Below are 72089 nucleotides of genomic sequence, written 5' to 3' on the forward strand. Positions count from 1 at the left end.
TGTGAGCTACAGTGGCTGACGGATTAAATGCTGCAGTCACGACAGATGGAACTAGAGCGAACTGCCCATTCGACAGAATTCAGCCAATGCAATCTACATTCCGCGCGTTCGCTTTCTCTTCCAGGACACAAATATTCGTCGGAACTGAAAAAAAAAGTAAGAACAACTGTACTCCTAAGCTCCCGGATGCGGTATTTTTTGCGCGTACAACCAACTTGTCCATGCTGTAACTGCATTGATAAAACAGGATGTTTTCGCTGACAGGCAAGTCATCTCTCGAGCGAGCTAGCAAGGCAGTAGCCACCAGAATGGTACGGATGGGGACGCAAGGATGAGAGATAAATTCGCCGCTTTTGATACAGTAGAATGTCCTTAACTGTAACCACATTTGAATATTTTAGCGTGTGCATATATAGCTCCTTGTGCTTTGTGCGGAATACCACGCGCTCAATTTCGAGGGAGGAAGGTCTTTGGAGACGCCTTAGTATACCATAAAAAGTACAACATGCGCCTTAAACTCGAAAAAAATACTGTTCTATTTGCCAATCACTTGGCGTAATATTTTTAGTCAGACAACAAAAGAACTTGTGACTTTATCACGCAGACAATTCCTACCATGCATTGTTCTGGTCATCATTACACTATCGAGGGACCCTGTGAACGTCAAACTGTAGACGCCATGAGTAGCCCAATCACTAGTTGCCGGCTGATTGGTCCAAATATGTCTAGATGCGCCTTGTCTTAAAAATATATAGTGCCTCTATTCGCCGTTTAAAACAACCCTTTCAGTGCTTATTGAACTCGCCGTAGGGACGTAAGTGTAACCTGTTCCCGATATTATGTCGTGGATGTTCTGGTTCTTTCCGGGCTGTGTACTTCCTCGCAAGAACTTTAGCATGTAGCGTCTAAAACGCACAAATTCATGAACAGGCTACCACAGGGCTGTATGAAAACGAACAGCAAAAAGCAATCATCGCAATATTATATTTACTAGCTAATTGAACATACGAAACACAAAATTGAATTGTTGCAGAACGTACCCATGCCCGAAGCACGTCTGACGCGGCAAGTGAACTTGCCGTTGTAGACAAGACAAAACGTGCGGAAAAAGTTGTAGCTGTTTGTCTTCAAGGTTTCCTTCCATTCCAAAGAAAAAAATCAGGCAAATTGTCAGCTCCTTTTTTTAACGTTAGCGCATCAGCAGACACTATCCCAATTACATTTCAAAGCCGCTGGAAAGTGCGATGGAAAACAGCAATGAATTTACACAGTCAATGTGTAGTAATTGGGTTCCCTATTCTTTGCAATAATTTCAATAAACCACGTGGTGCTTCTAGGCATAGCTAAGTGGAGGACTTTCCAATTTGGGAAACATTTATTCATTAACGTTGAAAAATACTATTCAGTTTCCTGTAGTACTCACCTCTGGACCACACTGTCCTACAAAACCTAGATTTCATGGTGAGGAATAAAAATTCAATTGAAATCCCTATTACTTTTGGAAGTTTTATTGACGTCGGCGTGTAATCAGCCTTGCACACCAGTGTGTTGCAGCAGGCAGAAAGAGAATTCTTCCGTAAAAAGCTAAGAAAAACAAATACCAACAACTACGTCCCGCCGCAGCTTGCGTTGGCCCTTTTTATAGCCACCTCCATAAAAGCAGCTGTTTATTCTTCTATTGTTTGTAATTTCAAATACGTTTGCGTTTTTAGGCTTATGTAGTGTCAGTCATATTACTCGCTTATTAGGTGTAGTCAGTTCAGACTGCGTAGGTTGATTGAAACAGATTTGGACGACAAAACACAAGTTTGGTTCAATTAGACACTGCTTTCTATTGAAATTATACAAATTTTAACAACGATTCACAACAAATAATATTGTTCTTAAAAAGACCGATAAAACAGTGAAGAAGTACGCTGTGTTGCTGTCGTTCTTCCTTAGAGTGTCACATTTTTAGCGCTCGTTTTTTGAAACTGCAATACACTGAGCAGCCAAAACAGCACATTTTGCCAGCCGCTTTACAGAAAGTGTGTCATAACACCCCATGTACCATTTAGTGTGAATGCAGCCGCCTAATAAAATCCCTACCAACACACATTACTGCGAGATTGCAGTGGTACCTCTCGTTCCCCGTAATAGCACCACTTGAATGCTAACATGCAGATGGTGCACTCCTAACTCGGTTTTTCATAGTTCATTGCACACACTACATGCAGAACTGTGGAGGCTACACTGTTGTCAACAGTCCGCCCACTGAGGGCGCCTAACTCGTCGTGAAGGGGGCCTAGAAATTTCGGACATTTGCTTCTCCCCTCTCGGCAGGTGGAACCGCAAGGCCCCTAGGCCTTTTGTAGCTTCCTTTACCGGCCGAAACCAGCACCCCCTTTTCATCCCTGCCCCCATTTCCACTGCGCAGAAAAGGTTCTGGTAGCACAAAAAGCTCACGCTTGCAGTGAAGTCGGTGCAAAGAGGAACATGGATATTGTAAGCGATCTCTCGAGGTTAGCCGCGAAACTTTTTTCAAATTCCTGCTTTCACAAGCGCAATTTTTTGGTCTTTCAGCTTACTTCTCCTGCTTACTTATAGATAACTTTCTAATACAACATAGTCCGATCTTTCATCCGTTCTCCTCAACAGTATCTTACACGAAGCGAACATTTTTTTATCCCGCAGGTTTGAAGAGTGTAGAGCCAATTTTATTGCTCCGTTTTTAAACTGGGTATTGTTCGAAATACCTTTGGGATAAATACTCGCAGAACTTCGGAAAAAAAGACATCCCCCTCGCGAGGGGCACGATCAAATGCACAGCATTTCCGAGGGGGTGCGCCGGCAAGTCGTATCTCTCGATCGCGGGACCCGTGGCGCCATCTTTCGGAGGCGCGGGACAACTTGTGGCGCTTTCGAAACAAACTAGAAATGAGTGAAGGATATAAGGCGCGTTCGGTGCATCGAAATCTGTGTCGGTTTCGTGGCTCAGTCGGTAGTGCGCCGGGCACCTTGCGTTCCGCCCGCGGCGTCATGGGTTCGAAACCGGGCGCCGGAAACTGTTATTCCTTTTATAGTGTAGTGGCCTGGCTGCGGACTACGACAAGGCACGCCAACGCCGCGTGACATTGTGAGTTACTAAAATGCTATGCATTTAAAAAGGATACTGGCTCTAAGCGGTGTTCTGTCTAAGAGCGCGCGCACAACTTTACAGAGGGAGGCGTTGTCGCGTTGTACTTTATTCGAGCCAACCGCGTCCCTCGGAATTCGCCGTCGATCTGGCCATCGGCCTCGCGCGATTTACGCTCGTCGGGCCCAAGTAATGGCGTGTAATACGCTCAACATTTGCAACAACGATGCTCGCACGAGCTTCCCTCTGAATCGAAGATCAGGCAAAGGGAAATAACAACAAAGGCAGGAAAGTAGAAATGTAAGCTTACAACATGCCGGGAAAAGGAACGAAGGGATTCGGCTGGAGCGCTTCAAAGCTTTAAACTCGCACGCTTTGCTATGGTAATGACCAGCACGAATGATTACATTAGATATAAACGTGCCACAATACAGGAAAGGCAGCTGCCACCTAACGCGAAAATACCACCTGTATGTTTGTGGTTCAGTATCAAGCAAGCCTTTTTCACGCAAGTGCACAAGATGAAAGGCCTTTTCTTTGACAGCTGTGAGCCGTGCTCCGCATGACTTCACTCGTGTGTGCGTGCGCTGCCATTACCTCCAGTTGTAGTGACCATTTAACGCACAGGAACTCTTGGGTGATCCCCCCCTTAAAAGCTTACTGTCCGTCCTTTACCACAGATATCCCTGCGTGACGCGAGACAATGCGTTTCATAGGTACCGAAGGACAATATGAAGACTTTGTTTACTAGCGGAGTCAACAATCACAGCGCAACCTGAAATTTGAAGTCCCTGTCCTTCTACTTCGCCGCATTCTTAATTTGTTTTGTGAAACGTTTGCTAGAAAAATATTGGAGAAAAAGAACCTCCCCGAGAGAGACCAAAACCAGATTCGTGTTTAATGCACGTTTGATGTCACACTAAGAAGAGGTGTACTCCCCAGAACTTCCTTGTATATTTATATGGATGCTATTGTATCCTACGCTTGGTACAGGTAGCCAGTGCCGTTTCAACAACTCGGGCTAAAGGCGGCCTACTTTGTAACCTCGGTCAATATTTAGAGCGTCTACAACGTTTGGGAAACTGTTCACTAGGGATAACCCTATTATGCTATCTCTGGCACCAAAACTGCCACAACCAAGACTCCTCGCTTGGCGTGTAGCGAATCAAACTTGCGAATGAGGGGCTTGTTGAATGAACAGATAAATAGAAGCTCTTGAAGTCAAAAACAGCGAGCAAAGCATAAAGGCGCTGTTTCATCACTTTTTGTTCGTAAGCATATTTACTTTTCGAAATTTTCAAGACAAGTAAGGTGACGATACACATGCTCCCATGGCAGGAAACAAACAACTCACGGCCTTCCGAAAACCCACCCGGTGCCGTACCAACTTTACTGCCGGGGAGGCTGGGTTCCCGTCCACATGGCAATTTATGCGAATAGAATTGCATCCGACTCTTTGTGGTCAAATCCAGTGTTGCTCCGACAAATGGGTGCAAAGGGTGCTTTCTCTTAACAGCGAAGCTGTTTAACAAATCGTAATTTTTCGTGTCCGCAGAGAAAGATACCAAGAAATTGCCGAGCGCGCCCACGTGACCGTTGGCCTCACGACGACCGCCAGGAAAACAAAGAAAATGCCTAGGGATCGTGTGAGCATGCCTCGCGATGACCGCCCAGCGTTTCCACCGTTCCGTGGGCGCTTCTGCTCTGCAGTTGCAGCCGTAAGCAGTGACACGGAGATAAGCGCGTAATTTGAGACGATGCATCATCAGCGCAGGCAGTTTCGTAATCATACAAACGGTTCGACCGAAAGCACGGCAGTGCATCTTACTCCGTGCGGCAATGCTTCTTGTTTCGTGCTTGTCGGTTGCTACGCATGAGATTCAGAAGATTAGCGATCCTTTTCTGCGAGTACCTGACTGCTAGCAGTGATATTGTGCCGCTTCAAACGACGCGTCTATTTGTCCTGTCACCACCCACGGCTGGCAGGCACTGTGGGTGATGGTTGCTGCCCCTGCGTGTTGTGAAGCGCCGGAAATTATTCACAGAACTTTATTTCGAAACGGAAAGAGTTTTTTTTTGTTTGAATGGTGAAATTTTTTTATGAATTGCCTTTATTACAAACAAATTGCTACTTTTGATTAGAAAAATTTGAGGTGGCCTACCAGTCACTTCCAATGGAAGGCCGCAAAATAGTCCTGGGGCAGTATTCTCGTAAGTGTTCCTTTTGAAAACGTGCCTTTTGAGTCCCTTTCATCGTGACGTACTTCCGGTTAAGCAGCGGGCGTTAACAGTAGGTTTGCCGCGCTTGCGTGACGTCACTTCCGGTTGTTTGCTTTTAGCCAATCAGGGCTTGCCAAAAGGGACACCTTTGAAAGGGACGCAAAAGGGACAAAACTCGAGAATACCGCCCTTGGTGTCCCCGCAGCAAAAGGGGACATTTCCCGTTTCCCACATGCATGTAATTCTTGAAGGCTGGGATTTTGTACTGCACAAACCGCACTTGCACATAACTGCGCATTTGCACATGCATAGTGGTCACTCTAGGTGACCAGGTGACCTGTAACTTCAGTGACACGGCGGTTATTTGTGTTACCACGGCGGTTACGACGGCGGTAACCGCCAGTAAAAACGTGGTTACCTGGGGTGATCACCGTGCCGGGAAGAGTTAAAGAGGCCGGTGCAAAACGACGACCGGCCCGATCCTGTGAGGGATCCCCGCACGTGCAGCGGCAAGCAATCTCCAAACCAGCAGCCACCAGCACGCCAGCACGCTCCCGAGCCGTGCGCTCGCTTACGCTAGACACGCTTAACCCGCACTGAGCACACATATGTACATGCATAATTGCAAGGCATCACAGTTTACAAAAACACCGTTTAGAAGTCATTTTGATTTTGCGAACAATTCCAGCAACACTTTTCTAACGTTCTTTTTTAATGCATCCGGGCGAGTGAAACTTCGCGCTTGCCTGCAATCTGTGAACATTTCAAGACACGCAATTTCAATTCTGTTGCTGACACAGGAATTCAGGTGTATTCTAACATGTTTTGACAAATTTGTGTCACTGAAGAAGTGTTTCCAGATTGGAGGGCTAACAAAACCTTACTAGACTTTTCAAAATAGGCCGTGTCTAGAAGTGCCGTCCGACGGCATTATAAGCATTCCACTATATCGACGTCCACCAGCGTTTTATAACAAAATTGAAGCGTGTGGCACAACATCGATCTAGATGACGTAAAGCTAGACAACCAACCTAAACGAAACATAACATGACCTAACGCACACAAATCATTTGAAACACCAAAACTAACCTAAGCCATAAAAAATATCGTTCAATTTAAAGATGAAAAAAAAAACCGAGGCCGAGCCGGTATCGAACTTCCGCCCTTAGGATTACGAAGCTAAGACGGATTCTCTACCCTAAAACAACACACGCTTTGGCCGAAGCTTGCCTAGTCTTGCATAATCTAATGTCTTCGGACGGCAGTCTAGCCATGCCTGCAGCGATCAGCTAGAGTGGCGTCGGATGGCACTCTAGACACTGCATTCAAAATATCAACTTACCTCCTTACCCGCTGGGGAGCAATAATCTGACGGGAGAGCTCTTACTTTCCACATGTGGCCCATGGCGGTCACTGATTGATTGATTGTAGGGCTTAACGCGCCGACGCAACGCAGGCGATGAGGCGCGCCGTAGTGGAGCGCTCCGGATTAATTTTGACCACCTGGGGATTTTTAACGCGCGCCGAAATCTCGTACACACGGGCGTTTTTGCTTTTCGCCTCCATCAGAAAAGCGGCCGCCGCGGCTGGGAATCGAACCCGCGACCTCGTGCTCAGCAGCGCAACGCCTTAGCCACTGAGCAACACATGGCGGTCACTGAGTCTTAAACTAAAACAGCAAGGCCTAACGTAGCAGTGGTTAAAGCTGGAATACCGTCCCACAGCAGCTGTTTCTTAAGACAGTCACGAACATAAATTTCTGCTGTCTCTGCGAGAACTAGTGAGGACTGAAAGCTGGCTACGAAATAAGCCTCCAAGTTAGGGCGTGCGTAGCGGCCATCTTCGTTTCCTTTTGTGCCAACCACCAGGCTGCGGAATTGAACCATTTTATTGAGTAAAAAGCAAACATACGCAAATCAGTGATGGCAGATAATGAAAACATAGAGATAGTTGCAAGAAACGGTGTTTCACTTCCATAGAATTTGCTCTTCGGTCATTGCTGGTCGGACTGAAGGGGAGTAACGCCGCCCTACTGGCATACTGCCTTTGGAAGCAGTCCATTTCAGCCTTCATTTGGGGTCATCCCCCCTTGTCCTTATGTACCCATGAACCAGAGTTCCCACTCATTCCCTATACTATATACCACCGTTCATCACCGTGAAGTTAAACACGTACAAGTAATTTTGAAGTGCAGGTTACTTTACGGGCGATGCTCCTTAGGGGCTCGGGTTGTCGGCGTCTCATATCATCGTCGTCTCATGTTTTAGTATCATGTACCCACAGTACTAAAACACTGGGACACTTGTTTTCCAACGCCTCGCGCTAGAACGCTTCGCGCTGCAAAGACACGAGACTTACAGCTAAGCTCATACCTCTACCCCTCCCCCCCTAACGATTTTATCTCCGTGGGCAAAAACGCCAAGGTGCCAAAAATATACCTATATACTGCATGCTTCGCCCCTCCCCAGGTATCACGCTACGGTTTCGTCTCCGTGGGCAAAAACGCCCCGATGCCAAGAATACACTTATACACTGCATGCTTCGCCCCTCCCCAGGTTTCACGTTAATGGAGGTCGCCCAGGATTTTTGCTTTTGTCTGTCTTCAGCTGAGCAAAACTGACAACAACAGTTTTGAGCTGATGTGTAATCTTCGTTGTAACTCACAGTCAAGTCAACACGTAGAAAAATCGTTCATAACACCCTTAAGCGTCACAACGATAGTTTAGGAGCAGGAGACGCGTGGTTCCACCATGAGACAAGGAACTACTAAATATGACCCACAGCGTGGGCTCAGTGGATAAGGCATTCTGTTTCTGAACCAAAGGACGCCGGTTCGCTTGCCGACTGCGGCGGCCACTTTTCTGATGGAGGTGAAAAGCGAAAGCGCGCGAGTGTTCGCCATTTCAGCGAACGTTAAACATCCCCAGGTGGTGAAAATTAATCCGGAGGCCTCCACTACGGCACGCCTCATCTGCTGTGTAGCGTCGACGCATTAAGCCTCATAATAAATGAAGTACTAAATATGGAAAGAACGCGAACTGGGATACAGTCATGGTTGATGGTATTTCGAGGGTTTCTTTCGCTGGTAGTTTACGGACTGGAGTTCGTGCAATGCTGTACATTGCTAAACCAGGGCGCCGTTCTAGTTACCTCTCGTCATGGTGCTGCTGGTTCAAAAACATTTGCTTGTCCCGGTTTCCACGCGATACGACTCTATAGGGTGTATTTCATTTAGCTACTCTTACCCCCACGCCGCAGGAAGTCTATGCTGGATGTGGGCTCCTGTCGTGGCGTATCCGGTAAGCGAGACTTTTCAACGCTCAACTGCACGCATTTCCCTGTGCTTGCACCAGTTATACGTGCGCGATATATATCGCTTCAGTGGAAGTACGCGGCTGCTCTAAAGCGCCCTCTGAGGTAAAGAACGTTGTGTGTGTAAGCTAATGCCAAAGCGAGCGCAACGAAGCCACCGCATCGCCCAAGCGGCACGACTACGAGTTTCGCATCTACTCTTTCGGCGTATCATAACACAAAGTCAATGGTACGGTAAATATTCAAACTACCTAATAAGCTCGTGAGGACGAAAAAAAAATGGTTAGCCGGTGAATAAAATAATGGAGTTTTATTGCGCCAATGTCCTCAAAGGCAGTCCGAAGTGGCCTTCATATTCTTATAAAAAGGTCGGCAGAAACAACCGTGTAAACGCTATGCCCGAGCCATGTAGCTAGTCAGTAAATGTTTTCCATAAGAACGATGCCCCCATACATTCCCTTTTCGAACTCTCGCCGGCAATGTTAACTCAAATCGCCCCAGCAATCGAGATTTGGGCCAAGTTATCAAATACACACAACCTATTAATAATTTTTAGTGCTCACCATTTGCGAGAATACCTTAGATACAAGGTGTAAAAATTCCTGCCCTCACAAGACATTTCTCCCAAATGCATGCCAACATCCCCCACCAGCGCACGCTTGCGAAGCACAAGACCCTAAAAAATTCCATGTTATCCAAGAAAATGGAAACTGCAGGTGCCACCAAAAGTAATGGGAGCATGGTCTCGGAAATTAACAGGAATTTCTTTCGGAAACTGCGTGGCTGCATTGCTGCGTGCTGCTAACAGAAAAAGCTCCTGTAAACCTTTAATAGCTGTCATAAAGCCCGTAAGCCGAACTTTTCTGATATTCACGAATCCTTGGCCCAAATACTTATGACAGCCTCCGTACATAAGGTCGAAGCATTGGTTTAAACGCTGTAGGGATTTTCTGCTCTGTCGAGCCAGCCTCGCCACGCACCGTAATGTTAAAGCCGGGGTACAAGAATATAAGGCCAAAAACTCAAACCCAAGTTGTTTATATCCACATAAACAGGCCAGAACACAGCTGTTCTTAGTACTGAGTTCACAACTTGCCAGATGAAACCTGTATTATATTCTCTATTCCGAATAGCCCTCTTTGTAATGAAAACAGACAATCTCAACATCTCCGGATAATCAATTTTAGAATATTAAATTTGCTCTAATACCAATTACGTCTGTGAAACTGCCTAAAACAAAATTTCAGCGTAGCTGTTTAGGCGTTCTTTAATGTCCTATATAGTGAGACAGTAGATTCCAGCGAAGCACGCATGTACAAGTGGCGTCATAATTAACTGAAACAAGGATTCGTCAATATCGCTATATATTGTCTTACTGGCCTTAGGACAGCCATTACCGGCTTACAGGAAGCTTTTTATATCAGGGATGATTCTTTTAAACGCACTGCAATGCAGCCGGGCAGTTTACGGAAACAAAATCCCTGTAAATTCAAGAGACCGTGTTCTAATTACTTTTGGCGGCACCTCTACGTACATATAGACATCTCCTCTTTCTAGCCGCTTCAGAAAAACATTGTAGCGTGGTTCGTATGGACATAGTTTTGTCCATTATATTCTGAACTGCGCGTAATGTAACCGGAGTGTGTCTGTAATCCGGGAAATGACTGGAGGTAAATGCGTAGGCGAATTTCACAGCAGTCGCATTAGACAGACCTCCACTCATAATCACTTTGTTTTATATTACTGTATCAGGGGGCGCACTCACCACAAATGTCATCGGTGCCCTTTATTGCCCTTTATTGCAACGGACTGTCGTCGTAGAGCGCGTCTCGTGCACCAATTCGTTTTCTCCTGACTTTTTCCCCATGCATTCCTCGTTATTTTGTTTCATCTTTATCAGCTTCTCTCGTCCGGCTACCATACCACGCTGCGCCACGCATTCGCTCTCTTTCGTCCTTCTGTCTGACTTCCGCTTACTCGATTACGCCAATGGGCGACGCTGACCAAGACACCTCTCTATACACGAACGGGCTCTTAACACCGGAAATTAAGATACCTTTCAACATCCCAAATCAGGAGTCTGAGCTGATTGTATGAGCTGTAGGCGCTATTCACAATATGCACCACTCAACTTTAGACTGCACAAAATTTTATTCCATATGATCGTGTATACGCGAATGGCGGTAGTTTAAGGTGCCCTATCGGGCGTCAATCCTTTAGCCTCTGCTACGCTTTGCCTCTGGTGTGGTATTCTGAGGCCAAATACCCAGTTGACCATTATAGCGTTTTGCAGTTACTTGCCGGTGCAGGCAGACATTTTTTGTTGTTGTTTTTCTCCAGTATTGCTTCCGAAGGGGCAGAAATTTGTAAACACCCTTACCACACCAGATTGGTTCCGTTTTGACACCTCACAAGGCGTCGGTAAAGTTACGGAATCTTTTTTGTAACATACCGGAAACTGAAGTATTCTCTACATACATTTTTTTCACAGTGAACTGTAAAAAGATTACTAATACCGTAACTTTATTTCGTTATGTTTGTTACATTTAGTAGAAAGGAATCGCATGCGTGAAACAACGTCACATGCTGAACATCTGTGCGACCATGTGAATTAGTGGAAGAATGTGGATGTCATTTAGCTACTTACGTAGGAAGGCTTAAAATGGAGACATCTAACACAAGGTAGGTTCAAGACAGGCCATGAGCACGTACAGCCAGCTACCCATCAAGGGGTCACCGCCACCCGGAAATGCGCAGTTCTGCGTAAACTTCCAAGAAAAAGAAGGCTGCCGGCTATTAAAGGCGCTCGCTTAAAAATCATGCACATTCTGTCTAACAACGCCGACGGTTGAACGCGAAGCCTTCTCTGTTGTCGTCTGAGTTTCGACATTGATCTGCCGGAGGTTCGGGCTTTAGTTTCGACTACAGAAGCCGTCAGAGAGACATAAAAACCTTCACTTTAAAGAAGAAAACCTAAAGTTGGCTGCACCCCTTAAAGAGCATTATTGAGGCAGAGTACGCTTTACAGGTAGAGTGTTTTTCTACAGTGGTTTTTGGGGTAAACTACAGACGCCATTGCAAGACATAGAAAGCCTCGATTTTAATAAAAGCTCCTCTTCAATTTATGCTGTGGTTTAGGAGGCAGCCCTTTGGCGGCCGTCTATCGGCTGAGCCCCGTTGTCGGCGTAACCAAACGAACGATGGCAAGCCTAACGAGTGAAAGAAAAATCGAACGATGAAAGAAAGAAAAGGAGGAGAGTGTCGCGAAATTGGGAGAGCAGGGTGGTTCGCCGTGGCGGCGCCAGCAAGCGCTCTCTGAAAGTCGGCAGGGGGGGGAGGGGAGGGAGTATGCTGTGCCCGCACGAGGCGCTCGACGGCGCGACGCTTGGCGTTCGCTAAGCATTCGCTAAGACGCAGTTCGCGGTCCCTTCCTGAGACGCACTTCGCACCGCAGACGTAGACGCTCATCATCTATGCCATAGAGAGAACCAACGATTGAAGTGAGTGTTGCCCCAGCGCACTGCTGCTGCGTCCGAATATCGCATTAGGGAGTACCGTAATCGCCAGCCAGTTTTTTATTAATTTTTAATTCTTTTCTCTACCCATTGATTACTGCGTACAGAAAGAAGTGACGTGTCGAAGCGTACCCATTGTTATTGGAGTTTTGGGGCGGACTACCGATGCCAGCAGTGAAAGTAAACAAGCTTCGCCTTGAAACGTAATACTTGCGTGCCGTTCTACTCCCTGCTCAAATTGTGCGCCAGTAGGTTTGTGCTAAACTACTAAGAGTTACTGGGAGGAGGTTTTTGGAAGTGGTGGTGTGTGATGTTTGCAACTGACTAGTTAAATACGTACCAGGTTGGTGGCTCCTACCGTTGCTAACCTATTGCTTCTTTTTGAATGAGTGCAATGTGACAATTTAAAAATTGGCGAAGCTTGCACTAAGTCGCGCATGGCTTGAACCATAGCGAAGCTGGAGGATTTATTTCAATACAAGCACTCAAGGACACACCACCACGCACTGCATTTGATTTGAAAGTGTTTATTTACATGTTCCGTCTTCGTTTTTCACTCAGGTAGTAGTAGTCATCGTCAAATCCATCTATACCGTCGTCTTCCTCGTGCGTGACTGGCAGGCCTGGATCGCTTGGTCCGCAGGCTTTCACATTTCTCCGAAATTGAGACGCGACAGCACGCGCTAGAACCGGCGGCAACCAGCTTCTCGAACTGGGCGTCTACAGCGCGAGCTCTCTTGTACTACCACCTTGAGCCGCAGACACACGTGAAAAGTTTTCTCGGTATATTTTGCGAGCGCCCCGTAAAACACGCACTCACGTGTGCGGTACACGGCGGGAGTAACCATGCCTAAACATTTTTTGATGACGCCGCACACATCCCGACCAGCAACAGCAGCTCCGAAGTGAAAAAGGGAGGCGGTCGTGGTGATCAAATTTTTGTTCGCCTCTTCGGTGAGAGCAGTCCAGGGATTTATCCGCTGACACGGCGACCTTTATCTGCACACCAGTAAAAACTGGTCCTTCAGTTGCGCGTTCGTTGTAAATTTCTCCCACAGCTCGTAGAGAGAGAGAGTGCAGCGGGAAGAACGGAATATGCTGAGTAAAGTATCGACTACGGGAGTCTCCTACGTACATATTTACGTTGTTATCTTCGTTTTCCTCTAATGGATAATAATATAAAAAACCTCGATACTTTGGGAATGGCGTAAGGAAAAGCAAGACGCTCCCCGACCGGACCACCGCATGTTGCTGTGACAGACGGAGTCATCGATAAGATTGATGCAACCATACGGGAAGATCGCCCCCTGAGCTCGAGCTCGCCAGTGTAGGAGCTAGCTCTTTTGTGTAGAATTGTCCAAGTGATTGGTGAGAAAGAATCGAAGTATCAGACGGCATGTTCACAATAGATTCCAGATACTGGCCGGACACCATTAGGAACAGCGACCGAATGGCCCAAGCTGCAACCGTCGCCCTTGTTGTGGACAGTATTTGTCACCTTCCTAAGCAGTGCACAGAATGTCAGTTTTTTTATTTATTCCTTTAGGTAGCGCTAGAAGGCCTGGTGATATAGTTTTTGTTGTTTTTTGCTGGGTCCCATGAAAGGGTTTCACTGCCTCCCGCTTCGCCTGTGCATATATGTGGCAACTGATGATCTGAAGGGTAAAAAGTGGCCCCAGTCGAAACATGTCTTTCGGCGTTTTCAAAAGGGGGCCATGCTTCTTCAAAAGTGCATGTAGGTGTTGTTTAAGAAAAACCCTGAGTCTAATTGTTAGACATCCTCGAGGGTATATATACCAGAAAAAATATGTTCGATATCTTTAGGCACCTAGCAAATCAACCGTAATTTGCGAAAACACAATTCAGAGCCGTTTATTTTAATTAAGCTGCCGTTTCCAAAAAACTACACCTCTTGAGCCCCTACGCCATAACAGGAATGAGCTCCCAAAGGTTCAAGTGTGTGGGTTTCGGCTCGGTATTATTGAGTCAGTAAATCAGTCGGTCATTCTGACACCCGCTTTCTTAGGTATAGACACAGGTGCCGTCGGAAGTAAATAGAACACGGCAGCCGTGCCCGAATTGTATTTGAGCGCCGTGTAGCTCCACTGGCGGTAACCGAAAGTAGCAGAACACGCATGCTCACACGCCGGAGGCGATAGCCCAACTATGCCTCTCAAACCACTTCTTTGAACCTGGCTTCGAACAACATTCGCAGCATACTAGCTGGTCTCGGCGATGGCGCTGACAGCTGGAACACCTAAAAATATTTCGAAAGAACAATTATTCCTGCAGATCTCTGCGATATCGCCGATTCTCCAGCAGCACGCGTGCGCGGGAAGCTGCCATATTTGTTTCTGCTAATAGCGCCATCGCTGAGATCAGTATGCTGTGACCAAGGAGGTTCTATACAGCCCCCTTGGCTGTGAATAATTTTTTTGGCTACGTTAAAATAAGTGGATTGAGAGGTGCACAAAGGCTATCACCATCGGCAGGTGGACATGCATGTTCTGCTACATTCGTTTAGCGCAAGATCAGCTACACATCGCTCCTATGCTGTTCGGCCACAGCCCCCGTGTTTCAATTACTTAAAACGCCATCTCTACATACTCACCAGCATTCATATACGTAGCACTTGTGGTTAATGTTCGGGTGTTTTCGCTGTCTTGATGGGAAAAGTGCACTGGCTCGTGATAATAATCGAAACATTTGCAAAAAAACTCACCCAGCAAAATGCTCCCGTCCCTGTCTTTTTTTTCCTTTTAAAAGATGTCGCGAAGCTCTGATTGGAAAATCCAAGCTGCTTCGGTTATACGTACACTCTAGTATATTAGTTCGACTGATGCTTGCAAGTAGTTGATGAATTAAAGTATGTCCACTACGTTGATTCTTTCTTTAACACATGAGTTGTTTTCTGTAAGTACCCACAAACAAATTATCTTCGCTAGAGTCGTAAGAGTAGCGTGAAAGGGTCAATTGCTAAGGTGGCCTGTTTTGACGACAAATAAAGTGACAGTCAACGCGATGCGGCGCACCTGCTTTTCTTATATTTTAGAGTCAAATTATCGAAATGTCCACACACCGGCCATTTGTGTCTGTTTCGTTATTAAGGCGAATGTTTCGCGATCTCACTAAGGGCGGTGTCGTAACCAAAAAAACTGCAGAAAGTTTCACTTAACCCAACGGGAGCGCACACGGTGAGGATGTAGATGAAACAAAAAAACAACCCTTCCCGTGGTCGGAATTGAACATACCTAGGTACCTCGTGTTACGAAGCCGACGTCTATCCGATTGCGCATTTCCTTTGGGTTCGTTGCTCGGGCGCTTGCTTTAGACTTGGGCTTTGGGCTTGGCATTTGGGACGACGAGAATGGTCTAACGACAACAATGGGTGTGGAAAGGAACGCCAAGTTTGCTCGTGAGAGATGCGCTATCTCTCCTTTGAGTTTTGAGTTTGACTCGCAGGCAGTTTGCACTTTGATCGTTGACGGTTGGACTCTGACTGACGCTGTTCGCACTTTGGTTGTTTGAGACTTTGATTGTACAAACCTCGAATTTGGAACTTCGCCACTTAATTTTCGCACACCAGAAAGCTCGCCTTTACACAATGGTCATCGATAGATGGATGGGCTTCTGATTTGTTACTGCAGAACAAGCCACGTTGCCTACGCACGAATCCTCAATGAAGCTTTAAAGTTCATTTTACTCTATACAAATAAGCAGCCAATTGCCGATATCATTGCGTCATTTTCTTAACTATTTAGACACTCCTATTGACGCTCTATTCTGCCAAAACAATGGTGTCTTGGATGAAGTAAAATAGCGTCGGTGCACCAGAGTGGCTTAGACTACACAAAGGTCGAACATGCTGATATGAAAGCGACGGTGGGCAATCGGCCGGGTATTGGTGGGAACAGGCGACCCGGAAACTAGGAAGGAGGAGTAGACGTGAGAATTGGAACGTGGGGTGTGAGAAATCTCGAAATGTTGTGAAGCAGGATTTGAATGCTGCTTGCAAGACTCCTGGTCTCTGGTAGTGCCACGGCCTTCCGAGGCTCTAATCAGAACACCGGGAAACATCAGTAGGTTGAGGTATCAGTGGGGTACATCGACTCTTACGCAATAAATCGCCGGCCTTGATGTCCCTCACGCCAGCAGCCCCACCTGCCGAGAAAAAGCGCAACCCACCGAAGACCTACAAGTAAAAACACACCCCTACATCGAGTTCCGCCGATAACATGTGCAATGCTTTATAAACAACTCGCATCTTGTGGACTAAGAAGACGAATGTTCTTTTTTCCTGCCATCAAAAAACTGTATTTAGGCATATTTTACTGACGTATTTGTTGGGAACCATAACGTTCTTCAGGTTAACTCGCCTGGTCTAGTTAGGTGTACTACGTTATCGACGCACTCTTAAATCTCCTGTCCTATTACTCACATTTCTGCATAGCGAGTCAAAGTGCTTAGCTGTGCTTTTTACCTGCACTAATAACAACGCAGTCCTTACTTAAGCCCGCAAAGTTCACGAGACATTTTTTTTCTTGCCTTTCATACGTCCATTATACCTGCGATAAAATTCTGCAGTCCGCAGTACTATGCCAGGTCTTATGGACTCTGCAAACGCTACGGAAAAAAATTCCCGCTTACACAGCCCGCGTCCGTCACTTTCGTCGAGGCCCTTACCGGTAAAAATAAAAGGATTTGGCTAACACGATGCGACGACTAATGGAACGCGTACGCAATGCACAAGGTCGGCTAATGAACGCATGAGACGAAAGTCGACACGGGTCTCGACACCACAAACAAGCTAAGCGGTCATTCTTTTATCCTCTCTGCTTTCGGAGCGCCAAGGACGACGGCGTCAGCAAATTCGGGCAAATGCAACAGCCGAGACTGAGGAAACCGGGAACACGCTCTTGCGGCAGCCGGAGCAGCCCCACTTTTGCCTCTTGCGCGGAGGGCAGCGCTGCCGACATCAGTCCTGATTTTCCGCCAACGGCCGGGGATGGAAGGCGGGCAGAAATCCTCCCGACTGACGACGCCCATCGCTTTCTTGTTTCGGGAGACCCGCGAGTTTGCCGAGCAGTATGGAAGACCCCCGAGCGTGCCTCTGAGAGGGTCGTTACTCCCTGAGAGACCCGAGACGACCGTTGCGGCTGGTCTCACTCTCTCTCTCTCTCTCCTCGGCAGCTCTCTCGTGTGCCCCGAAGGGCGGATCTCGTTGTGACGTGTCCATTAAGGGCCGAGATTCTTATTGGAACGGCCATGCATTTGGCATCCGCATTGTTTGGTTTCCAGTCAACGCGTCTGTCGGTACGATCTGCTTCACTGTTTGGTGCTTTTGGCCGCAGGCGCTATCTCGTCTCTTTTTTTCATTTCTTTTCCTTTCGATAGCTTTTTTTGTTAGTGTGTCCGTGGGGGTCTTTATATATGTACGTGTATGTGAGCTAGGTGACCCGTGAAACCTCGTCTTGGCTTTTAACGTGTCCATTCAGCAGTAAAGCCCATTTAGTAGCCGGGACTGAGTTACCAGCTTCTCCCCTCCCATTAGCATTCAGTTATCCCGAACAAGATATGCTGGATAGATACAATATTATTACCGATTTCTCCGAGCGTGAAGTGCATCTTTGTATAATTGGTGGCTTGAGTTACCTTTGCAAGCCGTAATAAACGTTAACTGTGGTGTAGCAGAAGATTTCCTACCCTTGTTATATTAAACGCTGCTTCGTATTGCATTCCGAAGTAATATTTGATGAACAGGTGGATAAGTATAGCCTGTCTAGCACAAGCAGTACTGCATTCACTTGGTGATGACCGTTAGCGCAGCGAGTATACCAGGGAGCTGATGTACCTAATTCCTGACATCACTGTTCCGAAAATGCGTCAGAATGCTTACTTTGCACAGGAAGATTGCGAATAAAATTTTCTTTCTGAGACAACAATCTCGGAGCTGCAATAAAGTTGAGTGTGTTTTCAAAGGTTAGTTTTTTTTAAACAAAACCAGGGTGACTGTGCCTTCTGATGTCTTTAAAAATATAGTATTTGAGCTTTCCGGCTGGACAGTCCATCGCTTTCTGCTGTCCTGACTGATGACTTTTTGTTGAAGCAAATTGTTGTGTAGGTGCACCTATTACAGTCAAACATACTTTATTTAGATGCAGCGATGGCGTATAGGTAGAACACCCGCCTCGCGTGCAGAAGGACCGTCGTTCGAATCCTGGTTCCGGAAAATTCCCGCCGGATTAAAAAAAAAAATCCGCGTATTGATGGAATTGCACACAGGGGTTTTGGGTGCGGCCTGACCCCGGCGACCATTGCCGGTAATGCACTCCCTCACCAGAGCAGGATTGGCCACCCTGGTGCAGTAACGGCCACAACCTCCCATGAATACGCCAATTAACCCTCGGCCCTCAGTCCCCAGCGGCTGCGAAGCAACTGACCACGGCGGCGGTCAGACCTGTGACGCAGCAGACGGTGCTAAGAATCCCTGGATCCGGACAGGCCGCCAATGGAATCTGAACCTGTCAACGTTTTAACGCGCGAACCTTATCTAGCGAAGCAAGTCTCGAGGTGTTGCTCGAGGAATTAGAGGGCATTAAATGGGATAAGGGCTTAGCGAGGTTAGGAGGGCAGGCGAAGCCTTTACGGTGCTGAAAAATGGACACGTCCTATGTCACCGTGGTCTAGAAGACAGAAGAGAACTGGGAGTGGGACTTCTATTCAATAAAAGCATAGCTGGCAACATAGACGAATACTATAGCATTAACGAAAGGGCAGCAGATCTTGTAATTAGGCTCAATAAGAGGTACAAGCTCAAGGTAGTGCAGGGCTACGCGCCCACATCAAGCCACGACGACTAAGTACTGGAACGCTTCTACGAAGATGTGGAATCGGCAATGGCTAAAGTAAAAACACAGTATACCGTAGTTAAGGGGGACTTCAATGCTAAAGTAGGCAAGAATCAGGCTCGAGACAAGGCAGTTGGGAACTATGGTCTGGGCTGTAGAAATAGCAGGGGGAACCTACTAGTTGAGTTTGCAGAACGCAATAACCTACGCATAATGAATACCTTCTTCTGTAAACGGGAGAGTCGGAAGTGGACCTGGAGGAGCCCGAATGGGGAGCACAAAAGTTAAATAGACTTCATATTATGCGATAACCCTGACGTCGTGCAGGATGTGGAAGTGCTCGGAAGGGTAAGGTGTAGTGACCAGCGTATGGTAAGATCTCGAATTAGGCTAGATTTGAGGAGGGACCGCAACAAGCTAGTACGAAAGGAGCCGATAAATTAGCTAACAGTAAGACGTAAAGTAGAAGAATTCAGGATCGCGCTGCAGAACCGATATTCCGCCCTTAACGAGGAAAGCCGAGCTTACGACACAGGAAGCCAGTGACTACCTTACACGCATTATCACGGAGTGTGCAGTAGAAGTCGGGGGCACTATGGCTAGACAGGATACTGGTAAACCTTCACAGGAGACGAAAGATCTAATCAGGAAACGGCAAACCATGAGAATCTCCACCGCAGCTGACAGAATAGAACTAGCCGAGTTCTCGAAGTTAATCAATAAGCGTAAGATAGCTGACATACGGAAGTATAATATGGAGAGGATCGAATACGCTGTAAAGAACGGAGGTAGCCTGAAAGCAGTGAAGAGACATCTTGGCGTGGGGCAATTTCAGATGTATGCACTTAAGGATAAGCAAGGCAATGTCATCACAAATAGGGATAAAATAGTCACAGTGGCCGAGGAGTTCTATAGGGATCTGTACAGCAGTCGGGACATACAGGATAATGCCGAACGAGACAGTAGTTCAGAGGAGATAGACATCCCACCAGTAACGACCGAAGAAGTAAGGAAGGCTTTGAACGAAATGAAAGGGGGCAAAGCACCTGGTGAGGATCAGATAACAGCAGACCTCTTAAAGGATGGCGGAGAAATTGTACTTGAAAAACTGGCAAACCTGTATACGCAATGCCTAATGACCGCAATGGTACCGGAATCTCGGAAGAACGCGAACATCATCCTAATCCATAAGAAGGGCGACATGAAGGACTTGAAAAATCACAGGCCGATCAGCTTACTGTCAGTCGTCTACAAGGTATTTACCAAGGTAATCGCTAACCGAATCTCTGCAACCTTAGATTTCAGTCAACCTAAAGAACAAGCAGGGTTCCGTAAAGTTTATTCAACAATGGACCATATTCACATGATCAATCAGGTGATAGAGAAGTGCCCTGAGTATACTGAACCCCTATATATAGCCTTCATAGATTATGAGAAAGCATTTGACTCGGTCGAAACCCTGGCAGTCATTCAGGCATTAGGGAACCAGGGGGCAGATGAGCATTATGTAAGAATACTAGAGGATATCTACAATGGGTCTACAGCTACCATCATCCTCCATAGGGAGAGCAGTAAAATACCTATAAGGAAGGGTGTCAGACAGGGAGACACAATCTCTCCAATATTATTCACAGCATGCTTACAAGAAGTATTCAGAACGTTGGATTGGGAACAGGTGGGAGTAAGGGCTAATGGAGAATACCTCAGTAACCTCAGATTTGCTGATGACGTTGCCTTGCTAAGTAACTCGGGGGACGAATTGCAAAGCATGCTTTCCGCACTGGGCGAACAGAGTAGAACCGTGGGCCTGAAAACCAATATGCAGAAAACTAAAGTAATGATCAATACCCTCGGGACAGCACAGCAGTTTCAGATAGGTGGCGAGGCAGTGGAAGTGGTAAACGAATATATCTACTTAGGCCAAGTTGTGACCCCAGATCCCAACCATGAGGCAGAGATAATTAGAAGGATCAGAATGGGATGGGGTGCATACGGCAGACATTCTCAGATAATGAATAGCAGCCTACCATTGTCGCTGAAGAAGAAAGTGTATGACAGCTGCATCTTACCGGTACTCACCTACGGGGCATAAACTTGGAGGCTCACTAAGAGGGTTCAACTTAAATTGAGAACGACTCAGCGGGCAATGGAGCGGAAAATGGTAGGTGTAACATTAAGGGACAAGAAGAGAGCGGAGTGGGTCAGGGAGCAAACTGGTGTTAAAGACATATTAGAAGAAATTAAGAAGAAGAAATGGACGTGGGCAGGGCATGTATTGCGAAGGCAAGATAACCGCTGGTCATTAAGGGTAACAGAGTGGATCCCTAGGGAAGGCAAGCGTTGCAGGGGGCGGCAGAAAGTTAGATGGGCAGATGAGATCAAGAAGTTTGCGGGGATAAATTGGTCACAGTTGGCACAGGACCGCGATAATTGCAAAATAATGGGAGAGGCCTTTGCCCTGCAGTGGGCGTAGATAGGCTGGTGATGATGATGATGATACTTTATTTCTTTTACGGCGTTTACTAGGTCAAAATCCTCACTTGCTCCATGAGCCGAACAATCAGGCATTGCGAGAACATATGACCCCAAGGTTTCACCTGCGCGTTTCCAACACGGCTTTCGAGCAAGAAAGTGGCGAAACTAGTTATGAAGCCCAAAGCTAGCGCGAACCCCAGGTGGCTCCATTGCACATCATTGGAAGCCGACAGTCTTCCTCGTGTTCATCCAAGTTTTCGGAGCGACTCAAGCCGTCTCTTGAGACGGAAAGTGCTCTGACGTAGGTGTGCCTCTGATTTCTGCGGCAGCTAAGCATGGTCCACCCCGCAAGTCAACTAAAGACGAAGCGCGGGAAGCATGCAATGCCAGCCCAAGCTACATTGCTTTCGCAATCACGCTACGTAAAAACCCTTAAGCGCGCCGTTTTCTTGGGTTTGGCTATCTCTGAATTGTAGGTAAAGTCCTGAGATGATCATCCCGAGATGTCCCGACCCAAAGCGGCCCCGTTTATTTGAACACGTGAAGGTATTCTTGTTGGGAAATCATACCCGCTGCCAGAAGCTGTAACTGTACCAAATATCCCTTTCAAGTCATCGCTTTTTGGTGGCTGCTAAAACGGTTTTCCCCGATGATGGTGCCTTAGCCCTCCAGAATAGAGTGGGATTCGAAATCTTTAGTTTATGCTGTGCCAAGGGATTTCCGTCTGACAATATCTGACCTTGTTTCATTGACGGCGCAGTAAAATACTGTACATGTAGAAGCTGCTATCACAGTGGTGGAATTGGTTGCTTGATTGTAGGGTTCAACGCGCCGATGCAACGCAGACAATGAGTCACGCTATAGTGGAGGGGTACGGATTAGTTTTGACCATCTAGGGATATTTAGCGTGCATCGAAATCTCGTACACACGGGAGTTTCTCCTTTTCACCTCCATCAGAAAAGCGGCCGCCGCGGCCGGGAATCGAACCCGCGACCTCGTGCTCAGCAGAAGAACGTCTTAGCCACTGAGCCACCGCGACGGGTAGTGGTTGAATTCCATAGAGCTTGAATGCTGAGTGTACTTTACCTATACATGTTACGCAGCACAACGTGAAAGCGTACATTAGAGAGATTCCGATTCGGAATCGTAAAAGTAGTAGCAGTAAACATGTATTTGAGACTACATTTGCACCGAGATAACATCTAAAATGTATTGCACCCGATTAAACTGTGCCGTGATAGATCAAGGTTGTTGAAGAAGGAGAAATTAACGCTTACCACGATAACCGCAGATGTAAAAAGTGGATCGGCTTTGTCATTTTCTTGCAGCCTGTGGTTTTTGCAGTAAAACGTCGTTCACAGACGAGGATTTTTTGTCATCCGTGCATGCCTTCGGATTCTCAAATCGAAGGCCATCAGTGGACATGACATCTCGACGTAAAGAAATAAGAACACTTCCCTAGAGGCGAGATCCGGACTGGGGGTGGCATGTTTTTATCGCGAAAATTTGAGCATATATGAAGTGTTTCACTATCCAAAAAGATAGCTTCAAAACCTTCTTTTCTAGTGGTTTTCCGTCGATGATATCTAAGAACAGCATTCGTAGATCAGCTTTAAATTATTGCCCCAAATAGCAGCAGCCCGCAGCGGAAATATAGCAGAGTCACATCTGTCGTACTGCTCATAGAAAGTGCTGTCGTGAGATGAAGGAGACAAAGTTTCGAGCAAAAAGCACAGCTGCGTTTTCAAAGAAAAAACGTTTTTGAAATAACCTGGGTGCTGGCAAGCCTCTGAGCTCAAGTAAATTTCGCTTTAGTCAAAAGGAAAGCGCGATAAAACCAACAGCATCTGATAAAATACTGATGCTCAACCCAGTTACTATAGCGCAACTTATTCCCGTTTGATCGCGTGAAGTTAGCAAGTTGAATATCAGACGAGCTCCTGGCAAAAGGATTTGCACTAATCACATCAAGTGGAGTGGCCGGCATTTCAATTATACATTGGCTGTCTCTCGGTAGCTAGTCCTGACACTATTCGTTGCCGTCCCAGAAGACGGAGCGCGTGGAGGCCTAAGCCCCCTTAATAATGCAAGGAAGGCCCTAGCTATACAATGCCCCTGCTTCTGGAACCCAATTAAGCAGGCCTGCCGAGACGGTGCCAAGGATCTTGTTACGCACGGTCTTACGATGGATTGCCGCGCTGTCCTCGCCCGGAAAAAGTAGGCCCTTCCACTGGAGGGAATATGTTTCTAGTCCTCTAGTACGTGGCGCCTCTTCGTGTGATCAGTCAAGTCACTGGGCGTGTAGAGCAATTTCATTTGTGGCATGGCTTCTGTAAAAAAAGTAAATGGGGAAAACAAAAGGAAACGCGCACACCTCTTCATTGTTTTGGATGAGACAAGACACGACAGGCGCAGGAGATCGAAAAAAAAGCGGAGGAAATTTATTACTCTGACTTAGGCATGATAGGCGGTCAGTGAAGCTCTGGCCAGAAAACACCATTGCTCTGTTCCCATGACTGCAATGTACATGACGTTATGCCACTCATAGAAGAAAACTGTTCCTTTCTATGCCTTCGCTGTTCCTGCTAAGTAGGTGAAACGGTCGGTCCAGGACGGGAGGTCCTTTTAGCGTAGAACGTAAAGGTTTAGCGCGCAGATCTCTGGCGCTCGACAGAGGGTTTTCGCGGTGGCGAAGGCGGCGTTGTCTGCGTAACCGAGCGAGCGAACACTAACGAGGACCCCCAGGGAGAATGAAAAATGAGGAGCAGCGCCTGGTGAGGGGGAGGGGGACACGCGCTGCTAAGGCGTTATCTCCCAACGCGTCACGGTCTCGCTGCCTCTCCCTCACACTTTCGCCATGCATCGTCGCTGAGGAGCGCCCTCCACCTTACACTTTCGCCCTACACTCCTTCTCCGTTTGTGGCTCATTCGAACCACGTGACATTTTAGGCGGGACGTTCAAAGCATATTTGCAACGATATGCTCGGTGGCAGCGAAGCGTTGCGAGATAACGGCATACTAGCGCGCGCCGCCGTACGTTCGCTGACCACGCGATCACTTTCTGAGACGCGGCAGATATACGCCGTTTCAGAGAAGACGGTAGTTCGAGCTGCGCACAGATTTCGCATTAAGGAGTATAGTAATTGTCACGTGATTATTTTGTTATGAATTCGCCAGCTTGAGTCCGATGTGTCCTCAGTGTGTGCTTCGCCCATTGACATACTTTTCAACCTGAGCTTCACCAGCTACTACAGCTAGTATACCGTATATCTCCTAAACATGTACGGGTTAAATCTTCCCTGCGATTTAAATTCGCACACTTTTCAGCACTGTAAAGTTGCTTACGTTTCTTCTCATCTTCTACTGTGGTCACTACCTAGGCTAATGGGCAGACTCTCTGCTTGGAAATTTAACGTTGTCTTCAACGGTGTCTTGAACAGGAGGTCGCCTCCGACACCTCAGTTTTTGTAAACTACAACTCACCTTTTCAAATACTTTACTTTGAGCATCCCCATCAGATTTTTCGACCTCAATCGCAATTAGGCTTTCCAACATGCAGCCTAATATCGCAATTAATTAAAATCAAGGGTGCCGCGAATCCGACCTCGTAGAACAGTAATAAATAACTTCCTTTCAACCAAGCGAAAGCTACTCAGTTGATGCTTCCTTAGCGTTTTTGCATTACTCTTATGAAGTAGAATTGGCCTGGCAATTTTCCGCATCACTGGCGTCTTTGAGTCATCAAACATCCAAGAATAATTTCGAAAGTATCTCTAGCAAAATATATAGCCCATCGATTGCTGATGAGATGTATACATATATTTTTTGCCCCCCTTGTTTGAAGTCCATTTTCCACCATTCCGCTAGGTATTTCCGGAAACTCTCGTAGCAAGGCTCTCCGGTCAGCACAGTTCAAAGATCCTCATAATAAGGACAATTTTAGAACCTATTTTTACGGGTTTAGAGCCCTGCTTGCAAGCTCCTTTCTTCAATGACCCAACAAGACAGAATCAGCATTGCGGCTACACGAGGTTGTCGCTATTTTATTCCCCATCCAAAGCCGATGTCCAGCCGGTAATGGTCAATACGCCCAGATAATGCAGATGTGGGGGATGCATGGAACTGACGTAAAGGTGGCTATCTCGCAATTATTCAACAAACTTTATTTTACATACAGCTGAATATAATTTTTCGCTCTTACCATAAACGGATAGCCAGACAGCTTTTCTTGCGCATCGAAGCAATTAAAATTCATCGACCGTGAATGGTTCCAATTTTTGCCCCATCTTTCTTCGACCGTGAAGGATTCCAATTTTCGCCCCATCATGAGGGTCCGGGGTGGCGTAAATAAGGGTGGCGATAATTAACAGGCGAGGCAGCCTCAACAACCGCATAAGGGACGACAAAGCGACGTCCAATATTCAAGGCGCAGCTGGCGGTTTCGACAACGAGATTGGTTGCTCAGGCAAGCAATCCGGCGGCAGTGGTTAGTGAAAAAAATCACTGGGGCTCTTCGATTTACAGTCTCCTTCGATTTACAGTCTCGGACTCACCGCGGACTCCCCGAGAAGCAGTCCGGCATTCGATTTTCCCGTGTATCCGGGGGGCATGGCTGCTTTTGTAACACCCCCCCCCCCCCCCCGCCCAAAAAAAATGCATGATAACCGCGAACACATGGACATCGCCGAAGACGGGACAATAACACTAGCCATGAGCTCAGGTTAGCACAAGGCGTAGATACATATACTTTTGAACTTCAAGCACACCTCCTGGCAATGGGCGCGAAGTCCCATTTCCTAAATAGACCATGGGATAGCACTCAGCAGCAACTGCAAGCTAAATAATGATATCGAAATTACATGAACACTTACTCATGACACTATGAAGCCTTCTTTCCGCGAGCTGAGAACACCTAAATACAATTATCCACTCCAGCAACTCCATTGTACTTCGAAATTATTAATTATTACAAAGAACCCTAAATATATATACCACACCCTCACCCCAAGATGCACAAACCGCTATAAACGGCACTCCGATAACTTTAAAGCGACCGTCCACCACGCTTCCGATTATAGAAATTTTACCAACGCAATACCAGAGGAACTGCCTTTAGTGTTACTGGCTGCCTGTTACGTGTAGCCAGCTGCCCAGTAACCTCGCCTTTTGTCATACGGCAACAGGGTGCGACAAAATACGCGGCTCTTCCCTAAAATGAACCAATATAGTGAGGCACTGACCAGCTCCTGCTACGAGGCGCGATGTCTCATAATCACCAGACCAGTCGCCCGCGCCCAGGCAAAAAGGGCCCCAGACCAGAGGCACCCACTACGTCAACACAGCAAAACACTAAAAACCACTTCTCTCTTTCTCTCTTTCAGCATCCATGCGCTACTTCTTTGTGATCTGTGTCATACTACTGGACCCGCCATCCATCATATCGTGCACGCTTTTGGCAGTGCTCACAGGAGCGTGCCATTTAAAGGGGCCGTGAAAAAAATGCAAGTTTGGTTTATTGGAGAGACGTCTTTGTTTCAATAACAATGATTCCAATTGTATTACAAACTTCGAATAAATATTGCAGGTATTAAAGAAACCATGCGAACCAACGGTAACTCCTAGCCAATTTGTGGCACCTTTTCTATGACGTCAGAGAATCTAGTTTGTGCGATTCGCTGCCGCCGAACCTACCCATCGCTAAGACACATGATCGGACGACTGCAGTGGGGATTCTAGTTCCGTTTTATCAAAGAACTTGAATGCTTACGCGGAGTTAACGCACTAAAAATTACGTTTTTATTGCTGACCCATATGACGTCACTCCTTTCCGTAACACGCAACGTTGGTGCAAAATTTGAAGGTTTTTTAATAGTTTTTTTCTTTTCTTAGGTTAAAAAGCATCTTTACTGGCTTTAATGAAGCTGAATGAGCTGCAGAATCCTTGTTCTTTTACATTAAGTACAGTTGCATTTTGTCTCCATGACCCCTTTTCCAGCATGCCCGCTTAACTGCGCAGTTACAAAACGGCGTGAACGCTTGCTAGCGTTCCCTCTTCGCAGCAAGGCCACCACTCCAGTGTGACGGCGGATCGCAACGGCTCCTCACATTCTCAGAGGTTCTGGTTTACGTATCGAGCAGCTTCAAACAGGTAGCTAGAAAAGTGAGGACCGACGTCGCCATGGCTGACGTATTGCAACACGTGGCCTCAATTCCATAGAGATATTTCTGTGCATTATGGCGCCAAGTAAATCAATTTTCTGAGATATTATTTCTACGAGACAGGCTGCACACATACGGGGACATCCTCGCCCATTACCGCTTGGAGCGCGCCATTTTTCCTCTTCCTCACCCATCTCTATCCCTATCCTTGGCGGTCATCTATCGGCAGCTCCAGACCCGCTCCTTCCCCACCCCTGCCATCATGTCTGCGATCTTTCCCGACACCTACGCAGACGCATGTCCATATTGTTCGGTCGCTCACGCATCGTTATCCCATATCATATGGGCCTGCGATGGCATCCCCCTATCCAGGCACCGATCCCATCCCCATCCCATTCTCCTTACCATCACCAGCGAGGCGCGCTGGGAGGCCGTCCCGCGTGACCCAAACCCCAAGTTCAAGACCTGGCCCGCTTGGCCGAAGGCACCAGACCCCTGCCCTAAAGGGGCCCTGCTGCCCGACGGACGACGGAGAAGACGTCGCCGGCCTAATCGCCCCAGCTGTGGCCAAATAAAGTTGTTCTGTCTGTCTGTATGTCTGTCTCATTTCCCTTTCTGCAGCAGTCGTTCTGATTTGGAGGTGGCCGTGGGGGTGGAACGCAACTTATTATTCTTTGAAATGGTGAATGGGGATAGACGAGAGCTTCAGGCTTCCGGAAATCAGAGTGTAATCTGCGCGGCCCCGGTGTTGACGGCCAACATGAGCTAGTCGTCGGGTTATCAGCTCTCGAGAGAGGAGAAGGCAAAAGAAGATGACTTGCAGGAGAATGTTGTACATCGAAAGCCGATTGCACAATAAACACCTCGACAAATTATCGTAACTTGAAGGGCAAGTTCTTTTCTTTTGCTAGTCTTTTAATTTCTATATATTGTCATGGCATGATATATTGCACGCGTACGGCCACAGATAACAAAAGAATGAAAGGTTGGCTCGTGGGTGCACAGCGCCCAACCAACCACGGCACGTGCTAAAGAAGAAGACTGACATACGGCGAGAGAGATTAAACTCGGTGGCAGCGGCGCTAGGACGTTCATTTTTCTTCAGGCACGAGTTCACCTTTTTAATAAATCTATTTCTCCTTACACAACCAATAACGTCTTTTTGAGTTTGTGCCTCGATTTTATATAGTGGTTAGGTTTGACGTTATCAAAAGGGCACCTGCGAATGAAAAGCAGACATCATTTTGAACTCCGGTTGGCGGGGCTCGAGCTTAACTTTTTTAGCCCTACATGCGAAAGTCTAGATCCCGTATTTATTCAAGCTAGAAAACAAATTAAAGGGGATTTATTTAAGGTGGCGCGGTTTAACAATAGCAAAATTCGGGGTAGACAACCTCTGGTTACCTAGGCAATTCTGCTTGAATATACGCTGCTCCGGCTCTTTCTGGAGTTAAGCCTTGGACTCAAAATAAATGGGCTGTTCGTGGCATACGCGATTGTGGGTTTGTGAACTACTGACTGAATACACTTCTGGGCAGAACAGATGGGCTACCTCAAAAAATTCAAATGCCAGACAAACTCTGCAAAGAAAAATCTCCACGGCCTTTTTCCGCCGAGAACAAAGGATTACAAAGGACCGCACTTCACCCAAAACTCCATTGTCTTGCTCCTGCGACAGGTGTCTCACATAAATTACGCTCGTACGGAGAGCGCAGCAAGGAAAACTAAAAATACTCGAAGTAGTGGTGAACCCACAAAACGTCTGCGAATTGCTGCCGCGAAACTGCTTTCTTGTTTCTTTTGTCTTATCGCAACTGCTACATTCGCTTCGGTATAAGCGGTGTGAAGCTCTACGACACACTTGACACTAAACACACGAAGAAGAGGGCGCGGCGAATCCTGTTTCCTAGGGATAAAAAGCGGTTTTCTAAGTTGCTTTGAAGGAAACGGTGGCACTTGATTTTCGTAAGGAAAGGCTGTCTTGAGGACATGCTTTGAGTCTGCTGCCGAAGAAACGTTTCCGCATGGCACTTAATGGGTTTTCTTACCCTTCAACAATGTGTGCGTTCCCGCATTTCTCTCGTTTTTTCTCACTTGTGCTTACGGTGTCGACACGCTCCTGGCACTTGAAAACATTCCCAGTTCACCGACCGCTTTACGCACTTCACAGTGTGAAGCTCTCTTACTGTCGTTCGCAATGGCATGGCGATGGCTTGAAGTGATGCGGATGCCGCAGAAGCGAAATCATCGTGAAGAAACCCTCGAAACTATTTCGAGTGGTAAACAGAGCCAGTCAGAAGTTATAAAGCGGAAAATTTTCAATGTAGAAGAGAATGTCCGCAAAAATTACACCAATCTCTTGAAGCCACAGCATTACCGCCCCGGGGGAAATCAGGAGAGAGGCACTGCGGGCTGTCACTGTAAGGCCCGGCTCTCTGACGCGTCTGACAGTCTGCAGGTGCCTGATACCGGGTAGAAGACTAAAGTCAGCTTTTCGGGCCCCGCTATTTACACCGCTGGCACCATTGCACCGGATAGAGGACGCGTCGGGATGGGGACGCAGGTATGTTGCGCAAGCCTAGAAAGTCCTAGCGAGACGGTGGTGTTGCGAAAAGTCAATCGGCTGCCCCTAACTTCCTCTGCTCATCTGGGAACCGGTCCTCTTGCTTTCGGGTGATGATACATGTAATGCTCGAGTTCCGTTGAAATTATCTGCTTCGTGTACAATAAGTATAACAAATCAACCACAGCCGCGCCGTATTGACACAAACATGCACAAATGTATATGACAGCTTATTAGAATATAGTTGCAGGGGACATCTACATTTATCTTCTAAAACATCTTACGCAACAGTGGTACATCGTTCTCGAGAGCCCAATTTGAGGTGGAGCGGCTGCTTCATCTTTTTATGTTCGCGATGAGACTCGGACATCGTTCCAGATAGTTTCGGCGTCATTCTTCTTCCTCCTGCTTCATCTGCGGTAAATTAGATTCGATGCCCAAATTTCTCACCCGAATAGTTTTCTCTAACGCCATATAATCCTCGCACTAGAGAACACTTCCAATACTCGTGGATTAGGATCCGTGAATTATAAAGCCGCAGTCGGAATTTTCGTTTAATGGTGCACTTATTAATTCTGCAATAAAATCATGGAGGTGAGCTGTGATTACGCAGCAAAACTAAGGTGGACACAAAATGGACCTGGTCACAATCGGCTGATGACACGAAGAGCCAGGAAGCCGTTTCTCAGAAGCGCTCTGCACAAATTTCAAGGCAAATAAAAATAAAGGTTACTTTGTCAATACGGTGTCACAAATGTCCCCTGTGCAAGCGAGGGCACAGCGATAGCTTAAAAGCTCTGGGAACACTCAAAGCAACTTTAAGGCACTTTAAAACGTGGCGGGACTAGTCCGTTGTACAATACGTTGCCGTTGGTCATTCTTATCGCAATCAAGAAAACATGATTCGGCAATAACCTGATCTAGCCTCCTGATGATTACGCTGAGCCCCATCGTAATCAGAGAGGCCGCGCGGGCAGGTTTTATAGACGATAGTCTTGTGTTACTTAAACGCAGAAATTTTGGTTTATATGTCTGTCTGTAAGTTTGTGACTCGGTTCAGCCACCCGGTCAAGGTGAAACAGAAGCTGCGCAATAGTCTTATATACTCACACCCAAATCTAAACGTTCACGTCCGTTGTCTGTGTCCATACGTGTCAACATTGTTGAACAAGAACAAGATATTACGCAAATATGAGACAACAAATCAATACAGAAGTGATATTTGCAGTGTTCCTTTATAAAAAACATCATGTATGCTTGGTTTTTACAATAGCAAATGAACTAGTACATCAACGCCAGAAAACCGTCACCCGCTGTTGCCAGCGCTACCACCTCGCGGCATTTAAGAAATCAAACGGCAATATTAAAGAAGTGTTTCACTGGGTGTGATCCACGTTCTCTTGGAACGCTCGTAGAGTAGGGCAACGTGGCTCTATACACGTTGTAGTAGGGTGCCTCAATTGCCAGCGCTACCTCCTGCCGGCGTTTAAGAAATCAAACAGCAATAGCAACGAAAGGTTTCATTCGGTTGGATCCACGTTCCGCTTGGAACGCTCGTGGAGTAGGGCAACGTGGTTCTATAAACGTTGTTCTAGGGTGCCTCAATTCACGCGCGTCTCCATCGTACGGCAGCGCTGGCATCGAGACACCCGAATCGAAGCAGTGTAACGCGGTAACTTTAAATTGACTTGAGCAAACCTCTAGCGTGTTATCTTGGGAGGAACGAGACGGGAAAGCAACAGCATGAGAGGCGAGCAGGAAGATAAGGGAGGCCTTTATACTTGGCAGGGGCGCCAGCCAACTATCGTCTTTCGGCGACATTTGCAAGGAAAGGAGCCGATACGCGGCCATTTTTAGCACGCGCTACGTTCTAGCGTGAGGCGTAAACGAGTTTCTCGGTGTTTTAGCTTCGTGACTACATGCGACGGCGATTACGACGATGACCACAGGAGTCGCCAACAGCCTTAGCCCCTAAACGGCTTTGCCCCTAAGAGGGCATCTGCGCAGGCCCGTTGGGAATAAAAAATACCTTGAAGCCTTGCTGTGGCCACTGCACAAATGCGCATTTGTTTTAGTCTTTCGTCTTTCGGCGACATTTGCAACGAAAGGAGCAGATACACGGCCATTTTTTACATGGGAATCTGTACTGCCAGGAAGACGACGAAGAGAGCAGTTGAGCGTAGGGTCGTGGGCTTGGACGAAGCTGTGGTGTCGGGCGAGCAGCTTCCGTGGACTTTAAATGGGATGGCGGCCTGCTAAATAATTTAGGTATATCGTTCTTACCTACCATGATTTGTCTGGCCTTCACACTGCCGCCACAAAGCATCTTTTGAGAGAGGTGCGGAGTTATCTTCCACCAGAGCACTACCCCCCTCCAGCTTGGCCCGGCGTCGGATCGCCCCCGCTCCGCTGAGCAGTAGGCATAACCATTCCCCAGCCCCGCATCGCCTGCCTATGACACACCAAAACTAGCCGCTCTGACTAGCCCCGACCTGACCCGATGCTGATGACATTTCCCAGCCCTGCTCTCCAGCGCATCTCCAAGTGATTAGGACGTTTCTTTATTGCGTAAGTGGGCAGTGCTGTTCTGGGGCCGGTGTTCACCAAACTCGTCATCGCCATCCATAACGGCAAGGACTTCTGTAGCTTTTCTGCGCCTCTCATTTTGCGCCGTCTCCGCACCCCTATAATTACTGCATACCCGACCAAGGCGGTCACATTCAACGAGGAGAAATGTCACGGACAAGACGACGGAGACAGCGATTCAGCATAGCGTTGTGGGAGGACGAAGAAGATGCCGTGGGAGTGTGGCTGCGCGGAATCTCTAATGGCCGCCTTGTAATAAATGCAATGAGATTGTTCCCATCTGCCATGTTTCGTGTCGTCTTCTTCCTTCCGCCACGTAACAATACAAAGGCTGCAGGAAACCATCGCCGCAACTCTCTTCAACTACCAGGTAGTGCCATGGTAAGTTGCTTACTTTTCACTGACAACGCACGACTTGAGACTGTAGCCAGGGCGCGTACTGATCAAACATGCAGAAACAGGACTCTTCAGAAAGTGTCCACAAAATAAGCACCAATGCTGACTTCACATTGGAGAAGACGGTGTCCTGTCGTAACCTTAGAAAAAATATTGTTCTATTATTTATTCCTTCTAGAATGTTCGGCATACATCCAGGAGAGAAATCACCTAGCCTAAAAGACTGAGTGCCTCAACTACGGATCTATATCTTCGAAAGGTCTCCTTGGACCCTGGCCATCTCTATCACCCCAAAGAAAAAGTGTTGGTTGCCTTATTTTATGATTATTTACACGACATTGGCGTCGCAGAGACAATCTAGAACTTTACCTGTGACATCGTGTGGACTTACTTATACGTCACCACGCAAAGCTTAATGTTCCCTTTTTATTTTCGCCTCTTCTTTTTTCCCCCTCTTCTGCCCTACTCCTTTTAGGACCTTTACTCGCTTCTTCCCATCCCCGCAGAGTAGCATGTAGGCGGGCACATGCCGGAAAACCTCCCTGCTTTCATCTAATAACGTAACGATCTCTCTCTCTCTTTCTCTCTCTCTCTCTCTATAAAACCGTACATAAGCACGTAGGCATATGTATGCGTATACGTTCAATCACTCTGAAACGTACGCCCAACGTTGAGATTAATCGCAGAGCTTTCAGGAATAATCACTCTGGTCTTAATCTGCATACAGAAAAGTGTTTCGCACATTTATAGGTTAGGGTAAACACTCTAAACAAAATTTTGTGTTTACAACGTCTCTACCAAGTTCATAGTCCAAGGTAATAATCACCGTCATAAATTGGGCCGTTTTAACGGCACATTACGAAAAAGAAGCAACTGAAAGTTCTGCAAAGCTGTCGTACAGTCTGCATATCCAAGTCGACTTCTTGCTCTATACTAAATATCACATTTTTGCAAGGATGTGGCTTGCTTCCTGGGTGGTCGGCTTTTTGAGCAGCGAAACCGGGGATGCGGAAAGACTCCGGCGGAGACTCACGGGTGACACAATTATTTCAGATTAAAGAAATTCATCGAAATTGCGCACGTTTGTCATCCTTAATTGGGCGTGAAGATTCTCCAATATTGGCCACGTGGGCGGGTGTTATGACAAAAATTATTCCGTACTTTTCTACAAAAAATGGAAACAAACCCATGTCGAGGCACGCACGATTCCATTAAGGCTCTTGTTTCCATGGCGACAAAGACGGCGGAAAGCTAATGGGAAGATATTAAGAGCATTCTCCTGATTGAAGAAAAAACGTGCTACGTATGCATTAAGACCGCCGGAATTTTACCTGCAGCATTGCATTAAAACGAATTACAGCTGTAATAGGATTGCATTTTATCCGCACACTGCGGCAGAAGAGCTTTCGCAGAAGCTTGCGCACCCGTTAAGAGCTTTCCCAAAGATTATAACGCACGATCACCTTTTTACGCCACGTTCTTGCAGGCTTTTATAGCAAGCACGGAAATATAAACGGAAGTGGGCATTCAATAAACCGATAATGCAGACTAAGCCGATTATCGCGTCGGCGCAGGCTCAAGCCGCAACTTCCCCACGAAAGTTTCAAACAGGTATGTTCTTTCCTTGCACACCGCTTTCCGACCGCCTTCTGTCGCATAAAACCGGTGTCTTTAGATGCAAACACATTTACCAGAACTGTTCGCGTCATTTTCATCAATCGTACAACAAAATGTGTCCTGCATACGCAGATAGCTGACAGAGCCGGATGTGAGCAGTTCCTGCCTGCTTGCGCGACCAATTGCATGCACAGTCCGTAAAGCACTTGCCCATAACAGGACTTTTTGTACTTTCGGCCTTCTGCGGTGTTGGCTTGAAATGGAGGAGGAGGAATAAACTTTATTTATGCAAGCCTAAGGTGCTGATGTCAGGGCACCCGCCTGGTGGGGGGCTTCCTATAGTCCGGGATACCTTGGCCTGCGCTGGCCACCCGGGCCCTCTCTACCAGGCTACGCTGGGAGGAGAGGTCGGAGCTGGTCAGCTGGGCCACCCACTGCTCGTAAGTAGGTTGGGGATTGGGAGTAGGGGACGAGGTTTGTTGGCACCCCCATACCAGATGGTATAGGGTGCCAGGGTGGGGGCAGTATTTGCAAAATGCGGGGTAGAGGGTGGGGTACATTGCATGGAGTAGGGTATTGTGGGGGTAAGAGTTCGTTTGTAGCCTTCGGAATATTGTACCTTCGCTTCTGGATAGGTGTGGGTGGGGTGGTGGGTATTGTTGGCGCCCGCGCCGGTAGTGGGCGAGTATGTCGGCGTATTTTCTCAGGGGCGTAGGCTTGAGGATGTCGTCATCTTGTAGTTTATCACCCTCTTGGGAAACGGCCCGGTGTGTATGGGCGCTGGCAGCGGCGTGTGCCGACTCATTTCCTTTGAGGGTTTCGTGGCCAGGGACCAAATAATCTGTAGTTCAGGAAGTATCTTAATTTGTTTTAGTACAGCGAATGCTGGTAGGGATATTTGCCCGATCAAGAAATTGCGGCATGCAGCTTGGGAGGCTGTCCGTATAACTGTGTGGTCTTCGCAAGTGGTAGCGGCTAGGGCGATAGCAACTTCTTCGGCTGTTTCTATCGATTTTGTAATGGTTGTGACTGCGGTTAACTCTTTTCCGTCGGCGTCGCTCAGACTGGCAGGGTAGGCAGATTTGTGGGGGTATGGAGAGGCGTCTGCATAGCGAGTGAAGGGGAGGTGGTCATTCTGCACATGGATTGCTCGTGCCCTTGTTGCTCGTCGTGTCTTGTTATAGGTCGGATGCATGTTACGTGGGATTGGAGCCACTCTGATGTGTTGTCGAATGGGTCCGGGAATGCGTATCTTCTCGTCTTGCTGTTGTGGGGTCGAATACCCTAGCCGGCGGAAGGTCGCTCTTCCCGTGGTGGTGAGTTGGAGGCGTGTGAATTGAGAAATTCTGTGCTCTTCTTGGATTTCTTCTTACGTATTGTGGACGCCCAGTTGTAGTAACTTGTTTGTCGCCGTTTTAGGGGGCAATCCTAGTGCGGTTTTGTAGGCTTGTCGTATCGCGGTGTTCAGTTTGTTTTGTTCGGAGGGTTTTAGGGTTAGGTAAAGAGCACTATATGCAATCCGGCTGATAAGGATGGCTTGGATTATGCGTAGAGTATCTGATTCTTGGAGGCCAAGTCTGCGGTGAGAAACTCGATGCTAAGATGGAACTATTGTGAGAGAGTACGTTGGAGTGGCAGGATTGTTTGGGCACCTGACCCATCTTTCGGAATAGTAAGCCCCAGAATTCGGAGGAAATAATTTAAGAAAACTAGTGCACCATCCTCAAGATTATGCCGGCTACTTCAGCCCGCAACACTTTTTTGAATGGTATTGGTCAGCACTTACCAAATATAGCAAGTTGAAGTAGAAATCGCTGTTACAGCAAGCGTTTTACCGATAGTACCTATGGATTTTTCGCTGCAACCTTCATCTCAAACACAGCCAATATATCCCGCCATGCCCCGACCTCATGCATAACAAAAGAGCGCCTCATCGGCTGAACCACTGTGACTGGTGGAGCTTCTTAAACCGCACTGCTAGAATCTCACTGAAGAATCTCGACGCACGCTTCCACCCATCACACAAATGCTGATAAAGCTTCTATGGCCAAATGACTAAATGTTGTTAAAGATGACGTCAACACTAGTGCAACCTAATCCGCTCGACAGCTATACCGTCATCTTGATGTAATAAATTACTGAGTTGTAGCAGACGAGAAACCTAAATTTTTAAAAACGTACGCCCAGAGAAGACATCGGCGAAGCAGAGTTTTTGGCGATTTAATGCTCATTAAATTCATCTTTAGCACAACTTTCCAATTTGAAGGTTACAACCACTATGACTGGTCACAGCAGTCAAGCAAAAGCCCCCGTCCGCGCGTCTTAGCAGGTCGGATAACAAGGGAAACATTTCTGTATACCAGTCGTGGCGTCGTTCAGGCGTTATTGAGTTAGGATTGATACAAAAGCTATTGTTTATCCGCCATACGTTTACAAAGTGAGTTCACCTAAAATAGCTGCGTCAGGCAAAACTCAATGATGTTGGATATTTCGCCCCGCTACTAACAGTGTACTATTCGAGAAGAAGTGGAGCTCATGCCTTTAAAGAGCCTTTGCGTTTTACTTCAAATTCATGGCAAAGTCCCTGTCGGAACAATTTGCCCTGAGAAAACAGACGTTTTCTTTGAAATTACTGATGTTTTTCGTAACTACGTTATAAGTTCCCACTATCTGTTACAAGCCCAAATTACTAGAACCACGGTTTCAATGGACAAAAGCTTGTCCTTTAACCTAGTTATTTTATTACGGCCAAATATTGCGAAAACTATCCAATTCCATTGACCTCGTAACTGGGAAGTCTTGCTGCGTCAATGAAGAACAAACGTCCTCTCGACCTAAGATGTTACAAGAAATCACGAACAAAATAGAGCATCTTCATAAACGCTGCCCTTGACGCTGATGGCATCGCGCAGACGTCGTGAGTAGTATTTTCAGGCACGAAGTAAGCAATTTAGTCGCTTGTCAAGATTATAAACTTAGTTTTAGTCTTTTTTTTTTTTTTCGTCGAACCGCAAATCAAATTTTTTTTTTCGTCAACTCATCCACGCTCGTAAGAGCTAAGAATTTACATGATAATGCGACATATGCCCTACCTCGTTTTAAGAACTGTCATTAGAACGGGAATTATATGAAAGTATTAAGCGAATATTTCCACTTATTTCCCGTAAATCCAGAAAGCAGAATTATTGGACTGTAGCCGGACGGTTACTTAGCCATTTCCCATTGGAGTCATAGCCAGTGAAGTTGTTCCCAATAGCAGATCTTTCTTTAGCCATGGTCAATTCTTCCATTGTATTTTCGTCTCAGTAATGGCTTTTTGAGGGTTTTCCGAAACAAGAAATTAGTTCTTTCCAAATTGAAACAGAATGCCCTTCTCAACCTGAGGTCGACGGATGCCTACAGTTTTCTTTAGTATCTTTTAGCGAGCGGGAGATGGCAGGCCCATCTTTATGCCGCCTACAGAACTCAACAAATGGTATTTTTTGCGCCAAAACAGGGGTAAGGTTTTACACAATTCTGGAAGCGGTCCCATGTCCAACTCTAAAAAAAGATCATGTTGTTTATTTTAGAAATTTTCAACACAATGCACCACCAGCAAGAGACAGAAGCGAAAACATGTTTTTTGCAGCGAGGGACACAACTTTCCAAATCGGAACAAAGTGCAAAAAAGCACATATCACGCAATTTCGCACAGAACACGGCATGCAACGATCAGAGAAAAGGGAAACATGTAATTAAGGAGGTTCGGCAGGTAGCTTTAGGGGTGCTCAGAAATTATTTTCAACATGTATCGGCAGTGTGCGGCGGTAATTCTGAGCTGTAGTGTTGTCCAAGCACGTATAGTGGGAAAGCGACACGTCAAATTCCCACAGTTACTTTTTTTTCTGTTAGGTTATAAGTAGTTCAGGTTTCAGGCATACCACAGGTGGACATACCGCGAATAAATTCCACGCCGCTGGCAAATTATGTAGTACGGAGGTGTTCACGCACACAATTTCATTTGTTAGGAAAAGCTGTGCTGGAGAAATGCCAAAACGAACAAAATGTTGTACGTAGAACGCACAAAAAACATTGGAAGAGAAGGGACCCGGTGTTTCGTCGTACCGACTGCTGTTGAATTTGCTGCAACGACGATAAGAAATTTTAGCTGCGTTTGAAAAAGGCTACATACAATATATGTGTCTTTGTAACGATTCCTGTACAGCTGGTATGGTGAATTCACAAACAAATCACTACCGGATCCTCCAGCGCGAGACGCTGTTTTTTTTTTATTAGTGATGACCTACAATAACAATACTTTCGGCTCTTCCTCTGAAAAGCAAGTAATGCTACGCGGCCACGCTATAGGGGAACGCCTAATTTGATAAAAATGCAAAAACCTCCTTGACGCTCTTAAGATAGAGGAGAGTAAAAAAGTCTCATGTTTGCTCCTCTTCGCAGAGATTCGCGTTTACCTAAGTGATCCAGGCGTGATCTAAACCTAATCTGATGGCCCTCGCTACAGCGCGCTTCATTGCCTCGGTGCGGCTTGGGTGAGCAAATTCACGATTCGATGTTTTGCGCATACAGAGTAAAATAGTAAACTACCCAGCACATAAAGCCGTGACATCACAAATAGCCCTGAATTATAATTGCTTAAAGTGAGTGCAAAGTAAAACTTTCTCCGAATAATGTTCTCATTAGAGCTGCAGTCAAATTCGATTGTACAAGGAAAACTAATAACCAGTAGTTATTGCGTGTTGGTCTAATTCAAAATTCTTCGCACGCTTTCATAGCGTTTCAAGTTGTGCAGATATCTGTCTAATCCGGTTAACAACACCGCGTCCCATTGTTTCGCTCACGAACGATGAGTTCAAAATCTACAGTTTTTCTTCCGCACCCCATCCTGCTCCACACGAGAGATCTTTTGGGATAGTAACAACGGAAGATCATCTGCAACATAGAAACTCCTGCCTCCCTGGTAACTTTTTCCCATGTGCATAGTCGTATATAAACATCCGCTTCCCGGTTTCCTTTCTTCATCCCTCTTCCCTTCAAGAGCCACACGCATCGCAACGCGTAGGGTGCGTACCAGGAGGAACAACACACGAAGCACGTGTGCGTTCAACTATTCAACGCAAATATTTTCACGTGCCGTCCTTCCTTCTTCGCACGCCACGATCGCTCAGCACCGTCACGCAGACCGTCGGAGAATAGCGGGATCGAAGGCAAACAAGAAAAGTGGGCCCTGGGGCTGTGTAATCCGTTCCGCGTCGACCTGCTCCTTCCGTGATCGCTTACCGCCCGAAACGAGCTCTTTGAGCTCGGTAATGAGCGATCCGTGTGCTTAGGGAACATTGGGGAAGAGGGAGAGAATTGCCTCTTCTAACTGTGCCAACAAGTCCCTAAAAAAGAGAAATCGGGAGAAGTGAAGGGGAAAAAAAGGGCCGACGATAGAAGGAGCGAATAAAAAATAGAAGGGAGATGTACATATATAGGGCCACCCTGCACAATTCAGCGTCCTTCCCTACCTCTGACACGCCGGAATAATACATCACCGGTGACACGTTCGCCTCTGCCGTGTCCCTGCGACGCGTCGTGAGATTGATTTTTGCATCGCGTCTCCCGCGAGCGGGAACTGGCTGGTTCCGTCGCGTGCTGTCGACGTCGTCAGCACGCAGGATCGATTGAGGCTCGAAGAAATTGCGTGCTGCAGTCTTTGTCACCCTGACTCGGGAGGAGGAGACGCTGCAGCGTGCGGAAATGTTGTTTAAAATCCCCTCGCTGGATGTTTAACAAACAATTTTGTATGTTTCTATTCATTCGCAACGGCTACTTTGGAACTCTTTTTAACCTATCAAGATCGCGCGGCTGAGGCGTGAAAATAGGGGAAATGGAGTGAAGCCGGTAGACGTGCTGCGCGCCCGCCCGCCCGCCCGCCCTAGGTCGTCTGCGCCGAACGGGGTTGCACCTTTTTGGATTTTGAATTTTGCTTCGTTCCCGCGCCGTTTTAAACCGATCGCGCTTGACGGAACAGTCGCGGCTTATCGTTTTCCGGAGCGCGAGCGCTTGCCTTGCCCGCTGGCGCGCCGACGTTTCCGCGTGATTTATGCACGCGATCGGCCGGCGCGTAGAACTCCTCCCTGGGCGAGGCAAGGAAAGTAACGATGCATTTCAGGAGTGGGACACTGGTTCGTTTACTCGGCTCCTATCGTTATATCTGGCCTGTTAGGTATTTTTTTTTCTCTCTCTCGGCGCAGTCCGTGTAGTATCAAATGTTTCCTTAGAAGTTTGGTTCGCCAATTTAGAGCGGGTTTTCTTCGATTTGATCTTAAAACTTCTGTTCAGTTTTACCGTTGAGGGTTTTACCTGCGTTAGGAGGGCGTTGAAGCTTTAGCGTGTCTGAGCGGCAGTTCAACAGAACGGAAGGCGCCTTGTTTAGACGGCGACGCCTCTGCCTGAAATCGTAAAAGGCACTTGGTTCAACTCCCACGATCAGAAGTTTTCCTGACACGAGCGGAAAGAAAACGCTGCAGGTTTTAAGCCGTTTCCAACAGGGTTTTACCGACACTTTGAAAGTCGCACTCGAAATTCGAGTAGCACTGTTTGATAAAGGGCTGAGAGCACGAGATACGTGAATGTATTACACATTTTCTTTAAACCTTCAAGGATCATGCCAGCTCAACACTTCCGGGTTTGAGAAACAGAATCCCAGGAATAGAAATCTCAATAATCTTATCCGAAGCAAACATTCCCCAAAAGTTCCTTAGAAATAGTGGCCCAGCGCAGTCGCAAGATTGTGTAAATCAACTTCCGCAACAGCAAATCCAGTCTGCTGATATTATTAACAAAATGGTAATCATTTACTGTTAAGACGGCTCAGAGTTCATCACCCCATACACCACGCGAATAAAATCTGTAAATCAAGCGCCGCGTGGAATGCAGCGTACTCATGAACGGTATACGGACGGGGTGCCGGCAATGTCTTGTGTCCAGTTTTGCCGGTGTGTCCTCTATTATACTACTCAACTGTATCCCAAAAAGGTTTGTAGACTGGCCATTTCGTACATTGTCACAACATTGTTAACACAATGGTACACAGTTGGTACAACTTTGTCTCTTTGTACGCGCTACGTTCTAGCGCGAGGCGTAAACGAGTTTCTCGGTGTTTATGTTCCGTGACTACATGCGACGGCATTTACGACGACGACGACAGGAGACTCCAGCCCCTAAGGGGCTTCGCCCCTAAAAGGGCATATGCGCGGGCACTTTGCGCAATAAAAAACACCTTGAAGCCTTGCCTGTTGCCCCTGCGCAAATGCACATTTTAAAAGTCACATGATATGTTGGGCTTCATCATTCGCCGAATTTGCACACTTCCTCACTTTAATCCGTCATTGCGGAGCACTGTGGTGAATACGACCTACGTGGTCTTACAGTGTATGACTGACTGGGTTGGCCTATTGCTCCTACTAGCTTTACGTACTCGCTACTCACGGGGACGTGCATTCATTCATTCATTCATTCATTCATTCATTCATTCATTCATTCATTCATTGATTGATTGATTGATTGATTGATTCATCGATCGATCGATCGATCTATTGATTGATTGATTGATTGATTGATTGATTGATTGATTGATTGATTGATTGATTGATTGATTGATTGATTGATTGATTGATTGATTGATTGATTGATTGATTGATTGATTGATTGATTGATTTTAGGGTTTAACGCGCCGACGCAACGCAGGCGATGATGCGCGCCGTAGTGGAGGGCTCCGAATTAATTTTGACCAACGTGCGCCTAAATCTCGTGCACACAGGCGTTTTTTTTTTTTTTTCTTTTCGTCTCCGTCAGAAAAGCGTCCACCGCAACCGGGTATCGAACCCGCGTCCGCAGTGACGTGCTTTGTAACTCTCCCAATTGCTAATTTTTGTAACTACCATGCTCAAATTTCTCTTCAGAACTCAGTACATATCTAGCACACGTTGCCAAGTCTAATATTGCAATACTTTACTAGGTTCACTTTTGGTCAGCTAAAATAATCAGGCGGTTGAAGTACAAAGGTTCCACGCGCGTCTCGTATTCTGCAAGACCCAAGTTCAAATTAGACCCGGCGCCAGATTTCCGTAATTTGCCTTTCCGCTCACTTAGTTTACTTACCCGCAGGAGCTTCACAGATAAAGTGGAGCCTTTTTGAACATTCACTAAAGTTTTTTTTTTATTTCATCATTCCCGCAGAGAACCATTTTCGGTACTATCCGTTAGCCATCTCGAGTGCCATGGTCGCCGAAGTTTTGATCTCCAAAGTTACTGCTGCTTTCGAAATAAAAAAGGACAAGTTTCCGAACAATGAAAAACGCAGCAAAAGCGTTAGCACAAGTAGAAGTGCTTGCAAGAAAAGTATGCTCTACAAAGGTGCGCAGCAAGAAATGAGAATTGCTGAAATGTGCATTTATTCGGGCGAAATTGCATACGAAAATGTAGCTTGCGCTATAAAGAGCCACCCTCCTTGTTAGCTCACTTTCTAACATGGTTATGTCACATCAGCAATATTTTGTGGTTGGAAACCCGAGCATGGACCAATTTTCTCGACTGCAAAGCTGCTGACCATGCTAGTTTTTTTCTATTCAGCCTTATCGCCGCACTTTAAAAGACGGCAGTTTTATTCCATTTTTCTCAGTTTTAAAGCGTAGCTTATATAGCTAGGGTTCTGTGAGTTTTTCATTTGCGTTAGCAGCACCTACTTGTAAGAAATTTTCTTTCTTTTTCTAAAGAAGGAAGACAACATTATCTCTAATGGAAACGTCAGACGACAATGAAAAAACTATTTCAAGTCCAAATTGTTTCCTACCGTCATCACGAGCTCAATAATTGCGTACACAGGAGTTTCTAACGATTGTGTAATTCACGTATTGGTCAGACTCAGTTTCCTCAGTCAGTAATTGCCTATGTCAGGTCAAACGTTTTGTAATCGAAACGACGATTACCAAAGGTGCTCCACGCGCAACTAAAACACAAGAATGGTGGTTGACATAAGATAGGTTTTTGTAAAAGTCATAGATGTCCGGAAATAGTTAAATGATGTATTTTTGCTGCATGAGGACTGCTACTAATACATGATGTTTATTATCTAAATTAGTAGCTCCAATTTTCAGCTTCAATCAGTAGCTAATTGTAGCTTCAATTTTCTTACAGTCGTATTTGGTTTTTGGGAAAACAAAAAAAACTGCGAGCTTTAACACCATGGCCGTTATATAATAACAACTGGCATAGTTTGGTACGACTCTTCGGGGCAGAACGCAAAGAAATTTGTCAAACTTTTGTAGTTGCTGCAAAAAAAAATGTCGTAGAACCAGCCCTTTTAACTAGCACTGTAAGGTCGGAGTTGCGCGGTAAGTGCTTATAGCGACCGCCTCCTTGACAAATGCAACCCTGAACGCGCCTTTAGAGGATCTAAAGCCCAACGTAGAAAAATCGATACGAACGCATACATACTGATGATGACAACTCTGTAGAATCAGCGGTTTGAACCATTAGCGTTTGAACCATTTGCACCTGTACACAAGGTACGTAACAACACAGCAGCGAAACCTAAACAACAGGTCGTTAAACAACTGCGCTGGCTGGCAGGTGCTGCACCCTCAGATAGCCTCCTCGTGCCTCCCATTGTCCCCTCCTCGTAGACGATAAAGAAAAACTGGTATTGTTGCACCCCCCACCCTCATGGATACAGAGGAAAGGGCGAAGGGTAAAGAGGAGGCAATAAGGGAGGAAAGCAGGCGGCTCGTTCAAAACACCTGAAAACGCCGCACATATTTAACAGGACGGGCATACGCACGGGCCGAATAAGCCCGCGACGCCAGATGGGCGGGACGTCACGTATGGCGGGAAACGAGAACGAGCGTGGCGGCAATAAACGCCGTGCCCTACACGCGCTGTCTTTTGAATGACGTTAATTTCAGGGCGTGCACCACGACTCGCCAGGTGTCGTTAATGGCTGCGCCCTTCGGGCGTCCCGATCTAAACTGGCAGTTTGGAAGCCCAATTCTCTCTCTCCCCCTCCGCCTCCACCTTCACCTCACTTCTCCTCAGGCGCCTAATGTCCTCGCCTCGGGTCCATCGGATGGGGTGATCCCGGTCTGATTGCGGGATTGAGGTGGTTAGCACCTGGTTAAGTGCGCAAGGTTCTCGGGCTGCGATGAAATCGCTGCATCGACCGTATTCGTATCCCGCTAGCCTGCAGAGAAGCCCTCCGGTCCCTCCTCCCCCTCTTTCCCGTCTGCCGCAACCTGACATCAATTTTGGGCCTGACGTCGCCTCCTCCCCGAGCTCATATCGCACCAGCGCTTGCTTCAAATGAGCCCCTCGTTTCGCGTGATCACAATGCCTTTGAAATTGCCTAACGACTGTGCCCGTTTGTTTTCCGCCCCTTGTTCGTGGGCTGTGCTTTAAGGGTGCTACGGGACAGAATTTTTAAATGCAGGCTCTGCAAGAGAACGCTCCTTCTCTGCGAACTACTTTTGAATTTTGAAGGGTTAGACTCAGCAAGGCTTGGGAGTGGGCTAGTTGGTGTTGTCTGTTTTTGTGTAATTCACCCTGTTCTACGTTTTCGTGTCAGGCAGCGCACCTCTGCACTTGAAGGGTTAGACCTTGGTTCAGTATTTCCCTTCGTTAACAAATAATCGATTATTGTCAGGACTGCAGTACAAACCTATTCTAGACTTTATTTTAAAAGAGGGGCGCTGTTCTTGCGAGGGCTCTGGTTTATCACGTAACAAAAGCAGGTACCATGGTGATAAATTGAAATACGAACAAACAAGCGCGTCGCTTTCAGTACATGCCGCGCATCCTGGCGACGCGACGCGCCGCGTATGCGCAGTGCGAACAACTTACGAGAGTTAGTGTCCAACGTTGACATGAAAACACCCTCGTTCGGAGTGTGAGCGTTCTGTAGTGTCATCTACACTGGCCGAGGTTGAGCAGTTTGGCGTGGCTCCTGGAGAGCGGCGCTGCGCAAGCGGGCACGTGGTGGCCCGGTCCACTTGATGATCATGCGAGGGCTGGCTGGTGTGGAACCGATGGCTCGTGCGTCGCCGCAACACCGACATGCGCCTGTGGAACCACACCCCACGTGCCCAGCGTCTTCTCAGACCTCCGTTCCGCACGTTGCGTCCCGGTCTACTTGATGATCATGCGAGGGTTGGCTGGGTGTGGAACTGATGGCTTGTGCGTCGCAGTAATATAGCGGGGCGTTCGCCAGTGTGGTATAGCCATGTAGAAGGAGAGCGAAACGGCGCACAGCTAGCGCGCCTGAGCCACCGCCGCCGCGACTGGACTGGACTTTACTGGACTGGATTGGATTGGATTGGATTCTATTGGAAATCGTCTTAGCAGCAGTAAGCAAGATAATCAGCTAATCCTGCACAACCAGGAAACCTAAGAATAACCAGCTCAACCTTAGCTCACGCTACGTATATCCTGGCATAGCCGAGGTAAGCCACCGCTAATTTTTGTTTTGTCTTCCTACCGGGTTCAGCGCCCGCTTACGCAAGCGTTGTCTAACTTTGTTGCTGCGATGAGTGAAAACGGCGCACGTAGCTGTATTCCTTTGTTTCTTATTTCGTGCTGAGCGCCCAACGGACGATGGAAATACGATGGTCTTTCCATATCAAGGTTGGTCACGAACGCTCGTCACTTGTTCGCCCTGCGCATGCGCGTCCCGTCGCCAGGATGCGTGGCATGTACTGAAAGCTACGCGCTCCGTTGTTCGTATTTGAATTTATCACAGTAGTACACTGAAAAGTTTGTATGCGCCTCTTAACATCTCTGCAAACTCTAAAATGATGTGCAAGAAAACAAGACGTCGCGACCAGGGTTGCTTCATATTGGGCAAAACATAAAAAAGAAGGTCAGTGATGCCTAGCCATAATATCGATATTATATCACGCTAAATTCCATTCAAATGCAAATGTTTTCGAGCAACCGGAAATCAGCAGCGCTCTCCTTTGCGGAGGCTATGTTTATGGCCGTGAAAACAAACAGTACACTGACAAAGTTTGTGTCAGCCTTCTGAAATCACGGCAAATTCTATATAGCAGGAAACAATGGGAAAAATTAAATGCGGTGTGACCAGGGCACTTTCCGGTCACACAAAACCGGAGGAGAAAGTCAGTGGAATCGAGGCATAATATGCATATTATATCGCGCTATATTTCATTCAAATGGAAATATTATGAAGCAATCCCCGCCGCGTTTGAAGCTGCTCACTCTAAAGGCATGCATGTAGTCATTTCAGATGAAATGAACGTCAGACATTTGCCCGCTTAAGTTCTTTCGGAAGGGCGGTGCATACGCGTTGGTCGAGGAGTAATTATTAAATGATAAACTCAGAAAGCTCGGACCCAGAGGCAACTGATCATTATACGTACTACACTAGGTTACAAAATTCTATACGAATAATTTGTATAAAAATAGTAAACAGAATACTGGCTCTCTCACTTGACTTGGTCATGAATGGTTCTCATTGTTAACCAATTCTTTTTTCTGTTTTGTGCTTCAGTACGCAGCCGAGCTTCGCAGGTATCCTTTTGTGAACAGAACGCCCACCAACCAGTCAGTGAAATTGGTGCCGTTTGGCAACATCCTCGCTGAAAGGGGCCAAAAAGACAAAATGCAACTTTCTTAAATTTTAAAGAAATAGTTTTTGTTATTTTAGCCACGAAAGATGTTGTTTACAGAAAAAGGCACAAGAAATATGAATAAACTTTCGTTTTTTGCGCTGCAGTGACGAAATATATTCGGAAGGGATGTATTAGGGCCAGTAATACATACATAGGGATCTGAGTCTTAACTGCACGTCAACCTTGAAGTGATATACATGATCCAATGGAAGTTGAGGCCACATTACAATTGTCCGATCACGCTTCTTGATGGTGGAGTGGCTCTGCCGCCGCCAATCGCACAAACAAGAATCTGTGACGTCATAGAGACGCCGCCGGAAAGTTGTTTGGGAGTCGCCCCTGCGTCATGTATTCCTTATTATCCCTATTGTTTGTTTGAAGATTTCGATTAAACTAACGCTATTGTTACCGTCACAAAGTCCTTTTTTCATTGAACCAAATTTGCATTTTGTCTTTGAGGTCCCTTTAAAACGACACCGAAGACACAATTGAAGTTAGTCGAAATAGATAGATTGGCGTCCCTGCAAATGAATATACCAGTCTCTGGGGCAGTAGCTTTAAAATATACCGATAAATAATAAAAATATCCCGGACTGTCTCCAGTACCGTGAAGCCTGCAGAGGGGCGAAGCATGCAGTGTATAAGTGTATTGCTTGGAAGCATGGCGTTTTTACCAACGGAGATGTAACCGTTGGGGGGGTAGAGTATACGGCTTTGCTGTAAAAGTCTCTTGTATTTGAAGCGCGCAGCTCTCTAGCGCGAGGCGTAAACGAGTGTGTCGGTGTTTTTTTTTTTAGTACGCGTTACGAAGCGCTCCAGCGAGAGGCGTAAACGAGTTTCCCGGTGTTTTCATACCTGGACTACATGGGACGACGATTATGACGACGATTATGACGACGATTACGACGACGATTACGACGACGGCGACGACGACAGGAGACGCCAACAGCCCCAGCCCCTAAGGGGCTTCTCCCATAAAACATGCAGCCATCAGACTCCCAGCAAAGATGACGCAAATGGCGAATGACCGGGTGGGCCAAGAGTGACGATACGAACAACAGAACTAAAAGCGCGCACCCAGGCCCTCAAAAAAAACACGTAAAATCTTTCTTTACCTGCTTACTTTCATACGCCATAAACACGTCTAAATGTGCTGGTATAATTCAAGCTGTGCCGACATTCGCAAGCTGCCAAGCCGCGCCGCCACTGGTGGTTGCGATGGTTATTGCAGGTTCGGCGTAGCATCATGCCTGTTATGTCCAACTCTACATATTCCAAGGCTGCGCTAGGTGAGCCCATCTGCAGAGGCGACAGTTTGAATGCCTTTTTCAAGTTTTCGGATAAAAGTGCAGACGCACGCCTGCATAAAAATTACCAGAGGCTTAGCTCGGCTGTGCCAGGATATGGGTAGCGTGAGGTAAGGTTCAGCTGGTTATTCTTAGGTTTCCGGTTGTCTAGGATTAGCTGATTATCATGCTTACTGCTGGTAAAACGATTTCCAATAAAACCCAACCCAATACAATTCAATCCGATTCAATCCGATACAATCCAATTAATCAAATCCAGTCGCGGCGGCAGCTTCGGCACGCCATCTGTGCGCCGTGAGACGTCACTCACTGCTCCTGGCGCATGCGCAGCACGGCTCTCCAGGAGCCACGCGAAACTGCTCAACCTCGGCCAGTGTAGCTCAGGCTACACTAATAGCACGCAAATGCAAACGCCCTGCCATTCAGGTGCTCGTATACGCCCGAGTATCTAAGTGTCGTGTTTTCACTAGGCATTGGGTGCTGTTACAAATGTAACTAACAGATGGTGGCACGTAGTCAAGCCAAAAGCATAGGCTGCACACCAACCTACGGTGTAAAGGCCTAACCGCTGTCCGCTATATGTTTGGTAGTTAAAGTAAAAGGCCGCAAGGCATAATTCACATTTTGTAACTACCATAACACCCACCACGCAGCCCCAAGATTGGCGCACATAGAGCGGCAGCTGCGGACGCGTAGGGCGGGGGGGGGGGGGGGGGCAAGTCGTTTTGTCGTATGCGAGTGCGCGACCAGTGGCTCCTGTGCCTCGGTGGTTCGCATGGTGGGTTGCAGTTGTCCTACTAGACCACACCGCTGTCTTACTTGCTGCTGGTCTACGCTTGCGCCGCGCGAAGTGTCATTAAATGGCGCGAGGGAGAAGCGCGTTTTTAATTGTTTTTTCTCCACAATAAATCACCATCCGCCTCCTAATAAACGCTCATGCGGCTCTGGGGCAGTTAAACGTTCGTCTGGACCACACTTGCTAGTTGCCTTCACTCTCTCTGTGTGTGCTGATTCTAAAACCTCATTTGTGATGCTAGTTTTCCTTTGAGCGGGTATTTTGTTAAAGCAAGTTCACCTTAAGGAGTCGTTCATGGACGTACGTAAAACGATTAGAGGTGGTTCAGATCCGCTAACAGAATATAGTGCGACAGCAGCGTGAATTTCAGATAATTAAGCGTTGCCCGTTAGACATCTGTGGGTGTTTAACACTGCGCTAAACTTTTGATTACGTGCACAGGTTTCAAAGTATACGCACAGATCGGCATAATTCTTGAGGAAAGCCGTGCAGACAGCCCCTCAGGCCGCGGGAGGGCCATAGCTCGATGTCTAAACATCTGTGGACTTCATTGTCTCCATCATCCTTTTTACCTGTATCTTTTTACTTCTTCTTTAAGCCGCAGCAAAATCACAAAAGCCGCAGCCATTGACATTTCTCCCATTCTCATAAGCCCGGTAGGTCGTCTTCAATACAGCGCTACAGAATTACCAATTGAGGTGTTCGAGTGCGGTAATATGGCGAATGACAAGACCAACTTGTGCTCCGTATAAAAAAATTCTGCAGAAATTCAGAGAATTATCTACCAACGCGTAGCATTGTTATGCCACTTTCATTGAGCGTGAGATTTTTCAGCCAATTTCTAACTTTTCTAAATCCTCTCCGACCAATTATCGCCACTCAAGCTATTATAATGATTAGAAAGGGAACTTTCGCGAAATCTGCATTATTGTGAAAATGCAGCGCGTTACACGGTTTGTCATTTTCCAGTAGTTTTTTTTTTCTATTTTAACACGAAAGTGTTTTATTCCTGGATACACTAAGATTTCGCTGATGTCATATCCGTCAGGGAAATGACGCCAGTACAGCGAAGCAAGCGGCCTGTAAAGGGTGCACGCCTGCACACAGTGTTTTTTTGCGGGAAAGCAACCTTTAGTACTAAACGATACGTCATACTTACGATTGTTTTTTTTTTTCGTGTTTTATATTCTAACACGAAAGTGTCCGGGATACGCCAGGATTTCACTGACGTCATATCCGCCAGGGAAATGATGCCAGTACACCTTTCCCGAAGCAACCCACCAGCTGGACGTCACTCGCCAAGCACACCCACAAGACAGCCGCCGACCTGGAAATCATGCTCAGCTGCAGATTTCACTGCACATATAACTTTTGTGTTTTACCGATTCCTATGATAGAGGAATCAACCACAGTTTTTTTCTATTTTTTTTAATTTCTAAATTTCTTTCAACCAATTATCGCCATTTACGCTATTATAACGATAATAGGTGGAACTTTCCGGAAATCTGTATTATTGTGGAAAGGCCATGCGTTATACGTTTTCCCATTTCCCGTTATTTTCTTATATTTTCTTATTTTCTAGTTTTTCAAAATTTCTTATGACCAGTTATCTCCATTTACGCTATTATAACGATTACAGGTAGAACTTCCGCGATATCTGTTTTTTCGTAGAAATGCAGGGCGTTGCACGGTCCTGGCTGGCGGGGTACGCGGCAAAGAATGCTACGCGCTAAAAAGTGCACGTGCACGTGCGCACGGATAAGGCGCAAGGCTTGAATGGCGTTTCACGTAGCGCAACGTCGCCGCGCCCATACCCTTTTGTCATTTAACATGAATACTCAGCCACGTCCTTGATCGAACTTCCACACTAGACCACTTCGACTGGCCATTCTGGAGCATTGAGCTTAAGACGCCCGACGGGGACTTCTCGGAGTGTAGGCCAATAACTAGGCTTCTCGCTACGCAGCCCTGAATTAAAGGGACCCTGCAACACTTTCGATAAGCACTTTCACTCTCTCCTTCTCGTCCGGAACCACTCGGAAAGCTATAGTAGTTACCGCCAGCACGGAGCGGCACTGCGGGATTTGCTGGTTGCACCCGATACATCTTCCATTTATGCTTTGTTTTTGTGGCTTTTTTTAAAAGTTGCTATCGAAAAGCGTTCATTGCTGAAACTGAAGGAAAACCGGCCAATAGCTCCTACATGGCCTTAGTGACGTAATTCGGGCCGTTGAAGAACGTCAAAACAGGGGAAGAAAGAAAAATCGTTTCAGCGAGTTTAAAGGGAACCTGCAACACTATTTTCAATATTCTATGAAATCTCAAATGCTTGCAGAACGTAGTCACCCAACACACACAGTACTTAGATTAGGTGGTCGCAAAGTACCTCAGCCAAAAATTACTGCTCTATACCAATCAGATATATTGGAAACTCGCTCGAAATATTTTTCTCTCTTTCCCGGTTTTGACGTTCTTCGACGGCCGGAATTACGTCCCTGAGGCCGTGTAGCGCCTGTTGGCCGTTCTTTTTTTTTTTTTTTTCAAATACACCAATGAACGCGTTTCGATAGCAACTTTAAAAATAAAGCAACGAAACCAAAGCAGAAACGGAAGGCATATCTGGTGCGACCGGCAAATCCCGCAGTGCCGCTGCGTGCTGGCGGTAACTATAGCGTTCGCAGTGCTTCCAGACGCGAAGGAAAGAGCGAAACCGTTTATCCAAAGTGTTGCAGGGTTTCTTTAAAAGTTATCTGATGGCCATAGAACAGCAATTTTTGTCTCAAGGACTTTGCGACCCCCTAATCAAAGTACTGGGTGTGTTGGATGACTACATTTTGCAAACATTTAAGATTTCAAAAAAAGTTGAAAAAAGTGTTGCAGGGTCTCTTTAAGGCTAACAAACTGAATAACAACGGCAAACCAACATGCATTCCAATTCGCTTCCCGGTTGAGGACGTTAGACCTCAAAACGTACAGGTAGACCAAATCCTACATCCTAGGCTAATACTGCTGAAAGGACAAAACACCACGGCTTATAAACTTGGAAATGCGATCTGAACTCTAAACCTGAAGTATAATGAGCGGGTCCGTACAGGCAGAAGCTAAATCGTGGGTGTAGTCTGGTAGGACTCTCGCCCTCATAAAGAGAGTACCTACCGCTTGATCTAAGAAAACAAAACGACTTATTGCTGCCATGTCTGGGTGAAGATTGCGTACACAGGATGCGAAGTGCGCTTCGAAAGTACCCGAAAAGCCGCCGGTGGCCCGCAAAGGCTTTGGTGGATTGCAACCTGTCTAGTTTATGCATGCCCCATGCTTCCGCTTTGCTCGCACTCTCTTAGTATACTAAATAGTAATTCGGGATGTCTGCCTTTTTCTCGGAAGTATTTTGCGTCCCTTTTGTTTCCTGTGGTAGTTTCGCTCGTATATGTTTCGTTTTCTGAGTATAAAACTCGCTTGCTTGTTTCGCGCCCACACCGCTCTTCCTACATACTGATTACGCTCACGTCACCACTTACGCCACTGCTTTTTTTCTTTCTTTGAGCCTCGGGGCGTGAGGTTGCGAGATGTGGAGGAGTAATACGTGACTAGGTCTCTAACTACGCATCACAGGCGCCGTGCCGCTAACAGGGCACCACTCTCAACTGTGTGCTTCCACAGCTCCAAACTCCATTCATTAAAAATAAAGTTTCGCTACGTGTTTTCAGCGTCCCTCTCCAGAATTTGTTGCCACTGGACCTGCGGGTTAGGAACGTGCTCAGCGAACTAGCCGCGTTTCGACGTTGTTGGCGACCGTTTAGAGGCCGGCTGATAGCAGCGACGAAAAGTAAGATTTTTTTTTTCAAATTACTACGTTTGCCGTGTCTGGCAAGATTGCAGAACTCGCGGTGTCGCTGTAATAACCACGCTATGAATGTCCTCTCGACAAGCTGAAGGGGTACACACAAGTCTTTAATTATACACGTCGTGTCATAACGTACGCTGAACAAATGGCATAATTTTCTACGTGCCCTGAATGCCACCGTCCATGTTTCCGGAGCTAAAAACGTTGACTTTGAGGTGAATTTAGTGCGCAGGCACCTGAAAGTTATATGTATTATGTGCTGTAGTTTTTAAGTGCGCATCATCTTCAGAGCGTAAAATGTGACTAAAATGCAACTGGCAGTCGTTGTCGGGCCCTCCGTTCGTCTCGTTTTTAGCGTGGTTTATCTGAGAGGACGGCTTGCACAAGGGTATATGGCGTTAACGCAAAACGTTGCATAGGAATTTGTTTCTGGTATTTCCCTGGCTGAATAAATAAAGTCAGTTTCGAACAATACGTAGACCTGAGGAACGTTGGAGACACATTTAGTATTTATAAACAACTGCCAATCCTTTACAAGGGCGGTAACGTTCATGCGTCTGTGCTTCGGCGTCTCGTGGTTTACTCGTCCCTAGATGTCGTTATATATTCCTCTATACCAGTGCTTCTGACATTCAGTCCGCAAGACCCTTTCAGGGGTCCGCGAAGACTTCCTCAAACTCTCTCTGTTCCTTAACGCTCAATTTTTCTTATCATATCACATTTGTGCCAACACTTGCTGCTAACGTAAAAAAAGTAACTTCGCTGCATGACATGCACGCTGATATCGTTCTCTGCGTTGGTCATCTTTTTACGTCGACTTCTTGCACAACAATCCAGCTATGCAAAAAAGCCAGGCACGCAAAAGACGGCATACGAGAATTTGGGCGACTGCCAGTAGCAAAAGCAAATCTTTTGAAGTGATAACATGCATCAGCATAAAAATGAGCCAAAAAAAAACGGACATTGAATATGCGCAGGCAACTTCAGCTGCATGTGCAAACTGCTTGATATTATCACACAGCTCAATATGGTGAATCGTTGAGTTCTTCATCGCTTTTGCAAGGCCAAAACGGGTCCCCGGCATACTTATGGTCCAGAACCCCTGCTCTATAAAAAGCCAAGTTTACGTCATGACCATGTACGGGGGCTAAGAACTAAGTTTTGGGGCAAATTACCAGGCTCGGTTCTTAAAAGTGCGGTTCAAGGTCGAATGGCAATACCACTGGGCTATCTTTAGCTCGACAAGTCCACATAAAGAAGAGTGTAGAGCACGGCTGGTAATTGACAATATATTGTCGATTCTCAGATATATAATACAATATATTGTCAGAGAAGAGCCTGTTGACCTCTATAGAGGCCAACAGACTCTTCTTTGTCAACGACAACCGTTTCACGTCATTTATTCCACAATAAATGTTCTACATCCGCCTTTAAAACAGCCCCTCCTAGCAGGCGTCACCCCACCTTCACCTATGAAACCAGATCTTGGAAGCACAGTCGCCCAAAGAAAGCGTATTGCTGTCTCAGTAAGCTGGGTGAAACACAAATTGCTGTCACCTCATGCAACCGCTATTCTTCTGGACGTAAAACTTATGTTTTTTCGTTGGTTATATTTTGTACTATCTAAACGCAGAATTTACAGCTCAGCTTGGCTAAAATACACGTCAATAAGCGCGGTTCTAACGGATACTTTGTATTACTTTAACGTGCCTTAGCGTAAATGCGCGTGGTTGAGTCGTAAGCTGGCGTGTGGGTTTTCGGAAGTCCACTCCGGCCATTACATAAATGACACAGCACCGTCAAGTGTATTGCGTAGTGCGCGGACCCATGATATATGACCCGTCGAGAAACTGCGGCCCTTGGCTCAGTATCACCGAGGGCAGCAAAGTCCCAGTGTACAAGAGGAATACAGTCGCGGACGACGCAGACGGCGTTCCATCTTCAAGTGTCGCTGGCACTGTGCATGGGCCATCAATAAACAGCAGACGGTCCTGAGAATTGTTTGTGAAAGTGCGAGGATCTGTCTTGATCCCAAAATCCCGCACTGCGCGACAATAAAACCGCTTTCAGTTTAACAGGGCTTGAGCCTAAAGTTTATTTTCACCTATCCCATGATTTTGTTTAAACGCAATGGTTATTCTTATTTACGAAGCCAGTTTGCCAGCATTAGAAATGTTTACAGAGCTAGCCATGTGTTGGCCTGTTTTCCTGCGAAATCCGAGTATACTACACCCTCCTTTCAAGCCCTTGGAGTCTCACCCGAAAAGGCTCGGGGTGGCCCACAAAAGGGGATATACGGAAAGTTAGGTACCAGAATCTTTTTAATCTTTTTAGAGCCGGTTGATAACGGTTTCTCGAAATTTCGCAAGCTCTGTCGGAGCCGGGGCCTATGCAAGTTGCGTCACCCTTCACAGCTCGCGTTTCGTAATGCGGTTGTAGCGTAGTCACACGCTTTCCGACGTCCGCTGCGCGAAGGTTGGAAAAATTAGGAGCCATATTGTCTCACGGCACTGGAGAGTCCGCTGAACTAAGTGGCACCAACCTACTCATTATGCTGAACATTTTTTGTTTCCCTACCAACAACTAACAAACACCCAACAAACCGACACTGATGCGCCTGATGTTTCCAAATGAACATGAAGCCGAATGAAAATTATGTGCACTTTCAGTGGCACTCATACACATTACCGTCGAATACAGCCAGAACCCATATCTGCCACCTCCACCCTCTTCCGGTTCCCCCGAGCAGTAAGAGACGCTGCTATCAAGCTTCCACCACTGCGATCGGCGCCTGGACTTTGAGAGCGGTAGCAGCGAAGACGCTGCATGACTACCTGTAACAAGGCTCCCCTCGTATGCAAGACTCTGCTCAACAAAGAAGTTTTACACTCCCTCTCTACTATACCAATTACTCGGTGCAGCAGTACGTCTTTCACGGCACTTGCCATTCCGGCTCCTCAGCAACCCTGTTCAGTGCTGCAATTTTTTTTTATTGCGCAGCACTTTGACGCCCGCTAGTGCAGTTTGACTTCGGCGTTGGCCGCGTTACAGAGTGAACGAAAGGAGAACCGAAGGCAGAAAGATAACGGGAAGGAAAGTGTGCCGAAAGTGTGAGGGGAGGCTGGTATGCACGGCCGGCGCGAGGCCCTCCTTAGCGGCGACGCATGGCGAAAGTCTGAGTGGGAGGCATTGAGACATGCTGGGCGGCGGCGACGCGCTTCGAGGTGACGCCATTGCAGCGCGTGCCGTCGTGCTCTCCACGATGACGCATTCACTTCGTGAGACGCAGTTCGCGCCGCCGACGCAGAGGTTTACCATAGCTAACATTTGTGCAGGAGGCTCAAACACGATTGACAACATTCTCAGCGGCGGTGGCTACGCGCTGCGAGATAGCGGCAGAGAAGCGCGTGCCGCCATGCGTTCGATCATCACGGGGTCACTTCCTCAGATGCAGCAGCTATGCGTCCTAATCGGGACAACTGCAGCTTGCGCTGCGCACAAATTTTCAATTAGGGAGTATAGTAATCGTCAGCCATTTTTCCCCGCAATTTCACGTCACACATTGTGGCTAAATTCGCATCAGCACCATTCTTACGGCCCACAGCACCTTTTTCACCTATTGTGGGCAATTCTATAACCGCAATATCGATGTGTTTTCACAGGGTAACCATGGTTACTCTGTTTTACTGCGTAGTAATTCAAAGTTCGCTCCCCCTAAAGTCAGTCCGTCCGTACATCAGTTCATACCACTTGATACGATGTGCTGCTTAGATATACAAGGACCGTGCTATACACGGGAACCAAACTTCAACACGTTCGGTTGCGTGATGGCGAGCCAGTTTGTGGCACGCTGTGGCGCAGTGTGTGTGTGCAGAGGCCCGTTTGTGTTTTGCCTCCTGTGGAGAGCAGCTCACCGTTGAGGAGCGAAGTCTCAGATATGAAAGTCACTCCTGGAATGGAGCGTAAGCGCAGCGATGAGCCGCAGGAAAGAGGTCTTACGCACAATCTGCCAGTCTCCGCTCGAGAGTTAACATTTTTCACGTGCTTCAAATGACGACATATGGCCACACTGAAGCGAGCCCAATATAAGTGAAGGCTCGCTTGTCCTTAACAGCGTGTTTTTGCAGGAGATATTGCTTAGTATAACGGCAAGCAAAACGTTTTGTAGAAACAACGTGGCAAATGTTACAGAAAACTGTTTTATACTAAAGAGCTTATGTGCTTATGCGTGGTTTATAAATCAATGTAAAAAAAAATACTTCACACATCGTTTATAACCATGTCCGAATACGCCATTCGCGCACCCCCTCCGAAGTAAAGGTGTCGTAAGGAGACAGCTCAACCCATTTCTGACGTTATACATCTTTCTCGCCTACTTTACTACTCCTAAAACCCGTCCTTCATATCGCCATGCTCATAGAGAACCAGCTGTGGCAGCAATGTTGGCCCATCATTCGCCAGACGCTCGTAGAACGGGCTGTCTTTCTTCGTTGAGCGCTCACGTTGAAATGTTTTCAAGACAGACTCCAAACTTCCTTTTTCTTCTTATGGCACTTGCAGCAGATGCGGATAGATAATGCTGTCCACGTTTCCGGATACCGCGGGTAGGCGTCTCGAGAAAGACGTATCAATATTCTGGACGAACCGCCCGCTGCTGCCTCAATTTTGGCATCTATGGCGCCCATGCTAAGGTTTTTAAAAACAGTGTATCAAAAGATGCCCAGTGGGTGCGCAGCGCAGAGTTTGCCTTTACTTCCTATCGTATCGTTTTTTGGCGCTGTTCATGCACCAACTAGGCCGCCTCAGTTCACTTGTTCAGTTCGACAAATGAAAACTGCAGACGCAAGCCATCATGAAGCGTTTCGCTGGATTCAATGTACGGGCAGCCCTCCTTCTAGAAATGTGTTTCCGTGTTGAAACGGCAAACATATTTGTTCTTTTTAGCTTTTTAGGTTCATCTCTTGATTCAAGAGACGGCCTTCATGCATACATGCATTCATGCATGCCGTGTTTTCATTGGGCTTCGCTCCTATCTCGTGTTCTATTACACGGAAGGTGTCATGGTGATCGGATCTTGAAGCGAGTTTTTGCGGAACCATTTGACTCGATTCGCCAACGATGTACGGAATTTTCGGCGGTTCCGATAAATAGGCGCCTTATGAAGGTTTTTCTAGGTCGTATCCTCGCTGCTCTATGAACTCAAGAGATATAAAGACGATGCTGGAACGGATTTGAAATTCCCGCTTGTTCTTGCGCAATAGAGGAAATCTTCAAGCGAGTGGAAATAGACGATTTCAAACACACAAACACGCATGCGCGCAAATTCACTGAGAGAAAATCGATTCCGTTGCGTTGGCGCGTTAAACCCTACAATTAATCAATCAATCAATCAGAAAATCGATGCGCACGCACAGCCCCACTTAAGAATACAATGATCGGTTTTAATTAAGTGACACGGGTTTGCGAAAATCTGGTGGCGGATATCTTTTCATATTTCTCCTCTTGCGTTGGTGTTCTGTGTAATATGGTTTTAGTTCATTTCAACGAACGTGAACAGCACCTCAAAACAAAAATAATGAATCTCATAAGACTAAAACCATAAACGTAGTATGATATCACTTTTAGCATGCAATTTCGAATGAGCCAAATTCTGCCTAAAAACTTCCTCAGGGAGGCCAGTCTACTGGGTTCATTTTACACTAAGCTTTAGCAAGCCTAACTGAGAAGAAGCCGTAGGCTACCTTTTTTTTCTAACATCGTGTGCGTTAACTATTCCCGGCTTTCATTTGTTGGCCTTTTAAGTGCGCACGCTTCAGTTAATTAGCATTATGATACGCTTTCATTACGCCTTTGTTCAATAATCTCCTCTTGCGCCGGTGGGCCCAATTTCAGAATGCTGAAGTGGGCTAGAACAACGAAAGTCTCCGGCGTGCTTTATTCAATGAGGGATAGATAAGCCCTTTTTGCGTCGAAGGCAAGAAGAACCCTCGCTGTACACCTCACGCTTGGTCTCCCAGAGACGCGGAAACGCATATCAATTAGGGGACGCCATTGTTCGCAGGTGGCGATGGCAGGCCAGAAAAAGGAGAGTAGACGTCGATAAGCGAGTGGATATTCGGCGTTGGTTCTCAGCCTCTTAACGACGTCGCAAGCCACATCGGCAGCGATAGCACGCTTGCGGCGATTGCCCCCATTAGCGGCGCACCACGCTTACGAATTGAGATAAGGGATGGAGAAGCTCGCCGTCTCTAGTTTTTGCTCGTTGAACGCGTCTGAAAACACGCCCGGCTTGCGACTTACCCAACCCTACTGAAGCTGCCACGTAGACTAGGGCTCTATTCTTGCGCGTTCTTCTTGTTCGTCGTTTTTGGTTGCGCTATTCATCTCCAACCCTACCAAGATGAGGGAAGCTATTCGCTAAACTAGCAAGATTGATTGATTGATTGATTGATTGATTGATTGATTGATTGATTGATTGATTGATTGATTGATTGATTGATTGATTGATTGATTGATTGATTGATTGATTGGTCTAACGCGCCGACGCAACGCAAGCGATGAGGAGCGCCGTAGTGGAGGACTCCGGATTAATTTTGACCACCTGGGGATCTTTAACGTGCGCCGAAATATTACACACGGGCGTTTTTGCTTTTCGCCTCCATCATAAATTACACCATCTCCCCGAAGGGAACTATGTCGTGATGCAAAGCAGAATTGTTGGCGTCCATTAATTCAGCTCATCGGACGGTGCAGCGTGTCTCAACCGAAGCAGCAACTGAGGAAGCGGCGCGCGGACCGGGTTTATTTTATAGAGCAGATGGAGTGGAGAGGAGGAGATGAGAGAGTAGACGCGCATGCGCGCTTATCGCGCAGCTGGCGTGTTGCTGTTATGTTGAGTGATCTGGTGTTTAGTAGCGCCAGAGGGAATTCCACGTCCAGGTCCACACTGGTGGCAAAGGCACGCAAGTACTGTTGTGTTACGGTGAGTAGGCGGTGGTGCTCGAGGCGCCGAAACTCGTCCATCATGTTCTTGTCGATGTTGTCGTCTCTGGGGTAGAATCGGTAGTCTCCGTCGGCGTTGGTGAGGTAAAGGTTGTTGACGTTGGTGCACCGGATGAGAGCAACGTACACGCCCTCGTCTTCGTAGCTTTGTCTTCTTCTCCTTCTTCTTCTTCAGCGGTTCCCCTACGGGAAGATGACGACGGTAGTTGAACGCGAAGCTATCTTGTGATGCATTCTTTGGTTGGCCAGTCCCTAGGGGCATCCTGCCACAATCATCATTAGAGGCGCTGCGGACGGGGCGCGGACGCGGGACATTCCCCCGAGCAAGAGACGCTAACATCCTCCTCTAAAGTTTTCCCGTGCCTTCGTTGTATCAGTAGCTTCTTGACGTAGTTGGAATGAGTCAAGGACATAAGGCGCATTCGTAGCACTTGCTCCTGTCTCGGTTTTGTAGCGCAGTGGGAAGAGCGCCGCGTACCTCCCGTTGCGGCCAGAGAGTCGTGGGATCGATACCAGGCGCCGCTAACTATTTCTTTTTTTTTTTGTAGTGTAGGGGGAGAGGTGCGGACAACGAACGGACGCCGGAGATAGCCCCGAGCAAGAGATGCTTTGCATCTAAAAAGCGGCCGCCGCAGCCGGGGATCGAACCCGCGATCTCGTGCTCGGCAGCGAAGCGCCTTAGCCACTGAGCCACCGTGGCGGGTAAACTAGCATGATGAGGGCCAGTTAAACCTGACGTCATTATTGCTTCAATAAAGGGGCCATGCACACAAAACACAAGTTTGGATCATTCAAAAAACTGCCTCGTTCGAATCATACTTACGCCACTTTTAACGCACACTTCGCTCATATAAGCTGTCTAATTAGGAAAGAAGGGGGTGTCCATGCGATCCACTAGCTCATTTTCTGCAACAGAACCTATGATGTCATATGCCCAGCTGTGCGATTGGCTGAGGCCGGCAAAAGCAAACCCAAATTAGGCAGGGCTCTTCGCGCTTAAATGTAATGCGTATTCATTTTACAGCAGTAAGATTGGTGGGGTGAACAATGAAAGTTACGAAAATACGCGTAAACATGGATGTACCGATGCGCCCTGTTGTTGGTAGTGGGCGGACTATGGTCGTTTTAGCTGCACAGAGTCCGCCGCGCTGGAGTTGTCTCACACGATACTGGACGATTGGCGCCAGCGACGCTGTCTTACGTGACCCTGTTGGTCGAGCGTAACCCGAGTTTCGCGAAACGATAACTTTATGCCTTAACGAAAACGAGCCAAATGCAGATACGGTCGAAGACAAAGTAATGGCGTACAATGGTCCGCCACTGACTATGGTAGCGCCATCTGGGAGGACTGACGGTAAGCAAGGCTCTAGAGCATAAAGACGCACTGGAATTTTGTTTGAATACCCACCCTCATGTCTTCATGGCAGACGTCCCGAAAACACACGATTTGTCGGGAGAATCAAACTTTTAACCTAAATTTAGTAATTTCACAGTGAATGCGGCATTGTTTGCTGCCACCCAAGCACTGGGGGCAGTATAAAAGACGAAATCTTTCGAATATAACAAACTTATATTTTGTCTGCATTGCCCCTTTAAAAAATTAAACAGCAAATCCCATTTATTACCTAAGTTTGCCACCTTGTAATTTGTAACAAAAAGTGCTATGCCGCGGCAACGACAACTCTGCTGACCAAGGTGCCGCGTATTACGGAACACTGAGCATTCCCGTGTAAGCCTATATTACACACCATTTATTCTCCGCGATAATCATCAGCACATTTTTAAATGCCTAGCATTTACATCCGCACTCAACGAGGAAAGCCGCGTGATAGCGCATTTCTACTGATACCAGAAAAATGCCGTCCCAGCAATAGATTTGTGTATAGCAGTCAAGAGAACACAAGAGGCTGGGTGTATTGTGGTACATAGGAATAGACCGTGTCCTCGGAGGTAATCAACCAAATGCCACTGGGCCTTTCTACTTTGACATCAGGCTGCTTATATTGCCTATGGAAAAATTTTCTCTCAGCAATTCATGTAGGTACAGTAGAGAAGCCGACTTTAGGGACTCAGTTATTAAAGAACGGCTTGCGGATTTATTCCACAATTCCCAATTGGGAGTGGCAGAATTTTTTTTGTGCCGACACTCCTACCCATTTTGGAATTTTTGTGTTCAACAATCCTAATTTTTTATGACGGCTATAAAATAGACACGTTGCGAAAATGCCGCTTAGTGCAAACTGTGGAATAATTTTAGTGGAGTCAATCTATGCCAAAGTTTTGCATGTTCGGGAGCAGTGATGACACATATTCGAAGCCCCAAATTCACCCGCGTAAAGTCGGTGATGAATTCAAGTCCAACTTGCTTTCAGGTGGGTATCTAAGCTTCTTTCGATAGCTTCCTTTCTGATAAGGAAGAAGCTTTGGGGGTTATACCGATCAGTTTTTATGACACTCTGAAGTCCAGGAGACTGCATGCAAATTGGTGCCATGTATGCAGGGAACGGCATAAATGGCGAAAGTTGATAGACATACAGGTTTGTCTAATGCAAACTAAACAACTCAGGACTAAACAACTTACCCACTTTTAACAACAAGCGGGAAGAAATTGTTCACTGAATTGTGCAACGCCAAGTGTGATTTTGGTTAATTTATTGTTGGCAGTATCTCCTTGAATTGGGGTGATTGCAGGTCCCCTTAGCATTGAGGCTTAGCCATCTATGTTATGCTACCATTCGAATATTGACCCTGCAATTGCCCGCAAGTTGAAATTCATTTGTTTGGTGAGAGGTGTCAGTTGTGATACGTTGTATTCTTTCTTCTCGTGTTAATGCCGCAGCACTAGCAGACCCGGTATAGGAACAAATTTCCGCACCTTCATCGGCGTGATACCAAACGGCACACACAATAGCTGATGGTGCAAGTAAATACAAGCGAATCAAACAGAAATAAAATTCCGCACATTTGTGTCTAGGATCCAAAACAATTGGCTGGCGATTACTATAGTTCTTAATGCGACATTTGGGCGCAGCTGATTAGCTGTTTTGACTGTGCAAATTATGATGAGGCAAATAATTTCAGGCGGACATATTTGTATGGTTACCGAAAATTTTATTTGTAGTGGCTGACGAATCCCATGCCCCCGTTGCTTCACTCGTTGTTCAGCGCTCACTCGGGTTCTGACGTCGGCGGTGCTGGGCTTCCGCTCTGGCAGCTCGTTTAGCTGCAGCGGCTGACGAAGCGCACGACCGGTGGCCTCACTCGCAGTTCAGCACTCACTCCTGATGGCTACAGTGCGCTGACGCAGCACTCACTTTGGCTTCTCTCGACGGCAGCTATGGTGAGCCTGTGCGTCGGCGGCGCGAAGTGTGTCTCAGGAAGGGACAGTGAACTGCGTCGCAAGCGAAAGCACCTCATCCTAACCCGCACGCCCCCAACACCTTTGCGCGAAGCATCGCGTAGTCGAGCGGATCGTGAGGGCACTGCATACTGCCCCATCACCGCCCTCACTACGCAGTTTCGAAGAAGTGTCTCGCGCAGCCACGGCGAACTGCCCTCCCCTCCCGATTTCGCGACAGCCTCCTCCATTGCCTCTTTCACTCTTTGGTCTTGCCATCGTTCTCTTGGTAACGACGACGGCGACGCGACTAAGTCCAGGGACGGGCATCAAAGGGCTGCGCCCTAAAATGACGCCTACGGGAAGGGGTGGAGCAGGCATTCCAATACTGGGTCGACTGAAAGTGGACCTAGTGAACGCGCTGTGGCCTTCAACTTAGAAAGGTGTGTTCAAAACAAGCACTCAGGTGTGCCGGATCAATTTAGGCTTCCTTGTTGCATAAACAGAAAAACACATTTATGCTAATGGCGTACATGTTAAAAATCGCGGGTGGCCAAGTTTGTAGCTCCACGTTTCGTTAATATTTCCACTGTTGCACTTACCTGTACAGGCTTTTGAAAACCACGTCGAATGGTTTTGATAGTATGCGATTGAAGGCCAATATTTTTATGTACAAGCTATTCGAATTAAAAATAGTCAACAAGGTCGAGAACTGGGCCAGTTGGTATACATTCATGCTGAGGGAGCAGCGCAAACTAGACAGGACAAAGGGTAGGAATTGAACCTGGGTCCCTCGCGTACACGGTAAACTTATACGTTAGGCCTACGGAGTGTGCACTCGAGAGTTGCTAGGAGTATTCTAGAAAAGTGATGCGTGCCTCCAGAGCATGATATACTCGCAGTGTGGGATTGGCCAGCCAGAAACCAATCACGGGAAAGCTTCGAGTTCAACCATCGTAGTCGTTACACGGAGGGGTGCATGATTTTTTTGTTTATAGTACTTCATTCAAAGTACAGTGAAACTCCAGCTGACGTCTAGGTTCAATCGTAGGCCACAAGCTTGGAAATATGGGTGTGTTCTCTCACGCCTGCAGGAAAAATGTATTCTCGCCACTGCTGACCTACCTTCCCCCAAACCCGCACTATCACACACACACATACACACAAACTCCAGCTTTCTTGTACTTGCGAACCAAAAGCAGAGAATGGGGAAAAGAACAAAGGCCCAGAGACAAGGACACGCTCGCAGATTGGATTTTTTTTTTCGTTGCGTAACCGTCCCGTTTCTTCGCTCACCTCTGGTAGCAGGTGGTGCTTCAGTGTTGCGCGATACCAATGAGCTTGAAAAAAGAAAAAAGAAAACAGTTGTAATAGAATTTATACGACTCACGTTTACAGCCTGAAATGAAAAACCCTGTGGCGTGCTGTCGTAAAGCCCCCGCTAACGACGTAAGGTGTCCAAGCAGAATCGTGCAACGGAGGAAGTCTGCACTGTTGCCAGGGCTTCGTCCGTTGAAAGCTGGTTGTCCGGGATGCCCTTGTGCATACTGGGGCACACTGTTGCTTTTGTAGTGTGTTTCCTTCGTTGGTTCTTTTTTAAGAGCCTTCGACGAATGAGCCATATAGCAGAATTTTAAACACCCACACGAAAGAAATGACAAACTACCCGAAGAAACATAACCTAAGCAACCAATAATGTTTGCAGGAAGTTGTAATTCTGACTGACTCAAAAGCAGCACTACAACTTTTGCAGCGTGGGATCCCCACGAAAAAAGACTGTCAGCGTTCCTTACGGCTTCTGCAAGAACTTAGCAGCAAGGGTTTCAATGTGCGATTTAAATGGATTCCATCACATGTTGGCGTCAAGGGCAATCAGACTGCTGATCAGATGGCACGGAGTGCGCTGCAATTTGCACCGACAGTTAAAGTTTCCCCCAATCACTGGAACGACTTCAGGCGAACAGTGGCAGAACATTTCAAGTCTCTGGGAAATCCCTATCACCAGCCTTGCGTCCCAAAACGGCTTACAAGATCGGAGGCAACATTGCTGTACCGCATCCGAACGGGCTCAGCGAAGACCACAGCATGGCTATTCAAGGTGGGCCTCGTGCGATCGCCTCTGTGTTCGTCATGTGCAGTGATAGGGGATGTACACCACTACGTAATGTGTTGCCAAGAGCATGATGTCGAGCGGACTGCAATGCTCTCAGCGATTCGAAAGCTGGCAGCCCCACACAGCACTCTGGGCTACATCGTCTTTCCAAGGGGACATTGAATGCTGCGAAGAGACGTGTCACGCCTTCTCCTAAGCTTCCTTTTGGAGACGGAGCTGGCAAACTTGTGGTAAAGGACACTACCTTTCGCTAATTAGGAGGAGCTTGGACGGAGCAATTGCCGGCATATCCAGCCAGGCTAACGCCGCCTGATCCCACAACAGCCACCACCACCACCAGGGGACATTGTTTACAAGGTAAAATGAAATAAAATGGTAAAAGCCGAAGCAAAATAGTTTACATAATCTCTGTCGTTGCTCTAATATAGCTTCCGAAATGCTGGATTTAGAAAACGTCAAACAGAATTATTGGGCTAAAATGTTTTACGTTTACGTGTAGCATCCAACGAACAGATATCAATACAACAATTTTGTGCAGGCCACACGGAGTACTTCCAAGTCGGCTCTACTTGTCGTACGGGCACGCACACGAGGTAGACTACCCATCCCAACGCCTGACGCAATCGTTAGCATCGCAGCCATCCCGGTACCTAAAGTAACATCACTTTGGAATTTTAGAGTACCATTTCATGCAGACGGTTCACTCACCAACTTTGTACTACAACTAAACACCGCGGTCTGCACCGTACTATACCGTAGTACAGACCGTACACGGTCTGTACTACAACTAAATCCGACGGGTCTGCACTCAACAGAGCGGTCTTAAATAACAAGACACCTGCCGCATAGTTCAAGCACTGCTGACAAGACGAATCGCATGTTGAACCCCACACGTCCAACTACGGCCCAAGGAACACTGTAAATAGTTGCCTTAATTGCAAAACCATATAATCTCGCCCTGGGACTGACTGCTTTTACAACTACTGACGGCCCCCTCAAGATTGGACCCCATAACACCTTGAATGAAATTCTCGAAGCGCAAAGCAAGTCAACAAAATCGACTGGGTGTTACTCTGCCAGGCCGCATGGTTCTCGGCAAAACTGGGCTACCCAATCCCTGCACCATCCAACGCACGTACCCGGATCTCATCAAACATACGCACCAACATCACCGTCTGCCCTATTCCAAGACACATGCACCGGGAATACAATAATGGAGGAAGACAATCAAGAAAAATATACTTAGGCAAGAAATTCACCGACAACCCAGATGTCTATTACACAGACCTCGCAAAATATCCCGACCACTAGGCCACGTTGCGGGGGTCGTGGGCTCTGAAGGAACAGGAATCACAGCTGCAACAGTGAGAACAATCGACACCCGTGTCGCAGAATAGACAGCCATCGCTCTCGCGGCCACTTCCAGCAAAAAGCACAAAAAACATCACTGACTCACAACAGGCGTGCCGGCATTACCTCTTAGGGCGGATATATCCGCACGCACTCATACTTGTACAACATGCCAAATCTGTACCGACTTTGTTTGGACCATGTCTGCCTCCCCTGGAATGAGACGGCTCACGCTCCTGCTCGCGACATTTTACACCGGGAATTCCCTACAGAGGCGGACGACACACCCCCAATCGCCTCCTCCAACCACTCAGTTCAAAAACATACACGGACCCAAAATCGCCGGGAGCGCCTCACTTACTACCCTCCTCACCCATCACTCAACACAAAAGACTTGTGAATGGGGCGCCGAATTCAAACGCAGACTTACTACAACATGACAATTCTACATCACATTTCACCTGCTGTTCTTTCCTACAACTGCGCTTCGTGCAATGCACAAAACACCACCTACTGCCTGGTGTGGGAGTGCCTCAATCATCCCAATCCAGTCCAACCTCCCAGGTTGGAGCAATGTGAGCATACGCTGACCAGCTTCCAGCTCAAGGAAAAGGAGTACCTGATCTCCTGGGCGCGGGATGCTGGGGTGCTGGGGGGGGGGGGGGCCTGAAGGTGGCCCGTAGTGAGGCCGCCACCCACTGTCCTTTCTTCTTCCTTATCCTTTGAAAAAAAAATTTGTTCCTCCTCCTTCTCTTAAAAATGTTACAACACAGCCCAAGGACCAGGCACTAAGACCAAGAATTCAAAGTAGGCACAAGACGAGGTCGTCATAAGGTTTTACACGCCACGCACGTTATTCGTTTTCCGTTGCGTTCCGTCCAAGTGATGGTCACATTCTTTGCTTCAGTTATATGTGGTTTATTTGTTAGCCGCGCAAATCCGCGACTTGGACGCCAGGATTGGTAATGCATGTGCAATGTGGCAAACCAAATTGACAGAAATGTTTGGGTGCGCGCACTCTTAAAAAAGGGCCCATCTCCCCGCGAGGGGGACTCGAGTAAATGCGTCGCATAGGGGGTCGGTGTATTGCGTTAACGTTTAGTGTTTTGGGAGTTGGTGGTAGTGAATGCGTTGTATCAGCAGCTTCTTGGCGTAGTTTGAATGAGTCAAGGATATAAGGCGCGTTCGTAGCCTTTCATTCTGTGTCGGTTTTGTGGCGCAGTGGGAAGAGCACCATGTACCTCGCGTTCCGCCCACAGATAGTGAATGCGTTTGTGTTGTTTTACCGAAACTATTCGAATGCAAATTCTATGACAATTAGCCGCTAGTACGATTTTAACATTACGCTCCGCAGATTAGCTCATCGACCTTCTTCAATGAGTGTAAGGGCACTGAATTCTTTTTCTCCGTCTCCCCAACGAAGACATTTTAGGACCCTGCCGAGTCATACACGCTTAAAAGCACTGCGCTAGGAATGCATCTAGTTTCTGCTGATTAAACTGTAACGTATGGCGGAGCAAAGACAATGTTTGGTCAGCATAATAAGTGCCCCTCACACAAAGCACTCCTAGAAATGGGTCGGAATGACAGGGAGGCAAATATACTCTGTACTAACCCAGAAGGCAATCAGAAAGCTTTCTGAGATGCCGTTTGTTGCGAAAGACGCGGCGGCGTTCTCAGTGACAATTGCGCCACCACGCTTTACCGAATTGCTTGGACGATCAGGACAGCGTCGCGACTTCAAGAAGCCAATGTAACATGAGCCACCTGACAACGGCGTCGTGTCTTTGTCGGATGAGATTGGCTGCCGTGAGAAGCTTTTCTGCTATTCGTGCAATGCTGGAACGTCGTCTCATCCAAACGTGTGCCTTCGTTCCTAGTGGTTTAGTTTTTTCCCGCCGAAAACGAGACACTGGGCAATGGAGAGCCAAGGATTTAGTGTTCTTACAATCAGATTGCCGCACTGCATTTGACCTTGGGCTAGAGTAACAGCAAATTACGGGGTTGCAAGGCCCATAAGAACATGTTATTACGTCCTCGGAGAGCTCTAAGGTTATTTTAAGATACGAAATACTTTAGAGGCCAAAGCATTTTGGTAGAACAGGTCATAGCACAAAATAACAAAAAGAAGATGACTGGTACTCGCCTTGTAGCGAGGAGAAATGACAAACAGCGCAAAATCAGGCTCACACAGCGGCTGTGCAAGGACGGGTTTGGAAGTAGGCGAATACTGTTATCTAGAAGGAGATGAAATAAAGAATTAGGGTACAATGAATGGACCCGAACAGCGTAGGACACTGCAATTGAAGTTTTTGGGAAAGGCGTTCATCCTGCAGTAAACTTCGACAAACTAGACTTGAAATATTATCAATATTATTAATATTATTTTTATTATTTTTATTATTATTACCACTACTACTACTACTACTACTAATACTATTACTACGGTAAAAAGTATTACGATATGCTTGGTACCGGCGTAAATTAGTGTTTAAGTCACTTTCCGGTCAGCGCGTGTATATGGTATCCAGTAGGGTACCGTCCTTACATTTTTTTTATTAGATGACGGTCCGTACACTTTTGGTACCATCCGCTTCACACAGCGCGGGGCTCTTCGTCTTTTGGGGAACAAATTGTGCTCGCATTACACAACTGGCAAAAAGGCAGCTCCAGTGAATGACCAGGAGGGAGCGGGCCGGCTAACAGTACGCAAGAACATCCTCTTCTCGAAAATAGGGGTTCACCCACGGAACAGTATAACCTTTCTGGTGGTGCGCCATGAGCTGTTTGCGTTAGCAGGAAGTCTTCTTTTTCAAACCAAGGCTTCTTTTGGATGGTCGATTGCTCCTGGAGGAAGGTTCTGCTGAAGTCCAGCAGACGAAGACGCCCTATTGCCATTCGATTGAAAGTTTCCATTAGAAGTCGACGACCCCGCACCCATTAATGAGATACAACCCCAACTGAGATTGCAAGATCCCGAACTTGGCTAAGTTTCAACAAGCTTTACCTTGAAAGGTTTCGTCAGTGCGCACTTTTGTTGCAGTCACCTATATCGCAAAGAATCCGGCTTATTTGTTATAAACGTGAAGCGAAAACTGTGCAATAGTATTCCAAATTTCGATCACCAAGTCTGCAGTACCTAAACGATAATGAATTATCCCAAATTCAAGAAGAGAACCTACCTTCAAGCCCCTGCTTAGCATTCCACGTGCTGCACCCAACTATGGCCGAGGCGAAGCTGTCAAAGGAAAAATACTTGTCTGGAGAGACGCCCATTAAGGGCCCCCTCATCGTCTCAGACGTCGAAAACCCGAGGCTCTTCGGTCATAGACCACGTATATGAACGTCCTGTTTTCTGCCCGGCTGCTCAGATCGATAGAAGCTGTTCGACCCATTGCACATGGTCGCGCCGCGGCTCGGGACGTCGGAGTCTCTCTCACACCGCCGTGCCCGCGCTTTATTCTTAGTTCCTTAGATGGTTTTTTTGCGAGGGAGGAGTCAGGCTTTCCCTCCTGAGTACAAACTAAGATGTTACCGATTTGTTAAAAAAACAAACGAAATCAGCACCCAATTAAACACCTAGGACAAATCTATATCGAATGCCGAGAGTGCCTATGCAAGGCTGCTTTGAAATCAGTTTTCTGAGTCTTAGCACTTGTAATCGATTGCATGTTGTCGTTTTCTTCGTGTAACGTTTTTATTCCCTTTCACGTTTGCGCAGTATTGACACCTCATTATTTCTTTTGCGGCCAATATGTCCTATTCGATTCTATTTGAAGCGGGGAGATAAAAATTCTTCAGAAGGTTATTGCTTTCCTATAAAAACCCGGACAGTGACGCATTCAAAATATCATTAGGCACTAATTTTTAAAGTTTTCTCTCGTTTGGTACACCCTCTATTAGCACCTCTCCCCTTCGTGAAACGAATGATCGATTAGACGCTTTCACTTCGCAACTACACAAGACTCTGGCTCGACCTTTGCTGACCTTAAAGGTCTGTTCCACAAAGCGGGGATAGTTCTGGATTTGACACTACAGTACTTCAGGTTTCACTATAAAACATTAACAATGAATTTCAGTCACATTTCGGCACGTGTACTTGCCTTCGTCAGAAGTTGAGGTTCTGTGTTCACTGCGCCTTGATGCAAGAACTAAATTTGCAGTTGGAGAGCTCTCTACAGCCATGGCTCTTCTTTTTTAGATAACGACAGGGGTCTGAGCCTGGAGCCACTGTGGTGCCAATAATCTGCCTCGTTCATTTTGTAAGCGAAACCGGGCAGCAAAGCAGATGCACGCCTTACGCTGTTGTCGTTCCCCATATTGTCTTTTTTACTCGAATAACATGCTGGGCCTCTCACATTTGCCAAATTCGCACATTTCGTTACGCGGATTTGCCGCTATGAATTGTTGCGTGGACCGACACGTGGCCATTGCTTTGAGTGCGTTATAAAGTTAGCTTTGCCACAAGGCGTGCTTGCACAAGCGAGGGCAACATCCGCGTGAACCCATACATATAAAACTTCGCGTTAAAAAATCGTATCATCGTTTTTTCGAGATGCACAGAATAACACTAAGCAGAGCACGGACCACAACTGTCGAGAATGTTACTGAAATTGGCCACAAGATAGACGAGAAGAATCGACGAGGGTAGCTTGCGGGGCGCTTGGTCACGTTAAAAAAAAACAGCCCAAAGTACGAATACGAAGGACAACCGACGAACAGCACTGAGGATTGTAGGCCTTGCTTCACCCTTTGGCCATTTTATGTTAGATTGAAATAGTGAAAGTAAAAAAAAAATAAGTATCTGTCGATGTATACCGTCCTTCTTCTCCAAGGTGCTTCTTTCCAGCGTTTATCAAAAAAAT

The sequence above is a fragment of the Haemaphysalis longicornis genome, unplaced genomic scaffold, assembly GCF_048455015.1.
Source record: "Haemaphysalis longicornis isolate Haplotype H1 unplaced genomic scaffold, Haemaphysalis longicornis Haplotype H1 scaffold_9, whole genome shotgun sequence".
Lineage (NCBI taxonomy): Eukaryota > Metazoa > Arthropoda > Arachnida > Ixodida > Ixodidae > Haemaphysalis > Haemaphysalis longicornis.